Raw genomic sequence first — 72,089 nt, 5'->3', positions numbered from 1 at the left:
AATGGCAAATCGAAGGTACCTCTGGTGACCCTCGAAAATGGGGATGTGTAGGTACGCATCCTTCAAGTCGATGGAGGCCATGAATTCCCCCGGAACCAGGGCAGCCACCACCGAGCGCAGGGATTCCATGCGAAACTTGCGAACCCGCACAAAGCGGTTCAGAGCTTTCAAGTCCAGAATCGGACGTACTTTGCCCTCCTTTCTGGGCACAGTGAACAGATTGGAATAAAACCCCCGAAATCTGTCCCGATGAGGCACCGGAACCACCACACCCTGGGCCCGCAGGTCCCGCACCGCCAGGTGCAGATCCTGCAAGCGCTCCGGAGGCAGCTGAAGGTTTGAGGGGAAAAATCTGCCCGCCGGCCAAGAGAGAAACTCGATCTTGTATCCAGATCGAACGATTTCCTGAACCCACCTGTCCCAAATGCGGTCCAGCCAGGGTTGAAGAAAACCGAGCAAACGTCCCCCCACCCCAGAACCGAGTGAGGGCGTCCCTTCAGGCCGCATTGTTATGGGCAGCGGATCCGGACTGGGCGGACTTCTGCTTACCCGCCCACGGCTTCTTCTGGGAGCCTTGGCCTTTGAAGGGCTTGCCCTTATAGTGCGACCGAAAGGACCCCTGAGAGGGCCTAAACGAGGCATTCTTCTTACTGCGAACAAACTTATTCTTGTGAGATTGGGGCAAGAGTGCGCTCTTACCCCCAGAAATACCCTTTATCAGAGTATCCAAAGATTCGCCAAAAAGGCGGGATCCCGCAGAGGGCAAATTTGCCAGAGTCTTGCGAGAAGATTGGTCAACCGACCAACATTTCAACCATATCAGGCGACGGTTCAAGACCGCCACACTAGAAAGGCGCGCCGCCAAAGGGACTAAATCCAAGTCCGCATCACACAAATACATGACACCCTGATGAATCTGATCCACCATAGCCAAAGTTGTCGGCGGGGCAGAGTCAGCCACCAGAGTGCGCTTGAGCACCTGCGTCCAATCCGCAATAGCCTGGGCTGCCATAATGGAAACAAAAATAGGCTTCAGCATAGAACCAGCAACCGTATAGGCATGACGGGCCAGAGATTCCAATCTCCTGTCCATCGGGTCCCGGAACACCGGGGTATCCTCAGCAGGGATCACAGTTGATTTATTCAAAATCGCCACCGCGTGATCCACCTGAGGCGGTACACACCAACGCTCATCAGTAGCCGGTGTAAAGGGATAACGCAGCTTGAACCTACTCGGCACAGCAAAAGGCTTTTTCAAATTGCGCCATTGCTCATCAACCGCGCGCTGAAATTCCGTAGAGCAAGGAAAAACCTGCGATGTTTTGCGTTTCCTCTGCGTCCCATAAGAGGACATCAAAGCAGGAGGACATGGTTCATCCTGCAAATGCAGTGTTTGCTTGATAGAAGCAACCAACTCATCCATGAGTGCAAGCTCTGCAGACGAGCCAGGGGGAGAATTATCAACCCTTTCCACCTCAGCCTCCCCGTCGGACCCCACAAGGTCCAGGGATGAGTGAGACCCTGAGAAGGGCACTCCAGCCATAGCAGCCCCATCGCCCTCTGAATCAGAGGAAATAGACACCCTAGGCCGTTTAGTGGATCGATCAGCCACCAGCATCTGCACCTGAGCAGCTAAGTTAGCCACAATAGTGGCCAGATCAGCCCCCTCGGGGGAAGCAGCAGCCCCTTGGCCCCCCACCAGGGTGGGAGGAAACTTGCAATCCTGAGAATCCATGCCCCAGCAAAATAATTAAGGGTACTGCCCCTTTAAGATCGCGGCGAGCGCTGCCCACCGCACCCACTGAACACACTGACCCCCACAGGGACAAGAAACTGGGCAAGGAATACAGGGAAAAAAGGAGATATAAAACCTGGAGAGCTCACAGGCTGCTGCACCGATTGCTGTCCCAGAGGAAAAGGAAGTGATGCAAGACTGACCGCCCCTATGAAGCCTCTGCAAGGCTACACAAACATGGCCACTCGGCTGAGGAAAAAACCCTGGGCAAATAGAACATGGCGCTGACATGTGGTGATCGATCGCCACTCAAAATGGCGGCGTTTGGCGCCAAAAACGCTGTGCAGTACCTCACAGGACCTGCCACCATATTTTTGCCCCAGAAAAATGGCGATCGCCGTACAGCATGCTGAAAATCTAACTGCTTCATATGACACCCAGCAGAGCGGGAGAGCCCCCCTCACAGCCCACACAGGCAGCAAGTGCACACAGGAGCTGACAGGGAGCACAGCAGCCACACAGACATGCAGAGTCACACAGTCCCAGACTGACACCCAAAAAAGACAGGTCCCCACATAGAGATACACTTACCATCCGGATGGCGTGGGGAGCCTGCTCCAGCGACCAAACCGCAGTACTGAGGACAGGGAGTGTCGCAAGCATGACGCAGTGGAGTTGCGGTGTGAAACCGCAATGGCATCCAGTGAGGTAGCCACCTCACCGATAGCATCCCTGCAGCGAACAGGGATGGGGTCGTTCAATGTGCCAGGGCAAAACCTAAGCTGAACGCTCGATGGCAGGCTGGGAAGCCCCTGGCCCTGAGCCCTAGGATCCAGGGTGGCCAGACTGAGACCCAGCGCCGCACGATCATCTTCATCAGAAGAACTAACCAACGCTGAAAATAAACAGCTAAGAAAAAGAAAGAGAAAAAACTTCAAATAAAATCAAAAAAGAGAAAAGTGGCTGAGACTAAGAGCCCCAGCACAGGAACAGCCTGCATACTCCTGAGCTAGGCATATGAAACAGAGTTGGTGTGCAGGAAGCATTGAGGTATTGACTGAGGGGACCACCCCCTGGGGGTGGGATATGCTAAAAGCTTTGATATTAATATATTCTGTTGCCTAGCTACTCCTACGGAGCAAAGGTCAATAACCCCATTAGTGACGAATATGAAGAGGCGGCGACTGTCGGAGGACGTAAGAGAAAACAATATTTTTCAATTTTTATATGAAATTCCCCATAAAAAAAATGTAAAAATCTAAATTTAACATTTTAGGCCAATTTGTTTTCTGCTACATACATTTGTGGGGGGAAAAAAAAAAACGCAAGAAGCACATTTTGATTGGTTTGCGCAAAAGTTATTGCGTTTACTAAGGAAAAGATTTGTCTTTTTTTTTTTTACGAGTAATGGCGGTGATCTGATTTTTTTGCGGGATTGCGACGGACAGATCGGACCCTTGACTGACATTTGCCACTTTTGTGGGGTACCAGTGACATTACTACAGTAAAATCAGTGTTATAAATATGCACTGTTACTGTAAAAAAGTTACACTGGGAGGGAAGGGGTTAACTTTATTGGAGAGGGAGGGGTTAAGTGTGTCCCTAGGGGCGTGCTTCTAACTGTGATTGGACATGGCTGTGTGTAACAGCGGAGATCAACGGTCCTACATAGCAGGACTGTATGATCTGTGCTGTTACACAGGGGAGAGTGACAAGCGGCTTTGTTTACACTAGTCGCCTGCCTTTCTCCCTCTCCAGCCGACAAATCGCGAGTGACCGGCGGACATCAGGTCCGCCGGTCACACGCGGGGGGGGGGGGGGGGGGCGGGAGCCTATTGGCTCCCAGGCTACTGACGTACCGGTACGTCACTTTGCCTGGGAGGGGCCGACTTCCGCCGTATATAGTCGGGCGGCGGTCGGCAAGTGGTTAAAATGCACTAGCCCTGACTATTCTAGGGGTATTTTTAGCCAAAAAAAAATTGGACCGGAACTCCGCTTTAAGTCGAATGTGTAAGTCGGAACAGGTACATTTTTTAATATTAGCTCCAGCCAAAATAATTTTTAAGTTTTTAGGATAGCATAGGAAAGGGTTAACACCCCTGTAACATTTGTTTTGCTGTCTGTACCCCTGTTCAGAAGATATCACCTCACTTTCTGTCCCCCATGACGAATCGGATTGGGTTGTTGTGGAAAGAAGGATTGGTGATAAAGCTTCAGTGGAGAAACCTTTTTCCCATGAGAACTCTTCCAGGAGTGGATTTCCCTTTCTAGGGGGAGATTTCTCCTCACTTCCTGTTGTCTCCATTTGTAAGTTGGATGTTTGTAACCCGGGGGCCGCCTGTACCTATAAGTAAGCCTGATTATAGGCTTACCCATTAGGTACAAGTCAGATTTTGGGGGGGGGGGGGGGGGTTTGCAACCACTTTAATGTTCCACCATACATAAAAAAATATGAGAGCAGGCCAGAGGGAGATCTATGCCAACATTCCTCCCCCCTAATGTAGAAGGTTCCTGTTATTGCCACTCATCGGTATTAACTAATATAAAGAAAAAACACACACTTGCAATACATTAAAAATAAAATATGTCAAGCATGCACAAAACGACAAGCATGCCAGAGCACAGATTGAACAGCCTGTTATGTGTATTGCTCTCTGTAATTAGGATTATGTAATAAATATGATTTGGAACTTTATCTCGTCTATAAGTACTTCTACAGGTTTCCTGCAAATGAACTTGTGGTAAATCTGTTATTGCCACAAATTAAAGGAACTTGTGGTAACAATCTGTTATTGCCACTCATCAGTATACACAAAAATCATGCACTTGCAATACATGAAAAATATAAAATCTATAAAATCTATTAAAATATAAAAATTTGTATCCAGTAGGTAGAACCAGGGACCCTCATGTATTCCCAAACAAGTGTAGCAGCGCATTCTTTTTTTGTTAATAAAAATAGTTAGAAACCTAAAATGTGGTGCTAAAATTTGGAAAAAAAAAAAAAAAAAAAGTGTCTTTATAAAAACACACATCTACATACCACTAATGTACACATCTACCTGCATGGGGCTACAATGGAAGTTAACGGCTTAAAAAAAAAAAAAGTAAAATATATGACTCATGCAGTTTAATTCACTTAAACATATATTGTAATAAAATAGGTTTGTTAAAACATTAGAAGTGACAGATTGGTGCAAGTTGTAGTCATGACAACTGCAGACCCTCCAGTAGTATAGATAAAGGTACTAAAAATGTCATAGTCGATCATATGGGTGGATGGTGGCAGCTGTCCTCAAGAGTAAAGCCAGCTCTGTAAGGTAAACACAAAGAGGAAAACAGGAAGCGCCACCTAAGTGTAGTATTAAAAGACCAGATTACAAAAAGTAAAATCACTCAAGACAGAGGTATAAAACATGCCCAATCAGATGTACAGTATAGGGCAGTGTTTTTCAACCACTGTGCCGCGGCACACTAGTGTGCCGTGAGATATTGCCTGGTGTGCCGTGGGAAAAATTCCAATTTCATCCGAAGCGCATGTTAAGCAGTGGTGGGATTCAGACCGCCTTACTGACCATCCATCATCCGCTCGTGTCCTGTGGCGCTGCTCTCTGCCTCTGTCCTATAGCTGCGGCGCTCTCTCTCTGCCTCTGTCCTGTGGCTGCGGCGGCGGCGCTCTCTCTCTGCGGGGAGCACTGGTTGCTAGGCTAGAGGCCGCTTAGCATCTAGCAACCAGTGACGTCACCCCTTCTGAGCCTCTTCTCCTCCAGGCCGCCGCCCCGCCGCCTCCCAGTCCCCGCCTTTTACAATTTGGCTCCGCCTCCACCCACTTTCAGCGCGCACTGCACTGTCTGCAGGTTCGCAGCGTGGGACTCACTGTCACAGAACCTGGAGAAGAAGAAGACTGTCAGACAGCACGTCGTGGTGGTGACAGGCAGCCTGGGCAACATTATCAGGTAGGAGGACATTAAGGTGCTGGGTCTTCAGGATTAAGGCTGGCTCTACATTGTTGCCTGCCCTGATGTTGGAAATTGATGATGAATTTACTGTACAGCAGGTGACATTGTTTTTTATTTATGGAATTTTTAGCAAAATACTTTCATGATTTGTGTGTGTTTATTCAATTGGAGGTTATTGGGGGATCAAATATTTGGGGGCACCTTTACTATAAAGGGGCTTCCACTCTAATAGGCCCCCGACACATGCCCGTGAGTCACATGATCCCTTCTGGGAGCAAGATGTAGAAATTACATCTTTGTCTCCTCAACCTGGGAACAAGTTGCCTTACAAAGAGGGGGGGGGGCTTCATTTTGAAAGGTACCCTCGCAGTGTTAAAAGGGATGTGGCCTGGTATGATTCAGAAGGAGGGGGTATGCTGCCACCCCATGCTCTCTGCGCAGCCCCCCCCTTGGAAGGCACCTTGCCCCCACCACCACGCATTCATAATAAAGTAATTATAAAATAATTTTTGTGTTTATTTGATTCCTATTCAAGAGAATTACTTTATATATAGTCACTATAGGCACAGAGTTACATTTTTTTTAACACTTTCTAATGGTGGTGTGCCTCGTGATTTTTTTCATGAAAGTGTGCCTTTGCACAAAAAAGGTTGAAAAACACTGGTATAGGGAATAGGACTAATTCCGCCACTTCCCGCCTCTGATGACGTCACTTCCGCCGTGCGTTCCACGCTGGTTTACCTGGACCTCCTAGTGGCCATAGGACGTTGCACACTCCATCTGTTGCCATTCCCTGGAAAGGTACGATGTCCAAAAGGACAGATCCCAGGGACTTCCCTATACATCTGATGGCCATGTTTTATACCTCTATCCTGTGAGTGATTTCACATTTATAATAAATCGTGTCTTTTAATCAGGGCTGCTGATAGAAATCATGGGGCCCCGTACAGCCTAGCTGACAGGGCCCCCTTAAGCCCCACCCCAACTCTCCCCCTGGTCACACCCAGCCCCACCCCGGCCCCTCCCTAGGCCTCGCCTTTTAACAAAGTGCAGTTTTGTCTTCAAGTGACCTCATGCCATATGTGCTGCAGTCAGAGACAGTGCCCCCCCCCCCCCATGCCATGCATGTGCTGCAGTCCGAGACAGTGCCCCCCCAATGCCATGCATGTGCTTCCGTCCTGAGACAGTGCCCCCCCAATGCCATGCATGTGCTGCAGTCTGAGACAGTGCCCCCCCAATGCCATGCATGTGCTGCAGTCCGAGACAGTGCCCCCCCAATGCCATGCATGTGCTTCCGTCCGAGACAGTGCCCCCCCAATGCCATGCATGTGCTTCCGTCCTGAGACAGTGCCCCCCCAATGCCATGCATGTGCTGCAGTCCGAGACAGTGCCCCCCCAATGCCATGCATGTGCTGCAGTCCGAGACAGTGCCCCCCCAATGCCATGCATGTGCTGCAGTCAGAGACAGTGCGCCCCCAATGCCATGCATGTGCTGCAGTCAGAGACAGTGCGCCCCCAATGCCATGCATGTGCTGCAGTCAGAGACAGTGCGCCCCCAATGCCATGCATGTGCTGCAGTCAGAGACAGTGCGCCCCCAATGCCATGCATGTGCTGCAGTCAGAGACAGTGCGCCCCCAATGCCATGCATGTGCTGCAGTCAGAGACAGTGCCCCCCCCCCCAATGCCATGTATGTGCTGCAATCAGAGACAGTGCCCCCCCAATGCCATGCATGTGCTGCAGTCAGAGACAGTGCGCCCCCAATGCCATGCATGTGCTGCAGTCAGAGACAGTGCGCCCCCAATGCCATGCATGTGCTGCAGTCAGAGACAGTGCGCCCCCAATGCCATGCATGTGCTGCAGTCAGAGACAGTGCGCCCCCAATGCCATGCATGTGCTGCAGTCAGAGACAGTGCGCCCCCAATGCCATGCATGTGCTGCAGTCAGAGAGTGCCCCCCCAATGCCATGCATGTGCTGCAGTCAGAGAGTGCCCCCCCCCCAATGCCATGTATGTGCTGCAGTCAGAGACAGTGCCCCCCCCCCAATGCCATGTATGTGCTGCAGTCAGAGACAGTGCCCCCCCCCCCCCAATGCCATGTATGTGCTGCAATCAGAGACAGTGCCCCCCCAATGCCATGCATGTGCTGCAGTCAGAGACAGTGCGCCCCCAATGCCATGCATGTGCTGCAGTCAGAGACAGTGCCCCCCCCAATGCCATGTATGTGCTGCAGTCAGAGACAGTGCCCCCCCCCCCAATGTCATGTATGTGCTGCAATCAGAGACAGTGCCCCCCCAATGCCATGTATGTGCTGCAGTCAGAGACAGTGCCCCCCCCCCCAATGCCATGTATGTGCTGCAGTCAGAGATAGTGCCCATGGCATTGGTGGCATTATCTGCAGCACATACATGGCATGGGGGCATTGTCCCTGACTGCAGCACATACATGGCATGGGGGGGCACTTTGACTGCAGCACATACATGATGATTTCTCCAGGCCCCCCTACTGAGCTGAGGACTCTGGGCCCAGTACAACAGGGCTGGTTGTACTGGCTCATCAGTGGCCCTGCTTTTAATACTACACTTAGGTGGCAGTTCCTGTTTTCCCCTTTGTGTAAAACATTTTATTACAGTATTTTTTAAATAAAATAATAAAATGTGTTTAAAAGAAGTATGGGAATCAGGGTTATTGCACGTTTATACTTACCTAGGTGGATGCTGAATTGGTCCCCTGGCGCTTCTACACTGAGAACTGAGCGATCAAACACTGCCGGCCGCTCGGTTCTCACAGCTCCTAGAGCTGCTCTCAGTCAGCAACTCTCTGCTCTGCCCCCTTCTTGCCAACTAGAGCGCTGGGCTGGGGAGGGGGGGTGCCGGTCCAGGCTGACCCTTACTCCATGGTCGCGATCCTTCCCCTGAGCCTGGGTTGGTTTTGTGACGTCAGACAGCGGGGCTTCAGCCTGCTGTGTGCTGAAGTCGGGTCACAGGAGTACAGAAAACTGCACTCCTGGGATCCAAAGGAGGAATACAGCCAAACAAGCTTTCCCTATACTTCAAGGGTTGGCTTCATCTAAAGTCAGATATTTTACTTTTGTCTTTTTTTTTTTTTTTTAATAGGAAAAAGTACATCGCCACTTGCTGGGGCTACAATGGAAATTCATACAGCATGGTTACCATTTTTTGTTTAAAGTGTTACTAAACCAAGGAGCCTGCAGCTACATCTTGTCTCACAGTTTACACAGCGTGGAAATGCAATTATAGTCAGGGGCGTACTGACAACTCATCGGGCCCCAGGGCAATAGGAGATCATGGGCCCCATGTGTCCCCGCCCACACTGAAGCCACACCCACACAAAGCCTCACCTCCATATTGCCAAGACAAGACATTTTGGAGACTCTTTATGTAGTAATGTTCAGTGACAGGACAAATGGCAGTCTATGCATGTAGAAATATTTAGTGACAGGACAGTTTGGAGGCTGTGTGTAGTAATGACATAGTAGAAGCTCCTGTGTTATATAAAGTCTCCTCAGAGAATTTTGTTTGGCGTGTGTCCTCCCTCACAGGATCTTCCAACAGAGAGGAGGGAGGAGGGCGTTGTGAGGCGGACACACCGCATTATGTAAGCTTTGTCACCTCAGAGGAGCCTCCATCCCTCAGAGGCCTCCATCCTTTATTTTAGAGGGAGCCTTCATCAACTTTCACACCGTCTTTTCTACTCTGACAGTGCCCCGGAGGACGGTTGCCACTCTCCCATCGGCCTAGACCTCACTAATTGGGTAAAGCCACTGGCGGAGGACAACATGCCCAGCCTGACCTCCACTTCCAGCCATGTCTACACATTGCTGTGATGGTCAATTGAGGAGATTTTGGGGGCCTCATCTGCAGCCCCTGACACACCAAAAGGATGTGCATATTATTGAGTGCTAGATCTACCGCAGGAGACGGTCCGAGACTGCAGACACCCTACAGGGGACGGTCAGAGACTGCAGACACCCTACAGGGGACGGTCAGAGACTGCAGACACCCTACAGGGGACGGTCAGAGACTGCAGACACCCTACAGGGGACGGTCAGAGACTGCAGACACCCTACAGGGGACGGTCAGAGACTGCAGACACCCTACAGGGGACGGTCAGAGACTGCAGACACCCTACAGGGGACGGTCAGAGACTGCAGACACCCTACAGGGGACGGTCAGAGACTGCAGACACCCTACAGGGGACGGTCAGAGACTGCAGACACCCTACAGGGGACGGTCAGAGACTGCAGACACCCTACAGGGGACGGTCAGAGACTGCAGACACCCTACAGGGGACGGTCAGAGACTGCAGACACCCTACAGGGGACGGTCAGAGACTGCAGACACCCTACAGGGGACGGTCAGAGACTGCAGACACCCTACAGGGGACGGTCAGAGACTGCAGACACCCTACAGGGGACGGTCAGAGACTGCAGACACCCTACAGGGGACGGTCAGAGACTGCAGACACCCTACAGGGGACGGTCAGAGACTGCAGACACCCTACAGGGGACGGTCAGAGACTGCAGACACCCTACAGGGGACGGTCAGAGACTGCAGACACCCTACAGGGGACGGTCAGAGACTGCAGACACCCTACAGGGGACGGTCAGAGACTGCAGACACCCTACAGGGGACGGTCAGAGACTGCAGACACCCTACAGGGGACGGTCAGAGACTGCAGACATCCTACAGGGGACAGTCAGACAGTCAAAACCTGATAAAATTCCCAGCCTAACTCCCAAACCTTACCAACCAAAATTATCCAGTCCAACAGTATGTGTTAACAGTTTAGTTAGCACACATTTGCAAATGCATACATTTACTTTACAAGAATTGGGACTGAAGATAATACAGGGTGCCGTGAAGTGGCCTTGCAGCTTTTGCATCTGTTTTTGCAAATGTGTGCTAACTAAACCCCTGTTTTTAATGCATACTGTTAGACAGGATAATTTGGTTGGCAAGCAGACTGGTTGGTGAGTGAAGCTGGGAATTTTATCAGGTTTTGAGCTATATCTATCTTTCTGCTATAAAACATCCAATAAAAAAAAAAAAAAGTTTATATTTAGGCTAATATGTACCATAGTTGCCAACATTAAAAAAAAAAAAAATTCCAGGGACACTTGCAGCACAGCTATCAATTACCACACCCACTTCACTGAAGCTCCGCCCACTCTGCATAATTAATCTCGCCTACTTATCAGATTATAGAGTCTACTCAATATAGAGAGAATTACAGGAAATTAAAAAAGGGAATTTCAAACTTAAGGCCACAGTAGCAGAGCTGGAATAATTCTCCCATTCAGCTGCACTACTTCTGAGTAACATTTACAGGCAGCCTGATTAACCACTTGCCGACTGCCGTCAGTATATGTACTGCGGCGGTCAGCCCCTCCTGGGCAAATTGACGTAGGGGTACGTCACTCGCCCACGAGCCTTTAGGGGCAAGCGCGCACTGCCGGAGGCACGCTCCCGCCCCCGTTCGGTCACTAACATCCCTGCGCGAGTGACCGGCAGCTCCGATGTCTGCCGGTCACTCGCCATCTCCCGCTGGAGGGGGAAAATGGCAGGCGGCTTATGTAGGGCCCTCTGATTCCTCCTGTATTGAACTGTAACTATTGTCTTGCCCCACACTGTAAGCCCCCGTTCACACTAAGGCGACCTGTGAGGCGACCTGGTCGCCTTCCATAGAGAAGCTGTGGACCCGTTCTAATAGGAGCGACAAGCCGCTCCGACTTAGAAAAAGGGTCCGGAGCTTCTTTGGGGCAACCACCATAGACTTCAATGCTATGAAGTCCGTGGCGGCCGCTCCGAGGTCGCGGCGCGCTGCTCGCACCGCAACCTCGGAGGTCGCGGTGCGAGGTAGCGTCGCCTGCATGTGAACGGGGGCTTAAGCGCTGCAAAAAACTGTTGGCGCTATATAAATCCTGTAGATTAATAATAATAATAATAATAATAATAATAATAATAATAATAATAATAATAATAATAATAATGTAAACACAGCCTCCTGTCACTCTCCCTGGTGTAACAGTAGAGATCATACAATCCTGCTATGTAGGATCGTATGTCTCTGGTTACATCACTAGCCACGCCCCTTGACAGTTAGAATCACGCCCCTAGGGACACACTTAACCCCTTGATCACCAAGTTAACCCCTTCCCTGCCAGTGTCATTTTTACAGTAACAGTGCATATGTATAGCACCGATTACTGTAGTAATGTCACTGGTAACCCCAAAAATGTCAGTCAAGGGTCCGATCTGTCCACCGCAATGTCGCGTCCAGAAAAAAAAAAAAAAAAACACAATGCACAGGTGATCAAATACCACCAAAAGAAAGCTGTTTGTGGGGAAAAAAGGACGTCAATTCATTTAGGTACAGTGCTGCATAACCACGCAATTGTCCATTAAATTCACGCAGTGCCGAATCGCAAAATAGGCCCTGGTCTTTGGGCAGCCAAATCCTCTGGTGCTTAAGTGGTTAACAGGCGCTTCCAGGGACAATGTAAATTACCTGGGCTCCTATTTTCAGGGACTGTCCCAGGAAAAAAGGGACAGTTGGCAAGTATGATGTACCAGTGACACTAATACAGTGATCAGTGCTAAAAAATATGCACTGTACTGACACTGGCTGGGAAGGGGTTAAACACCTACGGCAATCGAAGGGTTAAATGTGTGACTAGGTGTTTTTACTAGGGGAAGAGATTGTTTGTATTCCCTGCTTCGCAGAGACAAAAAAATCCATGCCTTCAGCCCTCCCCCGCCCAGCATCAGCGGGTGTCAGTGGACATCCAGTGCCTGGTACCTGCAGATTGGCTTCTGCTGTGATTAACCACTTAAGGACCAAGCCTATTTCTGAAACATGTTTACAAGTTAAAAATGTACACACACACACAGGAGAATAAAATGCCGGTCGTTGCAATATTTTATGTCACATGCTATTTGCGCAGCAGTCTTTCAAACGCAATTGTATTTGGACAAAATACACTTCACTGAAATAAAAAACACTAAATAGTAAAGTTAGCTCAATTTCTTTGTATATTATGAAAGATATGACGCCAACTAGATACCCAACATGTTACAGTTAAAAAAATAGCGCACTCGTGGAATGGTGACACTACAGTACTTAAAATTCTCCATAGGCTACGCTTGAAAAATTTTACCGGTTTAGAGTTAGAGGTCCTTTGCTAGAATTATTGCTCTCGCTCTGACGATCGCGGTGATACCTCACATGAGTTTTCTTTGATGCGCGAGCTCACGGGGGCGAGTTAAAACATTCCTCCTCCTCCCCCCCCCCCCCCCCCCCCATTTTAACCACTTTAAGAATGGGCCTATTTTTGACACTTGGTGTTTACAAGCTAAAAATCTTTTTTTTTGCTAGAAAACTACTTAGAACCCTGTCACGATTCAACCACGCCCACTAGCTAACCAAGACGCGGTGAATTGTGACTTGGGGAAGTATAAGGGGATAACAGAAGAAAAAAGAAACTTCCTACTAAGTAATTAGATTGGCTGCAATACTTTCACAGCCTGCACTGCCTTCGGTCACCACTAGAGGGAGACTCTACTCCAATCCGGCTGACCACACACAGGCAGATACAAATCTTACATACAATCTGGTGCACTCTAATGGTGGGGGAGCAGTCTAGCAATTACCCCACACTACTAGGATTCCTCCAGCTATCCTACAAGCCAGAACCCCTGTGTTAATCACTCTTCCCACTGTCCCCACACCACAAACGATAGCCTGCCACCACTCAACAGTTTGTCCACAAACTGGTCTGCTGGGACACCACACACAGATCTCCATCTGGCGTACAATCTGCATGCAATCTGCCAACACAGTGCAATGGCATACAGATTGGCATGTAGCGTATTGCAAGCGATTTAGGCACTAAAATGCAAACAAAAATCTCTCTAGAGATATGAGCCCTAGCTTAGTACACAGAAGTCACTTATTCATTTTATAATTTAATATCCCGAAAAGTGGGCAGTGCATGAAAAATATATACAAAACAAAAGCAGTTACAAAAAATACACAAAAAGATAAGACACACAATTTGCAATTTGCTATGAACATAAAAGGGGATAAAACAGAAATAAACTTTACCTAAGGTTATCTCTTTGGCAGAAGCATACCGGAAATTGTGCAGGAACTCCCCAGTTCAGAACTGGCTTCAAGGAAGAACTATGTGCAAATCTCAGATCCCCAATTTATTGGAATATTGATGTGGGCTGGGCTTTAGCCCTTAACGAATCAGCCACAAGGGGTTGCCCCCAGGTCAGCCCACCCAAAGTCCTGTGTTCTGAACTGACCAGAGCCGAATTGGCCCAGAATGGCGCTGACCGCTGGGCCAGGTATAGGAGTTCTGACACCAGTGCATCGGTCTGATTCCGACAGTATCAAACACTGCTTGCCTATCGCAATCAGGCGCCATACAACGGTTTTGTGCAATTCTCCAGGACCCCACCCATGCCACAGACACAAATTTATATGTATTCGTAGCCCCATACGTGAGCCACAAGAAGGAATTATTTTCATCTCTCTACCACTAATATTTTAACTTTTATGAGAGATAAAATACATTCCTTTGATCTGATAAAAGCAGCGACCGCTCACAAACGGTTCGGAACCTATTGTCACCCCCCTGTGGATTTCTGCAGCCAAAATGACTAGCAGTCTTCTCTGAAGCCTCCGGAAGGTGACAATTCTCTTGTTTACTGGCATGGGGGGGACTTCATTGGCATGTAGGTGTCAAACTCTATCCCAGCTGTGTCCTTTCAAATGCTACTAACAGGACATGTGTGTGTAACGGATACTAAATCAATTAACTCAAAATGACACTACATCTACAATTCACTACGTATTTCTACAGATCACTCACTTCATATTTCATATTTCGCTAACGCAAAGCTATTCCATATCTGACATTTATGTTACAAACCCCCAAACGTTTCTTTAGCTGAGACCCTAGAGAATAAAATGGAGATCATTGCAATATTTATCACACCATATTTGCACAGCGGTCTTCCAAACGCAATTTTTTGGAAAAAATTCACTTTAACCACTTAAGCCACGGAAGATGATTTTACCTTCTTCCTGACCAGGGCCTATTTTGCGATTCGGCACTGCGTGACTTTAACGGACAATTGCGCGGTCGTGCGATGCTGTACCCAAATGAAATGGACGTCTTTTTCCCCATAGAGCTTTCTTTTGGTGGTATTTGATCACCTATGCGATTTTTTGATCATGCGCTATAAAAAAAAAAGAGCGAAAATTTTGCAAAAACAACATTTTTCACATTTTTTTTTATATGAAAATTTCCCCAAAAAAATGTAAACATCTAAATTTAACATTTTAGGCCAATTTGTTTTCTGCTACATATAAAATCGCAAAAAAGCATATTTTGATTGGTTTGCGCAAAAGTTATTGCATTTACTAAGGGAAAGATTTGTCATTTTTATTGTGTTTTTTAACGAGTAATGGCGGCGATCTGCGATTTTTTTGCGGGACTGAGACATTGCGGCGGACAGATCGGACCCTTGACTGACATTTGACACTTTTGGGGGTACCAGTGACATTACTACAGTAATCAGTGCTATACATATGCACTGTTACTGTAAAAATGGCAGGGAAGGGGGTTAACTTTATTGGAGAGAGAGGGGTTAAGTGTGTCCCTAGGGGCGTGATTCTTACTGTGATTGGATGTGGCTGTGTGTGTAACAGCAGAGATCAACGGTCCTACATAGCAGAACCCTATGATCTGTGCCGTTACACAGGGGAGAATGACAGGCGGCTTTGTTTACATTAGCCGCCTGCCTTTCTCCCGCTGTATCCAACGATCGCGAGTGACCGGCGGACATCGGGTCCGCCGGTCACACGCGCGGGCTGCTTAGGGAACGAGCGGGGGCGGGAGGGCGCCTCCGGCGGTGCGTGCTCGCCCCCTATTGGCTCACAGGCTAGTGACGTACCGGTACATCACTTTGCCTGTGAGGGGCTGACCGCCGCCGTATATAGTCGTGCAGCGGTCTGCAAGTGGTTAAATTAAAAAAACCATAAAGTTAGCCCAATTTTTTCCATAATGTGAAAGATAATGTTACGCCGAGTAAATGGATACCCAACATGTCACGCTTCAAAATTGCGCACGCTCGCAGAATGGCGACAAACTTTGGTACTTAAAAATCCCCATAGGCGACACTTTAAAAATTTCTACAGGTTACCAGCTTAAAGTTACAGAGGAGGTCTAGGGCTCAAATTATTGCTCTCGCTCTAATGAACGCGGCGATACCTCACGTGTGGTGGGGGGTGTGACATCCAAACGCACTACCTGTGATAAACGGCTGAGCCTCATCGGTTATCACCAGAAAGCCAATGGCAACGGTAGCAGGGTGATGCCTGCAGCTGCATATCCTCCTGGTACAAATGCTTCAAGCACCCTCCCCATGTTGAGGGCAAGCAGCCTGGTATGGTTCAGGAGGTGGTGTCCGCTTCCCCCCCTCCTTTCCTGGCCTGCCAGGCTGCATGCTCAAAAAAGGGCCGGGTGTGTAATTTTGGGGGGGGGGGGACCTACCAGTTTTAAAATGTTGGCACGGAATTCACCTTAAAATTGATACCAGATAAAGATTTGGGGGGCCCCCCCATGCCGTTTTTAGATTCGGTCATGGGGTTACCCTTAACCACTTATACAGGGCACTGTCACCCCCTTCCTGCCCAGACAATTTTCAGCGCTCAATTGGCGTCTATGGGAAATATTGGTCGGCATGGCACTGCTCAAACTATAAGTGACAGGGAGACAAACTTAGGGAGCACCAAGGGGGACCCTGGATTTCAACATATCCATACATTATAAAAGTGGGGTATAACCTGAACACTGCACTAATCTAACTCAACCCACTACCTGCCTAACCTCTATCATACACTATACATGGCAGCCTTATATAGTGTGGGGTGTGGACTTCGCCCCTGAGCCATGACTAGCGCTAAAGGCACCCTGCCTTTGGCCAATCATGGCTCTGGCATCCCATCGTGCTGTAATTGGCCAAAGCACACAGGCCAGGTGCATGCTTTGGCCAATCAGCAATCAACGCATTGCAACAGCGCAGTGCATTATGGGACGCTTATCGGCGGGTGAACTTCACGCCGAGCGCCCCATTTGTTCATTAACCGCTGATGTTAAGAGTCGAAACAGCGCTCATACCCATCCCCAAAGGGGGACAACGCACTTTGACTTCCTGGTAAAACAGGAGTCAAAGCTGGAGGTGAGCTGATAGTGAATACTGGTGGTGGATTTTTTTTGAACACCTGTTCTTTTGACCACAGAGGTGGCAAGATTAGTTTGTCTGGGACTGATCAATTGTTATTGGAGAATTTTATGGTTTTTTGGACTTTTGATGCCAGTCTATTCTGACACATACATATACATACATATACATATACATATACATATACATATACATATACATATACATATACATATACATATACATATATATATATATATATATATATATATGTGAATATTTTTTTATTCCACTTGGGGTGTGTTGCGATTTAGCTACATTCTGACAGTCAATATACAGGGAGTGCAGAATTATTAGGCAAATGAGTATTTTGACCACATCATCCTCTTTATGCATGTTGTCTTACTCCAAGCTGTATAGGCTCGAAAGCCTACTACCAATTAAGCATATTAGGTGATGTGCATCTCTGTAATGAGAAGGGGTGTGGTCTAATGACATCAACACCCTATATCAGGTGTGCATAATTATTAGGCAACTTCCTTTCCTTGGGCAAAATGGGTCAAAAGGACTTGACAGGCTCAGAAAAGTCAAAAATAGTGAGATATCTTGCAGAGGGATGTAGCACTCTTAAAATGGCAAAGCTTCTGAAGCGTGATCATCGAACAATCAAGCATTTCATTCAAAATAGTCAACAGGGTCACAAGAAGCGTGTGGAAAAACCAAGGCGCAAAATAACAGCCCATGAACTGAGAAAAGTCAAGCGTGCAGCTGCCAAGATGCCACTTGCCACCAGTTTGGCCATATTTCAGAGCTGCAACATCACTGGAGTGCCCAAAAGCACAAGGTGTGCAATACTCAGAGACATGGCCAAGGTAAGAAAGGCTGAAAGACGACCACCACTGAACAAGACACACAAGCTGAAACATCAAGACTGGGCCAAGAAATATCTCAAGACTGATTTTTCAAAGGTTTTATGGACTGATGAAATGAGAGTGAGTCTTGATGGGCCAGATGGATGGGCCGTGGCTGGATTGGTAAAGGGCAGAGAGCTCCAGTTCGACTCAGACGCCATCAAGGTGGAGGTGGAGTACTGGTTTGGGCTGGTATCATCAAAGATGAGCTTGTGGGGCCTTTTCGGGTTGAGGATGGAGTCAAGCTCAACTCCCAGTCCAACTGCCAGTTTCTGGAAGACACCTTCTTCAAGCAGTGGTACAGGAAGAAGTCTGCATCCTTCAAGAAAAACATGATTTTCATGCAGGACAATGCTCCATCACACGCGTCCAAGTACTCCACAGCGTGGCTGGCAAGAAAGGGTATAAAAGAAGAAAAGCTAATGACATGGCCTCCTTGTTCACCTGATCTGAACCCCATTGAGAACCTGTGGTCCATCAAATGTGAGATTTACAAAGAGGGAAAACAGTACACCTCTCTGAACAGTGTCTGGGAGGCTGTGGTTGCTGCTGCACGCAATGTTGATGGTGAACAGATCAAAAAACTGACAGAATCCATGGATGGCAGGCTTTTTAGTGTCCTTGCAAAGAAAGGTGGCTATATTGGTCACTGATTTGTTTTTGTTTTGTTTTTGAATGTCAGAAATGTATATTTGTGAATGTTGAGATGTTATATTGGTTTCACTGGTAAAAATAAATAATTGAAATGGGTATACTGTATCTGATTTTTGTTAAGTTGCTTAATAATTATGCACAGTAATAGTCACCTGCACACACAGATATCCCCCTAAAATAGCTAAAACTAAAAACAAACTAAAAACTACTTCCAAAAATAGTCAGCTTTGATATTAATGAGTTTTTTGGGTTCATTGAGAACATGGTTGTTCAATAATAAAATTAATCCTCAAAAATACTAATTTGCCTAATAATTCTGCACTACCTGTATGTTTATACATATGCTTTCATGTGTAGCAAATTTTGTGCACATAGATGACTGTTTTGAAAGATGATTAAAGACTAAAAACCGCCACACAAGAAGTTAGTTATACTAAAAAGCAAACAAAGTAAAAACTAAAAACCACACACATACTGGGGAAACTGCCCATAAAATTTTGCTGCGCACTTTATAGACACGCAATTCAAAAACTGCTTTGAGAACCATTTTGAGGTGCTTTTGAGGCGCTTTCCATTCATATAAATGGAGCGCGGCGTTTGAGGCTTTTTTTTAGCAATCCAAACATGCTCCAAAGATGCAGCTCACATCTTTCACTGCCCCACCAGCATAATAATGCTCCAATGTGAAAGCAATTATTGAATTCAATGGGAATAAGATTTCACAAGCTTTTCAGGTGTTTTTTTAGCACCAAAGCACTTGAAAAGTTCCGCAGTGAAAGGGGCTTTTAACCACAGGATACTCTCACAATGGCAAATTAGTCATCACATCCTACCAATGTCTAATCTTCCATGGTGAGTGTGCAGGTGGCTATTACTACAAACGCAAGGCGTGTTTCTTTTTTTTTAAACAAATTTTATTTGAGTTTAACAGTTTCACAAAGAATAAACATACAGGACACTCAATGAATCCTTTCTATACATAAGATGTTAACGACACTAAAGCCCTTAGGCTATAACTTGGGGGATCCATATTACAAACCAAAATGGGGGGGGGAAAGAGAGGGGGAGGGGGGGGGAATACCTTGGCAGGGAGAAATGAGCCATATTGTTAACCTGGAGACATTCACGGGGTGACACAGCTAACATGATACCTCTCAAGCTTCAGTTGGGGTTGGGGATGGCCTGAGGATAAACCGTCAGGAACGGGGACCATTTGGACATGAGATGATCAGTGGGACCCGCTAGGAGCTTGGAGTCCAAAAGTTCCCTGGCATAGAGCCTGGTGAGTTCCTCGATAACATCCTGAGTAGTAGGGGGGTGAGGAATTGTCCATTTCCGGAGTATAGCTCTTCTTGCTATCATAAGACATGTCGATATCCAGGCCTTGAAGGCATTGAGGATTTGTGTTTGGGAGGGGTCCACTTCCAGAGTAGGGCCATGAAGGTTTCCAAAGAGCAGGAGGAGAGGGTTATTCGTCGGGGATAAGCCTGTGGTGGTGGAGATCAGGTGTTGCACTGCCTCCCAGAATGCAGAGATGTGGGGGCAGGACCACAGTCTATGAGCCAGGGTGGGCCTGTGGGCTAGGCACCAAGAACATGACTGGGCAGCCGTCGTAGTTGCTGAGAAAGAAAAGGGAGAGTAGGCTCTGTGTAGTATTTTTAGTTGTTGTTCCCTCCAGAATTCGTTTACAATGTATTTGCACGTCGAGTTATACCCCCATAGGATGTGCTCCCCTATGTTGGGGATATCAAAGTCTTTATTCCAAGGAGAAACGGTTGGTGAGATAGGCTGTGGTGATCGGAGGTCCAACAAAGGTTTATATACGTCAGAGAGTTTAAGTTTCTGTTTTACCAACAGCACATCCAGCAAGGAGTCGCTAAAACGTTTGAACTGACGTGGGCAAAGGTCTTTGGCAAAGGAGATCGCCTGCTGCACATGGATGAAGTGCCGTCGTGGAATGCTGTAAATGGTGTAGATGTCCGAGGGGGGGCGTGGGAGACCAGAAAGCGGGTCAAAAAGTTGTGCAAAGTGAGTAAGGCCGCCAATTGCCCATTTTGCGAAGGCCTGGTATTGTCTGGATTGGGGAAATAGTGGGTGTCCCATGATGGTCAGATGTCGGGAAAAATATGGGGATAATCCTATTTTCTTGCTGACTTCACGCCAGGCTATTATAGTGTCCCGTAAGAGAATGTTGGTTCTGATGCTGGTTGGTAAGGCATATAGTGGGCAGTGGAGGATTGCTCCCAGAGTATAGGGTGCTACCATTTGTGTTTCAAGGGATACATTCGAAAACCTAGGGATCTCAGTTATCCAATCAATCCCCACCCTCAAGAGACATGACAGATTGTACAACCTCACATCTGGAAGATTGGCGCCCCCTCCCCTCCTGGGCCGCTGGAGTTTTTTCATTGAGATGCGGGGACGTTTGTTGTGCCAAATAAACTGTGAAAGTGCTTTATAGAGAATCTGGACGTCTTTATGTTTTAGAAGAAGGGGAATGGTCTGCATGGGATAAAGTAATTTTGGGTAACTGACCATTTTAAATAAGTGGCATCGGCCCAGGAGGGAGAGGGGCAACTCTGACCAAGACTCCAGTTGTCTCCTAACTACCTCCACCACTGGGGGGAGGTTCAAAGTGTATATAGAAGATGGCAATCTACCTATTTTAATACCTAAGTATTTAATGTGTGATTTAGCAATGGCAAATACTGAATGCTTCAACCATGGTTGGTTAGCAGAATGAGATAACGGGAGAATTTCACTTTTAGCGAAATTGATGCGGAGTCCAGAACAGTCACGGAAATTCGTAAAAATATCGTGAATAAGGGGGATGTCGGATGTCGGGTCTGCGGTGAATATCAGTATGTCAGCGAACAATGCCGTGCGGATCTCCTGGTCACCCATATGTATACCGTGTAGGGAATGGTGTGAGGACAAATAGCGAGAGAGGGGTTCAATGGCAATATTGAAGAGCAATGGGGAGAGCGGGCAGCCCTGTCTGGTGCCCTTGTAGAGAGGAAAGGAATCCGAGACATGGCCGCAGGCTACAACACTTGCTCGAGGGGCAGAGTACATGGCAGAGATTAGATGCAGAAAAGAGCCACCGAAGCCGAGTTGCTCCAGGACCATCCGGAGCCAGGAAAAACTGACGTTGTCAAAGGCTTTCTCTGCATCTAATGTAATTATAGCCATGTCATTTACGGGTTCCATGTGGGCCTTGTGCAAGACTGCCAAAACCTTTCTGATGTTAGAAGTAGCCGAGCGGCCCTTAGTAAAACCCAACTGGGAGGGCAGGATCAGGGAAGGCATGATATCGGCCAGTCTATTGGCTATTAGTTTGGAAAGAATTTTGGTGTCTAGGTTCAACAGGGATATTGGGCGATACGAACTGGGTTCTGAAGGGTCTTTCCCCGGTTTAGGTATAAGTTTAATGTGTGCTTGAAAGCCTGTGGGTAAGTAGGGACCTCCGTTCATAATGTGGGTGTAGACATTGGTGAGGGCGGGGGAGGTGAAGGAATTAGTCAGTTTATAAAAATCTGAGGTATACCCGTCCGGACCCGGGGCTTTTCCAGTGGACAGAGAATTGATAACCGATTGTACTTCTTCCAACAAAATGGGGGCATTGAGTTTTTGAAGATCAGACGGGGTTAAAGTGGGAAGTTGTACCTTGTCCAAAAAGGATTTGGCCTTAGATGGGTCGATGGGGTCGGGACCATAGAGGGAAGCAAAATAACCCTTGATAATTGAATTAATTTCCTTGGAATCCGTGGATAGACCCCCGGCCGGTTTTTTGACGGACGAAATATGTGTAGGGGAACGTGGACCCTTGCACAAATGAGCAAGGAGTTTCCCGGATTTGTTGCCGAATTTGTGGAGTCGGAGGTCGAGGAGAGAGTGATGGAACCTCTCCCCGGCCTCCGCCCAAAGATCAAATTTGGACTTAGCCTCTTTCCAGGCCTGTCGGGTGGAGGAGGAATTGTCATGTGCCAGTTGCGCTTGGGCTATGCGCAGAGCCTTGCTGGCAGCTTGGAAGCCAGCGTTGGTGGCTCGTTTGTGGGCCGCAGCGAAAGCGATGATCCTACCCCTGAGTACTGCTTTACCCGTCTCCCACAACAGAATGGGATTCTCAGAGTGTGCTGCGTTATCTAGTAGGAAGGAGGACCATGTGGAGTCTAGAATGTCGCGTAGTTCCTTATTGTCAGATAGGTAGGAGGGAAATCGCCAAATCGTAGGGGAAGGGGACATAGCCGGGTCGGTGAAGGATACAGTGATGGGAGCATGGTCAGATATGGCAATTGTTTCAATGGTTGGGTCTGTCGTGTGTTTTAAAAACAGGTTGTTACACAGGAAGTAGTCTATGCGAGAGAGACTGTCATGAGGAGGGGAGAAGAAGGTATAGTCCTTCCCGAGAGGATGGACAGCCGCCAGACATCGGTAAGGTGGATAGAGGAGGCGAATTCAGAAAGGGGAGTGTGGTCAGGGTGAGGCGGTGGTTTGGATTGCGAGCCCCTCGATCTGTCCTCCACCAGGTGCATGACCGCGTTAAAATCGCCTCCCAACAAGAGGGGGCAGTGCACATGCGGAGCCAAAGTGGACGACAGCTCAGAGAAGTAGGATTTTGTGGGGGAATTGGGGGCATAGATGTTGGTGAGGACTAGAGTAGATGAGTTTACTTTTAGCTTGAGGATCGTCAGACGCCCTGAAGTGTCAGATTCCTCCGACAGCACCTCATGAGGGAAATTTTTGTGGATGAGTATGAGGGTCCCTGCCTTTTGTTTTTCAGAGGCCGAGCCATAGACCTGGCCCACCCATAATTTGCGCATTCTGTGGAAATCGGCAGCTGTTAAATGCGTCTCCTGAAGTAGGGCAATATCAGCTCGTAATCTTTTCAGGTGTCTTAGGACGGCCATCCGTTTGTGGGGGGAACGCAGCCCCTTGACGTTCCAAGATACTATTTTCATATTATGTTGGATCGTCAGGGAGGGCTAGGAGAGGATAGAGCTTACATAGGTGGGGAGCGTAAGAGATAGGGAGTAGGCTGTGTGTCAGTAGTAGTGAATCTAGTGAAAAAGCGCACTGCGTCTCGACATGTGTATAGGGCCAGGTGGTATTCCCTGAGGGGTATGAGGGTACAACTACAACTAGCAGAACAAAGCTAGCTAACAAAAGGGTAAAAATCAGAACATCACATACCATCATTCTAGTGGACTTCACCTTTTTCCTGATGGGGCGTCATCTCCCAACGACGTTACCGGAGTTGCAGAGGGGGCCACCTCCTGGCAGATGTGTTTAGAGGATCGAGTGAGATACCTCCCGCACCTCCGCTTGGACTGCAGTGCCAGGGACGGAAAACGTGCAAGTCATGGATTTCAATTGGGGAACTGAGGAGGTTTACACATACCATTGCAGCTCCGGTAAGGCTGTGAGGACGAAAACAAGAAAGAACATAAACATTAGTGGGAGAGCAGAACTGGGTGTATCCCAAATACAGAGAAGGTAATACAGAATCGCATATATCAACAATCTGGAGAGTGCGGACCGGCACTCAACACAGATAATAATATGTGGTAAGGCAGTATAAATGTGTTCCGAAAGGGCCCATCAGCACCGGGTGCAGTAAATATAGTGCTAGGATAGTAAGATCCACATGAAGATCCTAGAAGTTGCCCCAACGCTACTTAGGAGCATAACGAGGCCTCTTAGGGGAGTCCTTTCTGGGGTTGCGCAAGTCGCTGGATCCCGGGGACCGGGAAGAAGATATTGGGGCCTGAGTCTCCAGATGGATATGCAGGTATGCCTGCAGGTAATTGGTCGCTTCTTCCGGGTGTGAAAACGATTTAGCTTCTCCCGTGGAAGTGGTGAAACGGAGAACAGCTGGATAGGCCAGAGTGAACTTAATGCCCTTGTGAAAAAGCGCGGAGCAGATTGGTTGGAACGCCTTTCGCCGCCTTGCGACCTCCTGAGAGTAATCCGCAAAAAGCAGGATTTTGTGGCCATCCAGCTGTAAAGATGTTGCATTCCTGAAGGATTTCAGAACAGCTACCCTGTCGGAGTAATTAAGAAAGCGGGCAATAACCGGGCGCGGAGAGCGCCTATCATTGGAGGGGGGACCCAGGCGGTGTGCCCGTTCCACAACACATTTAGCAGAGATCCCCAAGGCCTGAGGAATTGTGGAAGAGCAATAATCCTCCAAAGCAGCAGTGGTGACAGTTTCCGGAATGCCAATAAAGCGGAGGTTATTTCGGCGAGAACGATTTTCTAAATCGTCAAGTTTTTCCAAAATAAAGTTCTGAGTCTGTAAGCAGCGTTGATCGTTAGCCATATTGGCCTGTATCTCTTCTTCCACATCTGATAAGCGTGATTCGATATCAGTAATTCTTTTAGAATGTTCTCCCATTTCCTTGCGGAGCTGAATGATTCCTGCAGTGACAGCTCTATCAACGGCTGATGTGATGGTGGGGGATAGGATCGCTGCCACTGCCTGAGCAATCCTGGCATATTGTTCTTCCTCCTGTGGTAGCGCGGAGGGAAAGTGAGGCATCAGCCGGCCCCGCCGCATGGGGAGAGGAGACATCCGCCATATTGGATTCCTGCGGCGCCGGAGCGGCCGCTGCTGAGCGGGGATCTCCAGGCGGCGGATTGCCGTGTGTCACGAAGCGATCCATGCCGATGCAGGCTGGAGGTGCGGGGAGCACAGAAGAGTGTCCCTGCCGGCCGAGGAGGTGGTACAAGCTGGTCTAATATGCCGATGAGTCCGGAGCCGCTGTTTCCCTGTCTATCCCATCAGGCGCCGGAACCGGAAGCTAGGGCGTGTTTCTTATCCTGTGAGCGTCATTTCAGCTTTTTTGGGATTTATACGTTCGGTACATGCAGAGCACCAAAAAGCTGGAAATTATATCCTGATGCTGACCAGCAACCAGAAAATTATATCCAGATGCTGACCAGCAACCTGATTATATCCAGATGCTGACCAGCTAGCCTTGTGTTTCTGCTAAGCAGGATAATGGATTTCTGTCTTCCCCCAAAGCAGCCCCCCCCACCCCCAGGGAACACATTTAACCCTTTGATTGCCCCTGATAACCCCTTCTCGTCAATGTCATTAGTACAGTGACAGTGCATATTTTTAACACCGATCACCAGTGGTAATTTAGTCAATGAAAAAGTTTCTCAAAATTTCCATCAGCGCCATTTTTCCAGTGATGAAAACGAAACTAACAAAGTCACCACATTTTCATCCACTGATGAAAACTGACAAAAATCATTTCAGTCCTGAACAAGCTTCAGGTTTCCACGGAGCTCTGCCTGCTTCCACTCCCAGCAAGTGACTGTGCAGCCAGCATTACAGGCCTCTGAGTGTCACACCATGAGGAGTACGACTGCCAGAGACCAGAGCAGCACTGTGCATTACAGCTAGGCTTCCCAAGGCACAGCGAGAGTCCAACTCCCAACGACCACCCACATCCAGAGCAGATAGAGCACCCACTGAGTGTGTAGCGTACATTACAATTACAGCAGGCCTAAGCCGAGGCCTCCCCTCAGACCTGAGACCACCGTCCAGAGTACCGTGTAGCATTACAGGAGTCCTCAGACCGTCCAGAGTGGCTAAATCTGTATCGAGTTTGTTCAAACCTTAATACCATAAAAATGTTTTACTCCAGGAGTATACAATGAGTTTGGAAATTCTAATGAAATGCTTAAAGCGGAGTTCCACCCAAAAGTGGAACTTCCGCTTTAGGGAGTCCTGACCCCCGACATGCCACATTTGGCATGTCATTTTTTGGGGGGGGGGGGGGGGGGAGCGGGTACCTAGTTTTGACAGGTACCCGCTCCCACTTCCGCTCGGAGCGCCGCGGCGCCCTGAGCGGAAGTTCTCCTCTCCCCCTCCCTGCAATCTTCTGGGACACGTCAGAGGTCCCAGAAGATTGCCGGCCAATCACGGCGCGCAGCGCGACTCGCGCATGCGCAGTGGGTACCCGGCTGTGAAGCCGCAAACTGTAACAGCCGGGTGCCCACAGCAGTGATGCCGGCGCCGAGGGAGAGGATCGAGGCTTCCGGCGGCGACATCGCTGGACAGGTGAGTAAATGGCTGGAACTCCGCTTTAAATAAATCATTACAATTTAACTAAACCCATTCGATTTTAGTCGACTAAAACCTAATCAAAATGTGATGCCAAAATTAACACTGCTGATCACTATTGTATAAAAAAAAAAAAAAAAAAAAAAGCTGATCGCTGCCATTACTAGTAAAAAAAAAAAATTCCATAAAAGTATCCCATAGTTTGTAGACGCGATAACCTGTGCAAACCAATATTCGCTTATTTGGATTTTTTTTTTTAAACATAGAATACATATTGACCTAAATTTATGAAGAAAAATGGATTTTTGTAAAATCTTACCGTAAAATCCTTTTCTCTTAGCTCATTGACAGACGTAGTCCTCGGTGATACACCACCTTCGGGTTATGTTGCCTCCACAGGAGCAGGACTAGACAGGAAATTAAAAAGCTCTGGCCACACCCTAGGGGCAGTCCCAGAGGGTATATCCTCTCTCTCTGCCTCAGCAAATCAGTTATGTGAAAAAGCAGTCTTTAGAGATTTAACCCAACCCAACTCAAAAAACAGAGGGGCGGGGACTACGTCTGTCAATGAGCTAAGAGAAAAGGATTTTACGGTAAGATTTTACAAAAATCCATTTTTCTCTAGCGCTCATTGACAGACGTAGTCCTCGGTGATACACCACCTTCGGGACGTCCCAGAGCAGTATCACAACTGAGGGGTGGGAAAATGAAATCAAATCCCAATCTAGAAGGCCCAACCGGTGCCAACTAGAAGTTTACAATGCTCATCCTTAATGATGAGACTCAACAAAAGAGAGAAAAAATTTTTCATTTTTTTTTTTTTTTTCAAACAGAAAAAACCCTCGAGGTAGACCACCGGTCTCCTCAAATTGCGGCCTGCAAAACCTTGCGGCCAAATGAGGCATCCGCCGATGCCGTCACATCAATTTTATAGAATTTTGTAAAGGTATGTACCGACGACCAAGTGGCCGCCTTACATACCTGGACCACTGACGCCTGATGGCGAAAGGCCCAGGAAGTACTGAGCGCTCGAGTGGAGTGCGCCCTAACAGGGAACGGAGGACTCTGACCCTTAATAGAATAAGCCTGTACCACCGTTTGTCTAATCCATTTGGCAATGGTCGCGGCAGATGCAGGCAAACCCTTTCTGGGGCCATCCGTGATCACAAAAAGTGAATCCGTCTTACGGAATGATTCCGTAGCTTTCAGGTATACCCTGATTGCCCGAACCACATCTAAGGAATGCAACGCATGTTCCCGATGATGCTTGGGCTGAGGACACAAGGAAGGTAGTACAATATCTTCATTCAGATGAAAATCTGAAACCACCTTAGGAAGAAAAGATGGCTTAGGATGAAGTACTACCTTATCCCTATGAATCACTAGGTATGGGGACTGGCATGATAATGCAGCCAGTTCTGACACCCTGCGAGCAGAAGTAATAGCCACCAAGAAGACCACCTTCTGGGATAAAGTAAGCAAGGGAATCTCCCTGATGTTTTCAAAGGGAGGTTTCTGTAGAACCGACAAAACCAAATTAAGATCCCAGGGCGGTAAGGGCGCGCGGACTGGAGGAGCCAGGTGCCGCACCCCCTGGATGAAATTCCGCACCAAGGATTTGGTAGCTAAAGGCTTCTGAAAGAAGACTGCTAATGCTGAAACTTGACCCTTGATGGTGCTCAAGGCTAGCTTCTGCTCAACCCCTTGTTGCAAAAAGGCCAATATTCGAGACACCGAATAGGTACGTGGAGGAAATCCTAAAGATTCGCACCACGCAATATAAGTCTTCCATGTGTGATAATAGACTTTGCTGGAAGTCGCTTTCCTTGCTTTAATAAGGGTAGGAATGACTGAAGTAGACAAACCTCTGTCCTTCAGTACTTGGGTCTCAATGGCCAGGCCATTAAAACCAGCGACTGTAAAGCACGAAGGTAAATTGGTCCTTGAGACCACAGACACTCCCTGAGACGAAGTTCCCACGGAACGTCTGCGACTAGCATGTCCAAGTCGGCCAGGCCGGCTTGAGGAGGCCAGCCTAGAATTTCTAGGACCACTGGCGCTGATTGGATCTGAACCAGGCGTCCCTAGAGCTATCTGGCCCCGACCATCCGAGAAAGTCTGGTCGTTTTCTGTTTCCACACATTTATCAGATACCTGATAGTTATCAGGAAAGGTGATCTTTTCTGGTTGAACCTCAGGGACCGAAGTCACCCGACTAGAGGCTACTTGGCCTATCTGGTCAACCAGATCCGATTCCTGTGAGGTATCGGGACTAATCTTAGGAAAAGGTAAAGGAAAAGATCTATTCAGGGAACGGTAACTACCGCTTCCTGTAGTACTTAAATGTTGGAAGGGAAGAATCGCACCGGTAGTAGTGGTTGATACTCGATCTAATGTCCTGAATACCGGTGACAACGTCCCCCCACCCTGAAACCGGGTGGGGGCGCACCTTCAGGCTGTGTACTCCTTTGCTTCGGGTTTGGCTGGGTTGGTCCTCTGCTTGTCCGACCAGCCCTTCTTGAACCCTCCTGGAGGAGTCTTGCCTTTCCCGCTAGTACCAGCCGGGCGCCCTTTATGGGCGGTAAAGAAAGGTCCTCGCTTGTTGCGAGGTCCCTTAGCTTTTGCAGCCTGTGGCAAAAAAGTGCTCTTGCCCCCAGTGGCATCCTTAATGATTTCATCTAGGTTGGCCCCAAATAGACGATTCCCCTGAAAAGGGAGATTGGTCAAGGTCTTTTTGGAACCTAGGTCAGCTGACCAGCATTTTAACCACAGCACACGTCTGAGGATCACTGCTAACTTAGATGCATGCCCTAATAAGGGAGTTGTGTCCAAGGCTGCGTCACAGATAAACCGTAGCCCTTGTATAATCTGTTCCATCAAATCAGATGTCTCCTGGGGAATATCTTTTCCCCTAAGATCTTGGCGTACCATTTTCGCCCATTCCGTAAGTGTCTGGGAAACTAGACCAATAACAATTACTGGTCTAAATGCTGACCCTATCAGAGAAAAGATAGTGCGGGACTCTGCTTCTATCTTTCGATCCACCGGATCCTTAAAGGACGAAGTGTCCTCCACTGGAATAACCGTGGCTTTATTCAGCCTGGAAATGGGCGGATCCACGACTGGTGGTACCGTCCATTTCTTAATGATGGATTCCTCAAACGGATAGCGTCTAGCAATACGCTTGGAAATAGTAAAGGTACGTTTAGAATGCTCCCATTCTCCTTTAATCTGATTACCAAAACATTTAGGTACAGGAAAAGCCTTCGCCGTCTTGATGGGCTTATTAGTACCAAAAGGCCTCTGTTTCAGTTGCCTCTGCCGGTAAAGCCTCAAGTTTTAAGGTTTCTTGCACTGCCACAACTAGTGCGTCCACCAATGCTTCTTCCTGAATTATAGCAGGAGAAGAAGCGTCCTCCTCACTGTCTGAGGGGGCTTTACCTGGGATAGCAGCCCTTGCAGAGGAACCTGCAACTGCCGTGACCATCTCTGAATCTGAGTCAGAGGTGTCAGATGGTATAGGGGTAGGCGGGGGTCGCTTCCTTGACCCCCGTCCCTGACAGGCCGCCTCCACCCGAGCCACCATAGACTCCAAAATTGCTGTAAATTACTTTATACTCTGTGCACCGGCGGGTCCCGAGGCCCCCTCGAGGGAAACAGGTGGGGGAATATGTGTGGCAGGGTCCATGATAACTCCAGTTACTTCCTGGATAATATAATTCAAAGGAAAAAAAAATTTTTTTTTTTTTTTTGACCCCCAGCGCCACAAAAAGCCCCTTAGTGTTACCTGCTAGGGATCCCTATCGATCGAGAGAGAGAGAGAGATAGACCCCCAGGCTCACCACTTGATGCTCAGAGTTAAACTGCAACAGCTTACAGCGCTGTCTTGACAAACAGGAAGTCTTTTGGCTGGCTGCCCAGGAAGAAAGGAGGCGGCTCCGCCCTTCTGCACGCCTTCCGGCGCCTCCCCCAAGCTCCACGAGGTGTAGGATCACCTCAAACATGGCCGCCCCCATGCTGGAGACACGAGGCTACGCCAAAATGGCGGCTCGTGCGATCCAGCAAAAAAAAAAAATGGCGGAGGCCTGTACTGACTAGCGGTGTGCTGCAGGGCACACAACACTCTCTCTGCATGGGGATATGGCGTGGTTGGCGGTACCGGCCCTGGCGGACCGCATGGCCGTTCGGGAGGCCTGCTAATAGCTGGAGATCTGATTTGGAAGGCAGTCTACATGTCCGTGGCTTCTGACTGGTAGGTAGCTTATACTTAACCCATAAGATTCCCAGAATGCCACAGATTACATCTTTAAAACATGTATACAATAGATTGTTAGCTCCCAAACCAAGCCTCCTGGCTTTTTGCACACATAAAATCACACTCAAAGTAGGAGGATTTGTGACATGTTATAGGATAGAAAGGAGCCTTTCTTACCATACCGAGAGGGGCCCGCGTTCACCACAAAACCCGTCAGGGAAAAAGGGGGAACATACTACTCACCATACCGGAACCAGGCGGGCACCAACTCCTGACAGTACCCCTCTCCACCGGGGCGGGAGGGCTGTCGACCGATACGGACGCCGTGACTCATGGTCTTTGGCGTTTCAGCGAGACGTTTAACTCGCGGGTTCAGTCCTTTTAATGGGACTTTGTCGCGGCCGACCCAGCGCGGAGCTATGGCCTGCACGCGCTCGTAGGCTGAACTGGGGTGACCACCGGATCTCAACATCCAGCCCGTCGCCCAGTTCAGCTTTCTTGCTTGAAGATCTCACAGGAACACTGGAGAAAAAAGCGGTCTAAAAATCCTTTAAGAAAAAAATTCTTGCCAGGACCTAAGATCCCAGCAAGGTATCTAGGTCCTTACTCCTAACTAGACAGAAAATAACTGATTTGCTGAGGCAGAGAGAGAGAGAGAGGATATACCCTCTGGGACTGCCCCTAGGGTGTGGCCAGAGCTTTTTAATTTCCTGTCTAGTCCTGCTCCTGTGGAGGCAACATAACCCGAAGGTGGTGTATCACCGAGGACTACGTCTGTCAATGAGCGCTAGAGAAATTAGATTTTAACTACTTGCTGACCGCCACCGCAGATATACTGCGGCAGGCTGGCTAGGCTGCGCTAATCACCGTACCTGTACTGGGATCCATGGGAGTGATCCGCGCACGCCCCCATCTACCAGCGGGAAAGCCGATCCACAGGGCTGCCAGTCAGGGGTCTGATCTGTCCGCCGTAATGTCAGTCCCCCTATAAATTGCAAACCGCCGCCATTACTAGTAAAAAAAAAAAAAAAAAATTTATAAAAAGGACAAATCTTTGCCGTAGTTCGTATACAAGATAACCTTTGCGCAAACCAATCAAAATACGTACCTCCTAGGTGGGTGCTAGGAAAAAGTATATTGTGGCCCTGTCTGCTTATCAGGAGGGCTTTGATCACTCAGCTAGACTCATGTGTTTCCAGGGGTGACTGTTGTGTCTGGGGAGTCTCCCCACTATATCCAATGAGGGCTCTCATTGGACAGTGGAGGAAACCTAGCCAATAGCACTCTAGGGCTTGTATCCATCCCAGTGTGCAAAGTCTGCCGCAATGCATCCTGGGATGGGGTATAAGTCTTTCAGAACCATCTTACTTAATGCCAATTAACATACCAAGTATTTAATGTTAATGTTAGAAATATAGACAAACATTTACTATCCAGCAAACATTATGGCTACACAGAGTACTTTATCTTACAAAACCTTAATATATTGTTAGTAAGACCAACTCATATCATGATTATAATCCCATAACTAAATGCTCCTCTGAATATATCACTTAGACCCGATTTACAAATACGTCAAAACGTCTTAGTTGGCTTAATGCAGGGGTGGGGAACCTTTTTTCTGCCAAGGGCCATTTGTGTATTAATAAAATAATTCGGGGGCCGTACAAAATTATTAACTTAAAAATTAGCCCGTTATATTTGGTCAAACATTTAATTAACTCACCCCTAATGTGATGGCTGCAACTGCTTCTCTTTGGCGAGGTGTGTGATGTTAGCTGGTATTGATGTTGATACTCGCAACTGGTTTTCCAGGTTTGCATCGGTCAGTCTGGAGCGCAGTAGACTTTTTGTGGTGGTAAGTTTTGAAAAGAACTGCTGGCTGGTACTGCTGGCTCAGGCTGGTACTGCTGGCTTGTACTGTGGGTACTGCTGGCTCTGGCTGGTACTGCTATGGGTACAGCTGGTTCTGCTGTGGGTATGTATTGCTGGCTCTGGCTGCTACTGCTGTAGGTACTGCTGGCTCTGGCTGCTACTGCTGTGGGCACTACTGGTTCTGCTGTGGGTACTGCTGGCTCTGGCTGGTACTGCTGGTGGGAAATGCTGGCTAGGAGAAGTGTATCAGCACCACGCTGGAGGAAGAGGTGACGTTTCCTGTATTGGTCACAGGTGGAGTGTATTTGCTATCACTCCACCTGTGACTCACTCAGACTGTCATAACGGAGCACGAACTATACAGGAAGCATCGGCTCCGTTCTGACAGATGAGCTGAGAGACACAGACTCAGCTGCATGGGGGGCCGGACCAAATGACTTTGCGGGCCGCATACGGCCCCCGAACTGTAGGTTCCCCACCCCTGGCTTAATGACTTGATGTAAACACTCAACCGAACAGGGGAAAAAAATATATATATATAAATAAAAACACAAAGTACAAAAAAAAACCCAACAAAAGCACAGAAAGTACACACTCCGCTATGACGATATGCCGAAACTCGAGAGAATTTTTGAGTTGAGGGGTCAGATCCTTGAAAACCAATAGTATTAACCTCTTCCCTGCCAGTGTCATTATTACAGTAACAGTGCATATATATAGCACTGATTACTGTAGTAATGTCACTGGTAACCCCAAAAGTGTCAAAAATGTCAGTCAAGGGTCCGATCTGTCTGTTGCAATGTCGCAGTCCCGCGCAAAAAAAAAAAAAAAAAAAAAAAAAAAAAAAAAACGCACAGGTGATCAAATACCACCAAAGGAAAGCTCTGTTTGTGGGAAGAAAAGGACGTCAAATTCATTTAGGTACAGCGTCGCACGACCGTGCAATTGTCTTAAAATCACGCAGTACCGAATCACAAAATATGGCCCTGGTCAGGAAGGGGGTAAAATCTTCCGGCGCTTAACCACTTCTCGCCCTATAACAGAATGACGGCGGGATTGTGGTTGTATTATCCTGAACGGACGTCATATGACGGCGGCAGGATAACACAGCTCTGGGTGCCCCCCCGGGGGCGTGCAGAGCGGCGATCGGTGATGCGAGTGTCAGTCTGACTCCCTGCATATCCGATCTCGGTAAAGAGCCTCTGACGGAGGCTCTTTACCATGTGATCAGCCGTGTCCAATCACGGCTGGTCACATGGTAAATAGGAAGAGCCGTTGATCGGCTTTCCTTAGTTCGTGCCTGACAGGCACAAGTAAAGGAGCGCCAATCGGCAGCTCCCCTGACGGGGGGGGGGGGGGGTCGGCACTGGTAATCAGATCATTGATTACTAGTGCAGACCCTCGGGGGGGATGCCACTAGATCCACCAGGGATGCCCACCATGACCCCAGGTATGCCCACCATGACCCCAGGGATACCCACCATGACCCCAGGGATAGCAATCAGGGCTCAGGGAGCCCCCCATTGCCCTCCCCATCAGTGCTGCCCACCAGTGTCCTCCGTATCAGTGCTGCCCACAAGTGCCCATCATTGCCATCCTTTAGTGTCGCCCACCAGGGCCCATTAGTGTTGCCCACCAGTGCCGCCCATCAGTGCCCACCAATGCCGCCCATCAGTGCCCACCAATGCTGCCCATCAGTGCCACCCCACCAGTGCCGGAAAAAAATTTACAAAATTGTATAACAAACAAAAAAACTTTTCAAACTTGTCGGACTTTTTTTGTTTAGCAAAAAGGAAAAAACCCACAGGTGATCCAAATGCCACCAAAAGAAAGCTCTATTAGTGGGGGGGAAATGACAAATTTGGTGTAGGTACAGTGTTGCATGACCGCGCAATTGTCATTCAAAATGAAACAGCGCTAAAAGGGGAAAATTGGCCTGGGCAGGAAGGGAGGGAAGTGCCCGGTATTAAAGTGGTTAAAAACGGTAGTATACCACTTTTACCTACAGGTAATCCTATAATAAGGCCGATAATAAGACTTACCTGTAGGTACAATTAATATCTCCTAAACCTGCACGGTTTAGGAGATATTTGCACTGCATGCAGCCGCTCTGAAGTCCGGCGGACCTTCAGAGTTCCTTACCGGAAAATTACGTCATCGCAGCTCCAGCCAATCACAGCGCCAGAGCCGTTGAACCCGTAAGAGACGCCGAGGCATGTCAGCTCCCACAGCAGTGTCCGGGGGTCCGTGTCGGGGCTTCGTTCTAAGGTAAGTATTTCATAATGAGCTAGTATGCGATGCACACTACCTCATTATGCCTTTGTCTTACAGGTTTTTTATTTTTTTAGGTTTACAACCGCTTTAAGGTTATGCAGTGCTGTGTGTCAAAACAAAATTGCCTGGTCTGGCCGGGGGGGGGGGTAAACCTTCCGGGGCTGATAAGGTTAAACGTGTGCAAAAAAAAAAATAAAAGCCAAAAAGGGGTTTTGGCAGTGAAAGGGTTAATGGGTGTAAAGTTACTATCCATTAGACGGGCGGACTGCCATACAAAAACATGGCCGCTTCCTTATTACTATGTAGGGGGAAACATTGAACGCGTGACTGCGGGCCCCTCCCCGCCCCGCGTGATTGGTGGAAGACACACTCCCGGTGTGACAATCCCGCCCACACAAGGCTTCCTGGTCGCGTGTGCCGCTAGGAAAGAGCGCGGGAAAAGCAAAAGTCTGAAACTTAGCCGCTCCACGTCACTGCGTCACAGAAAACGCCGCCTTCGATTGGTGAATTCAGCGAGGCGGGATTTCAAGCAGCCTAGAATATTACAGTCTTCTGCATAGACCACATTAGGCCGAAGACTCACTGGCGCGGATAGGTGACAGTGACAGCAAAACTTGCAGCAGCAGCATGGAGACCCCTCTAGGAGGTGAGTGCTGGGGGTGGGGGAAGTCATGTAATCTGACTGTCCGAGCAATGAGCGCTGTACACCGGAGACATTATTACATCTCCACCCCCCAACACCGATACATAATATCCGATCCGTGCAGGAATAACTACGGGGGGGGGGGGGGGGGGTGATCAGTGCACCCCCCTATAGAGGATGGTTCTACCTGGGTGGGATCTGGTGATACATAATATGCGATCCATCCAGAGATAGTTATTGAAATTGGGGGGTGTCAGTACACAGCACCCCCTTTCTGTATGGATGATGGTTCTACCTGGCTCAGGTCTGGTGATCCATAATATCTGATCCATCCAGGGATAAGTATAGAATGGGGGGTGGGGGTCATCAGTGCAAATCTCCCCCCTCCACCTTTTCTAAAGAAGATTCTTTTAACTGGATGGGATCTGGTGATCATATATATATATATATTCCTACCTGGGTGGGATACATGGGCTCTCCAGATACACATCAGGTAATCCAGGAATAGTTATGGGGGGATCTGTACACCACACCCCCCCCCCCCCAATCATGTATAGAGGATGGGATCTGGTAATGCATATCAGATCCATCCAGGGGTCATTAAGGTACACAGCCCCCCCCCCCCCATATCATGTATAGAGGATGGGATCTGGTGATGCATATCGGATCGATCCAGGGGTCATTAAGGTACACAGCCCCCCCCCCCCCCCCCAATCATGTATAGAGGATGGGATCTGGTAATGCATATCAGATCCATCCAGGGGTCATTAAGGTACACAGCCCCCCCCCCCCCTTTCAATAGAGGATTCTTCTACCCGGATGGGATCTAGTGATAAACATTTTTATCCAGGAATAGTTCTACAGGGGTGGGGGTCATCTGTACACAGCCCCCCCCTTTCCTAAAGGGGATCCTCCTAATTGGATGGAATCTGGTGATGCATATCAGATCCATCCAAGGATAGCTGTGTGGGGGAGGGGGGTGGGCTGGGTGTCATAAAGGAGGTCCTTTAGGCTGCATTCACATGTCAGCGTATAATCGCGGGCAGAACCGCCGCGGTTCCGCCCACGATTCAGAGATTTATTGCAAATCGCGGGACGCCTAGCGTTGCCCGTTGATTTGCAATAGCCCCCCAAACGCCGAGCGATGTTGCCGCGATTTACGCCCGCCGAATCGCGGCAACATCGCGCAAACAAAATCGCGGGACGCAATACGCTCCAAAGAAGCTCTTGTACTTTTTTGGAGCGTATTGCGTCCCGCGATTTTGTTTGCGGCGGGCGTAAATCGCGGCAGCATCGATCGACGTTTGGGGGGCTATTGCAAATCAACGGGCAACGCTAGGCGTCCCGCGATTTGCAATAAATCTCCGAATCGCGGGCGGAACCGCGGCGGTTCTGCCCGCGATTATACGCTGACATGTGAATGCAGCCTTAGAGAATGGTTCTACCTGGAGAGGTGATACATTGGATCTAGAGATACAAAATATCAGATCCATCCAGGAAAAGTTTATTTATGGGGGGGTCATCTGTACACCCCCCCCCCCTTTCCTAAAGAGGATTCTTCTAACACTGGATGGGATTTGGTGATACATAATATCAGATCCATCCAGGAATAGCTATTGGGGGGGGGGTGGATAAGGTGTTATCGGTACACAGCTGCCCCCCTCACCCCTCCTATATTAGAGGAAGGGATCTAGTCCTGCATAATATCAGCCTGAATTCATATACACAGCACCCCCCCCCAAATAGAAGGTTCTTCTACCTGGATGGGTAATATCAAATCCATCCAGGAATAGTTATATGGGGGGGGGGGTCATCTGTACACAGCCCCCCCTTTCCTAAAGAGGATCCTTCTAACTGGATGGGATCTGGTGATACATAATATCAGATCCATCCAGGGATAGCTATATGGGGGGGGTAAGGTGTTATGAGTACACAGTTGCCCCCCCCCCACATCCCTCCTATATAGAGGATGGGATCTAGTCCTGCATAATATCAGACTGAATGTACACAGCACCCCCCCCCCCCCCAAAATAGTTCTACCTGGATGGGTAATATCAGACCCGTCAAGGAATAGCTATATGGGGAGGGGGGTCATCTGTAAAGTCATTACCCCCCCCCCCCCCCTCCTGCGTAGAGGGTTCTCCTACCTGGATGGGATTTGGTGATAAATATCAGATACATACCGGAATAGTTATTTTGGGGGGGGGGGGGGGGGTCATTTGTACACAGTCCCACTCCGGTATAGGGAATCCTACCTGATAGGATAAATGAGATCTAGTGACAAATATCAGATCCATCCAGGAACAGTTTTATGGGGGGGGGGGGGGGGGGTGATCTATACATAGGCCTCCCCATCCCCTCTTGTATAGAGGATCACTCTACCTGGATGGGATCTAGTGATACAGAATATCAGATCCATTCAGGAATAGTTATACAGGGTCTGTACATACACAGCCACCCCCCCCCCCCCCCCCCACACCCATAGAGGGTCATTGTATCCTAGCCTTTGTTGTAAGAGAGTTTTCATACACATTTTCTCTCTTCTGTTTCTGATTTGCTGTGAAAGGACAAAAATTGGACGATCATCCCCCCCCCCCCCCCCCCCCCCGATTATCTAGGTGTGTACCCCACTTAAGGCAGTCATATCTACTGTACTCTGCCCTAACCCTGCTAGCTGTAGTGATGCCCCCAGGAGCTGCAAGACAGAAAAGCTCTGCGCTGCAACAAAAGTCTCCACTGTCCCACAATACAGTGGGTACGGAAAGTATTCAGACCCCCTTAAATTTTTCACTCTTTGTTATATTGCAGCCATTTGCTAAAATCATTTAAGTTCATTCTTCTTCCTCATGAATGTACACATAGCACCCCATACTGACAGAAAAACACAGAATTGTTGCAGATTTATTAAAAAAGAAAAACTGAAATATCACATGGTCCTAAGTATTCAGACCCTTTGCTGTGACACTCATATTTAACTCAGGTGCTTTCCATTTCTTCTGATCATCCTTGAGATGGTTCTACACCTTCATTTGAGTCCAGCTGTGTTTGATTATACTGATTGGACTTGATTAGGAAAGCCACACACCTGTCTATATAAGACCTTCCAGATCACAATGCATGTCAGAGCAAATGAGAATCATGAGGTCAAAGGAACTGCCTGAAGAGCTCAGAGACAGAATTGTGGCAAGGCACAGATCTGGCCAAGGTTACAAAAAGATTTCTGCTGCACTTAAGGTTCCTAAGAGCACAGTGGCCTCCATAATCCTCAAATGGAAGACGTTCGGGACGACCAGAACCCTTCCTAGAGCTGGCCGTCCGGCCAAACTGAGCTATCGGGGGAGAAGAGCCTTGGTGAGAGAGGTAAAGAAGAACCCAAAGATCACTGTGGCTGAGCTCCAGAGATGCAGTCAGGAGATGGGAGAAAGTTGTAGAAAGTCAACCATCACTGCAGCCCTCCACCAGTCGGGGCTTTATGGCAGAGTGGCCCGACGGAAGCCTCTCCTCAGTGTAAGACACATGAAAGCTCGCATGGAGTTTGCTAAAAAACACCTGAAGGACTCCAAGATGGTGAAAAATAAGATTCTCTGGTCTGATGAGACCAAAATAGAACTTTATGGCCTTAATTATAAGCGGTATGTGTGGAGAAAACCAGGCACTGCTCATCACCTGTCCAATACAGTCCCAACAGTGAAGCATGGTGGTGGCAGCATCATGCTGTGGGGGTGTTTTTCAGCTGCAGGGACAGGACGACTGGTTGCAATCGAGGGAAAGATCAATGCGGCCAAGTACAGGGATATCCTGGACAAAAACCTTCTCCAGAGTGCTCTGGACCTCAGACTGGGCCGAAGGTTTACCTTCCAACAAGACAATGACCCTAAGCACACAGCTAAAATAACGAAGGAGTGGCTTCACAACAACTCAGTGACTGTTCTTGAATGGCCCAGCCAGAGCCCTGACTTAAACCCAATTGAGCATCTCTGGAGAGACCTAAAAATGGCTGTCCACCAACGTTTACCATCCAACCTGACAGAACTGGAGAGGATCTGCAAGGAGGAATGGCAGAGGATCCCCAAATCCAGGTGTGAAAGACTTGTTGCATCTTTCCCAAAAAGACTCCTGGCTGTATTAGATCAAAAGGGGGCTTCTACTAAATACTGAGCAAAGGGTCTGAATACTTAGGACCATGTGATATTTCAGTTTTTCTTTTTTAATAAATCTGCAACAATGTCAACAATTCTGTGTTTTTCTGTCAGTATGGGGAGCTATGTGTACATTCATGAGGAAGAAGAATGAACTTAAATGATTTTAGCAAATGGCTGCAATATAACAAAGAGTGAAAAATTTAAGGGGGTCTGAATACTTTCCGTACCCACTGTAACTTCAGGTCAGAGTGTTACTGAAATGGCCATAATAGTCTAGAGCAGGGATCCTCAAACTACGGCCCTCCAGCTGTTGGGGAACTACACGTCCCATGAGGCTTTGTAAAACTGACATTCACAGACATTACTAGACATGATGGGAATAGTTCCCGAACAACTGGAGGGCCATAGTTTGAAGACACCTGGTCTAGAACTTACTCTTTTAGGGGGCTCAGGGCAGTAAGGCCTCTTTACAATTGTGGTTCAGATGGGGTTAAACCACATAGTTGATCCTTGTTTTTACAACCCCCCCCCCCCCCCTCTGCACCCCATTTAGCTGCAGTGGGAAGGAGTACACACATGACGTAGCAGGAATTCTAGGCCCCGTCACTCGTCGGGTGTAGCGCATGCCATAGCTTGAACCATTCAAGTAAATGAGGCTGCTCTGCAATCTTGTGCAGCACAGCGGCCAGGGGGTTAAAGTAGGCAGTAAGGAGGCGAATCACCACCTGCAATGACCCCTTGGGGACCCCACACAAGTGTGCAATAGAAGGGCTGGCAGAGTGGCCGTATTTACTTGAATGGATCATGAATGGTAGACGGCACCATCCACTGAAAGCAACGGGGGGGGTACGGGTACAAGTCCTGCTGCTACATGTGTACACCCCTAGCTGCTGCCCCACCGCCTCTGTCTACATGGATGGGATCTAGCTATACAGAAGATCAGATCCATCCAGGAGGAATAGTTATGCAGGAGATGTACTCAGCTCTGTCCCCTATTGTCAGGGTGCTCCCCCCCCCCCCCCATACATTACTATTCCCTGGATGGATGTCAGTAATCAGAATTGGATGTATCAGCCAGGTAATGATCGATCATTTTCTCATCTCTATAACATACATCCAGGATCACCCTGTACATAACTGCTCCCCCACCCTGTACATAGCGCCCCCTCCTGGATAGAGGATGGATCTACCTGGGTAGTATCCAGTGATTAATATCAGATCCATCTACAGGTACGGGTGGGGGGGGAAATACCTATACACAGCCCCCCTCCTGTACATAGGATCCTTCTACCTGGATGTGATGCATAGGATCTAGTGATACATTATCAGATCCACATAACACAGCACTCTGCTCCAGGGATACCCAGTACGAGTAGGCAGGATGAGTCCGTACCAATACCCGAACCAGAGCCCAGATCTATCACACTGGATATGATCTCTGACATCACCACCAGATGGCACCCCCAGCCTGGGAGTGCGCTCAGTGTCTGGACTCTTCTCTCCCCCCCCCCCCAATTAGCAAAGGAGTGATCTGCTTGCAATGATCCCCGTGTATGGCGATTCCCACTCCCACCTTCCCTGGGACTCCCCATGTCTATATACCGCCTCTTCACCCATTCCCAGTGTGGAGTCCCCAACCCAACCCCCCCCAACCTGTGCGCAAAACCTGCTTCCTCCTTCCTGTGTGATAACTGCTCCCCCGCAACCTGTGTGCAATACTCACCCCCCCAAACCTGTGTGCAATACCCGCTTCCCCTCTTCCCGTGAGACAACTGCTTCCCCCCCAACCTGTGTGCAATACCTGCTTCCCCCTTTCCATGGGACAACTGCTCTCCCCCCCCCCCCCCCCCCAAACCTGTGTGCAATACATCTCCCCACCTCTGTGCAATAACTGCTCCCCCCCCACCTGTGTGCAATACATCTCCCCACCTCTGTGCAATAACTGCTTCCCCCCACCTGTGTGCAATACATCTCCCCACCTGTGTGCAATAACTGCTCCCCCCCAACCTGTGTGCAATACATCTCCCCACCTCTGTGCAATAACTGCTCCCCCCCCCAACCTGTGTGATATACTCACTCTGCCCCTTCCCCCGCCCCGTGTGTGCAATACTCACTCCACCCAACCTGTGTGCAAAACCCGCTTCCCCCTTCCCGTGAGACAACTGCTTCCCCCCCAACCTGTGTGCAATACCTGCTTCCCCCTTCCCACGAGATAACTGCTCCCCCCAACCTGTGATATACTCACTCCACCCACCGCATGTGCAATACTCTCCCCTTCCCCTCTGTGCAATACCTGCTTCCCCCCTTCCTATGAGACAACTGCTCTCTGCCCCCCCCCCCCCCACCTGTGTGCAATATGCACTCCAGCCCCCCAACCTGTGTACAATACCTGCTTCCCTTTTGCATGAGATAACTGCTCCCCCCCCAAAACTGTGTGCAATACTCACTCCACTCTTCCCCCCCCCCCCCCCCCCTGTGAAAAACCTGCTTCCCCTGCCTGTGAGATAACTGCTCCCCCCCGCAACCTGTGTAAAATACCTGCTGCCCCCCCAACCTGTGTGCAATACTAACTCCACCTGAGTGCAATACCCGCCCCATAACCCCCCCCCCCCCATTCAATGTGCAATACCTGCCCCATAACCCCCCCCCCCCCCCATTCAATGTGCAATACCTGCCCCATAACCTCCCCCCCATTCAATGTGCAATACCTGCCCCATAACCCCCCCCCCCCCCCATTCAATGTGCAATACCTGCCCCATAACCTCCCCCCCATTCAATGTGCAATACCTGCCCCATAACCCCCCCCCCCCATTCAATGTGCAATACCTGCCCCATAACCCCCCCCCCCATTCAATGTGCAATACCTGCCCCATAACCCCCCCCCCCCCCCATTCAATGTGCAATACCTGCCCCATAACCTCCCCCCCCCATTCAATGTGCAATACCTGCCCCATAACCCCCCCCCCCCATTCAATGTGCAATACCTGCCCCATAACCCCCCCCCCCCCCCATTCAATGTGCAATACCTGCCCCATAACCTCCCCCCCATTCAAAGTGCAATACCTGCCCCATAACCTCCTCCCCCCCCCCATTCAATGTGCAATACCTGCCCCATAACCTCCCCCCCCCCCCCCATTCAATGTGCAACACCTGCCCCATAACCTCCTCCCCCCCCCCATTCAATGTGCAATACCTGCCCCATAACCTCCCCCCCCCCATTCAATGTGCAATACCTGCCCCATAACCTCCCCCCCCCCCATTCAATGTGCAATACCTGCCCCATAACCTCCCCCCCCGCCCCCATTCAATGTGCAATACCTGCCCCATAACCTCCCCCCCCCCCCATTCAATGTGCAATACCTGCCCCATAACCTCCCCCCCATTCAAAGTGCAATACCTGCCCCATAACCTCCCCCCCCCCCCCCATTCAATGTGCAATACCTGCCCCATAACCTCCCCCCCCCCCCATTCAATGTGCAATACCTGCCCCATAACCTCCCCCCCCCATTCAATGTGCAATACCTGCCCCATAACCCCCCCCCCCCCATTCAATGTGCAATACCTGCCCCATAACCTCCCCCCCCCCCCATTCAATGTGCAATACCTGCCCCATAACCTCCCCCCCCGCCCCCATTCAATGTGCAATACCTGCCCCATAACCTCCCCCCCATTCAAAGTGCAATACCTGCCCCATAACCTCCCCCCCCCCCATTCAATGTGCAATACCTGCCCCATAACCTCCCCCCCCCCCCATTCAATGTGCAATACCTGCCCCATAACCTCCCCCCCCCCCATTCAATGTGCAATACCTACTTCCCTTCCCCCCGGTACAATAGCACATCATAGACTGCGGAGGGATCGGTGTGGGGTGGAGGAGACACGCCGGTACTTACCCGGAGCTCGGTGACTGACGGCGGTATGATAATTCTCCCTTCCCCGGTCCTCTCCTCCGCACATCTCTCTTCTATCATACTTTCTTTTCCCGCGCGCGCCAAAACTATATCCCTCCTTTTCCGCGCCAAAACTTTATCCCTCCTTTTCCGCGCCAAAACTTTATCCCTCCTCTCCCGCTCCAACCAATCCACATCGCTGTACGAGCCGCACCCCTCCACGTTTCTCCTTATACGGGCAGACTCCGCCCACAGATCACACACGGGGGCGGTACCCAGTGACAGCTCTGCGGAGAATTATAGATACAAAGTAACTGATAGGGGAGGAGCACGTGACCTGTCCGCTCTGATTCCTCATTATTCTATTACTGATTGTATTTACTAGAATTATTATTATTAGAGTTATTATTAAGCGGAATTTATAATGTAACCAAAAGTATAACATGTTTCTTTTTCTTGTTGTTGTTTTGTACAGAGATGGCCGATCACAGCTCTCAGCTTTTATTTCTCTCTGTGTCCCCCATCGGAACATTCACTCTCTATTCTTATAATACAAAGTGAAAGTAAAAAAGTCTCAACTTTTGGGTGTCCCCAGAACAGGAATAGAGGGGAGATCTTCCAATGGGGACACCCAGGGATTTCCTCTCACTTCCTGTTGTGGCTATAGGACAGGAAGTGAAGGGAAATCTCCCAAATGGGACACAGATGACAAATTAAAAAAAAAAATTACCGGGTCTCAAATATTTTCTTAATAAAAAAGTTTTTCTTTAGTTCTGCTTTAACCTCTCGCCGATCAGCGCACATACATTTACTGCGGGGGGCGGCGGCTCCTCTGCGCGGAATCACAGGTAGATAATTCTGCACTTCCCAGGCTGGAGTGCGCTGCCAGTGAACCGCTCACATTGTGATTGGACACAGCTGGAGCCAATCAGTGCGTCTGGCGGACGCGATGTCTGCTGGGACCGCCAATCATTTAAGACACAGGCAGATCGCCGCTCTGTGACCTGAATGCAGTGATCTTGTGCTTCTGCTAAGCAGGAACACAGATCCCTGACTTCTCCCAGTGCAAGCACCTCCCCCACAGTTAGCAAGCACTCCCTAGGAACTCATTTAACCCTTTGATCGCCCCTGATGTTAACCCCTTTACTGCCAGTGTCATTAGTACAGTGACAGTGCATATTTTTAGCACTGATCACTGTATTACTGTCACTGGTTTGTTCACATCATAATCTCCACAGTGCTCTCCTCTCCCATCACACCCTCCACAGTGCTCTTCTCTCTCATCACACCCTCCACAGTGCTCTCCTTTCTCTCATCACACCCTCCACAGTGCTCTCCTCTCCCATCACACCCTCCACAGTGCTCTTCTCTCTCATCACACCCTCCACAGTGCTCTCCTCTCTCATCACACCCTCCACAGTGCTCTCCTCCTTCATCACACCCTCCACAGTGCTCTCTTCTCTCATCACACCCTCCACAGTGCTCTCCTCTCTTATCACACCTTCCACAGTGCTCTCCTCTCTCATCACACCTTCCACAGTGCTCTCCTCTCTCATCACATCCTCCACAGTGCTCTCCTCCCTCATCACACCCTCCACAGTGCTCTCCTCTCTCATCACACCTTCCACAGTGCTCTCCTCTCTCATCACACCCTCCACAGTGCTCTTATCTCCTCCTCCTCTCTCATCACACCCTCCACAGTGCTCTCCTCTCTCATCGCACCCTCCACAGTGCTCTCCTCTCTCATCACACCCTCCACAGTGCTCTCCTCTTCTTCTCTCACTCATCACACCCTCCACAGTGCTCTCCTCTCTCATCACACCCCCCACAGTGCTCTCCTCTCTCATCACACCCCCCACAGTGCTCTTATCTCCTCCTCCTCTCTCATCACACCCTCCACAGTGCTCTCCTCTCTCATCACACCCCCCACAGTGCTCTCCTCTCTCATCACACCCCCCCACAGTGCTCTCCTCTCTCATCACACCCTCCACAGTGCTCTCCCCTTCTCCTCTCCCTCATCATACCCTCCACAGTGCTCTCCTCTCTCTCATCACACCCTCCACAGTGCTCTCCTCTCTCTCATCACACCCTCCACATTAATCTCCTCCTATTCTTCTCCTCCTCTCTCACATCATACCCTCCACACTCCTCTCCTCTCTCTCATTATACCCTCTACAGTGCTTTCCTCTTCTTCTCCTTTCTCTTATAATACTCTCCAAAGTGCTCTCCTCTTCTTCCTCTCTATCACACCCTCCACAGTGCTCTCCTCTCTCAGCACACCCTGCACAGTGCTCTCCACTCTCATCATACCCTTCACAGTGCTCTCCACTCTCATCATACCCTTCACAGTGCTCTCCTCTCTCATCACATCCTCCACAGTGCTCTCCTCCCTCATCACACCCTCCACAGTGCTCTCCTCTCTCATCACACCTTCCACAGTGCTCTCCTCTCTCATCACACCCTCCACAGTGCTCTTATCTCCTCCTCCTCTCTCATCACACCCTCCACAGTGCTCTCCTCTCTCATCGCACCCTCCACAGTGCTCTCCTCTCTCATCACACCCTCCACAGTGCTCTCCTCTTCTTCTCTCACTCATCACACCCTCCACAGTGCTCTCCTCTCTCATCACACCCCCCACAGTGCTCTCCTCTCTCATCACACCCCCCACAGTGCTCTTATCTCCTCCTCCTCTCTCATCACACCCTCCACAGTGCTCTCCTCTCTCATCACACCCCCCACAGTGCTCTCCTCTCTCATCACACCCCCCCACAGTGCTCTCCTCTCTCATCACACCCTCCACAGTGCTCTCCCCTTCTCCTCTCCCTCATCATACCCTCCACAGTGCTCTCCTCTCTCTCATCACACCCTCCACAGTGCTCTCCTCTCTCTCATCACACCCTCCACATTAATCTCCTCCTATTCTTCTCCTCCTCTCTCACATCATACCCTCCACACTCCTCTCCTCTCTCTCATTATACCCTCTACAGTGCTTTCCTCTTCTTCTCCTTTCTCTTATAATACTCTCCAAAGTGCTCTCCTCTTCTTCCTCTCTATCACACCCTCCACAGTGCTCTCCTCTCTCAGCACACCCTGCACAGTGCTCTCCACTCTCATCATACCCTTCACAGTGCTCTCCACTCTCATCATACCCTTCACAGTGCTCTCCTCTCTCATCACACCCTCCACAGTGCTCTCCTCCCTCATCACACCCTCCACAGTGCTCTCCTCTCTCATCACACCCTCCACAGTGCTCTCCTCTCTCATCACACCCTCCACAGTGCTCTCCTCTCTCATCACACCCTCCACAGTGCTCTCCTCTCTCATCACACCCTCTACAGTGCTCTCCTCTCTCATCACACCCTCCACTGTTCTCTCCTCCCTCATTACACCCCCCACAGTGCTCTCCTCTCTCATCACACCCTCCACAGTGCTCTCCTCTCTCATCACACCCTCCACTGTTCTCTCCTCCCTCATTACACCCCCCACAGTGCTCTCCTCTCTCATCACACCCTCCACAGTGCTCTCCTCCCTCATCACACCCTCCACAGTGCTCTCCTCCCTCATCACACCCTCCACAATGCTCTCCTCTCTCATCGCACCCTCCACAGTGCTCTCCTCTCTCATCACACCCTCCACAGGGCTCTCCTCTCTCATCACACCCTCCACAGTGCTCTCCTCTCTCATCACACCCTCCACTGTTCTCTCCTCCCTCATTACACCCCCCACAGTGCTCTCCTCTCTCATCACACCCTCCACAGTGCTCTCTTCTCTCATCACACCCTCCACAGTGCTCTCCTCTCTCATCACACCCTCCACAGTGCTCTCCTCTCTTATCACACCTTCCACAGTGCTCTCCTCTCATCACACCTTCCACAGTGCTCTCCTCTCTCATCACACCCTCCACAGTGCTCTCCTCCCTCATCACACCCTCCACAGTGCTCTCCTCTCTCATCACACCTTCCATAGTGCTCTCCTCTCTCATCACACCCTCCACAGTGCTCTTATCTCCTCCTCCTCTCTCATCACACCCTCCACAGTGCTCTCCTCTCTCATCGCACCCTCCACAGTGCTCTCCTCTCTCATCACATCCTCCACAGTGCTCTCCTCTTCTTCTATCACTCATCACACCCTCCACAGTGCTCTCCTCTCTCATCACACCCCCCACAGTGCTCTCCTTTCTCATCACACCCCCCACAGTGCTCTTATCTCCTCCTCCTCTCTCATCACACCCTCCACAGTGCTCTCCTCTCTCATCACACCCCCCACAGTGCTCTCCTCTCTCATCACACCCTCCACAGTGCTCTCCTCCCTCATCACACCCTCCTCTCTCATCATACCCTTCACAGTGCTCTCCTCTCTTATCATACCCTTCACAGTGCTCTCCTCTCTCATCACACCCTCCACAGTGCTCTCCTCTCTCATCACACCCTCCACAGTGCTCTCCTCTCTCATCACACCCTCCACAGTGCTCTCCTCTCTCATCACACCATCCACAGTGCTCTCCTTTCTCATCACACCCTCCACAATGCTCTCCTCTCTCATCACACCCTCCACAGTGCTCTCTCTCATCACACCCTCCACAGTGCTCTCCTCCCTCATCACACCCTCCACAGTGCTCTCATCTCTCATCACACCCTCCACAGTGCTCTCCTCTCTCATCACACCCTCCACAGTGCTCTCCTCTTTCATCACACCCTCCACAGTGCTCTCCTATTCTTCTCCTCTCCCTCATCATAACCTCCACAGTGCTCTCCTCTTCTCCTCTCTCACATCATACCCTCCACAGTGCTCTCCTCTTCTTCTCTTATATCTCATCATACCCTCCACAGTGCTCTCCTCTCTCACATCATACCCTCCACAGTGCTCTCCTCTTCTCTCTCACATCATACCCTCCACAGTGCTCTCCTCTTCTCCTCTCTCTCATCACACCCTCCACAGTGCTCTCTTCTCTCATCACACCCTCCACAGTGCTCTCCTCTCTCATCACACCCTCCATAGTGCTCTCCTCTCTCATCACACCTTCCACAGTGCTCTCCTCTCTCATCACACCCTCCACAGTGCTCTCCTCCCTCATCACACCCTCCACAGTGCTCTCCTCCCTCATCACACCCTCCACAGTGCTCTCCTCCCTCATCACACCCTCCACAATGCTCTCCTCTCTCATCACACCCTCCACAGTGCTCTCCTCTCTCATCACACCCTCCACTGTTCTCTCCTCTCTCATCACACCCTCCACAGTGCTCTCCTCTCTCATCACACCCTCCACTGTTCTCTCCTCCCTCATTACACCCCCCACAGTGCTCTCCTCTCTCATCACACCCCCCACAGTGCTCTCCTCTCTCATCACACCCTCCACAGTGCTCTCCTCTTTCATCACACCCTCCACAGTGCTCTCCTCTCTCATCACACCCTCCACAGTGCTCTCCTCTCTCATCACACCTTCCACAGTGCTCTCCTCTCTCATCACACCCTCCACAGTGCTCTCCTCCCTCATCACACCCTCCACAGTGCTCTCCTCTCTCATCACACCCTCCACAGTGCTCTCCTCTCTCATCACACCCTCCACAGTGCTCTCCTCTCTCATCACACCCTCCACAGTGCTCTCCTCTCTCATCACACCCTCCACAGTGCTCTCCTCTCTCATCACACCCTCCACGGTGCTCTCCTCTTCTTCTCTCTCTCATCACACCCTCCACAGTGCTCTCTTCTCTCATCACACCCCCACAGTGCTCTCCTCTCTCATCACACCCCCCCCCCACAGTGCTCTTATCTCCTCCTTCTCTCTCATCACACCCTGCACAGTGCTCTCCTCTTCTTCTCTCCCTCATCACACCTTCCACAGTGCTCTCCTCTCTCATTACACCCCCACAGTGCTCTCCTCTCTCATCACACCCCCCACAGTGCTCTTATCTCCTCCTCCTCTCTCATCACACCCTCCACAGTGCTCTCCCCTTCTCCTCTCCCTCATCATACCCTCCACAGTGCTCTCCTCTCTCTCATCACACCCTCCACAGTGCTCTCCTCTCTCTCATCACACCCTCCACAGTGCTCTCTTCTCTCTCATCACACCCTCCACATTAATCTCCTCCTATTCTTCTCCTCCTCTCTCACATCATACCCTCCACATTGATCTCCTCTTCTTCTTTCTCACATCATACCCTCCACACTCCTCTCCTCTCTCTCATTATACCCTCTACAGTGCTTTCCTCTTCTTCTCCTTTCTCTTATAATACTCTCCAAAGTGCTCTCCTCTTCTTCCTCTCTATCACACCCTCCACAGTGCTCTCCTCTCTCAGCACACCCTCCACAGTGCTCTCCTCTCTCATCACACCCTTCACAGTGCTCTCCTCTCTCATCATACCCTTCACAGTGCTCTCCTCTCTTATCATACCCTTCACAGTGCTCTCCTCTCTCATCACACCCTCCACAGTGCTCTCCTCTCTCATCACACCCTCCACAGTGCTCTCCTCTCTCATCACACCATCCACAGTGCTCTCCTCTCTCATCACACCCTCCACAATGCTCTCCTCTCTCATCACACCCTCCACAGTGCTCTCTCTCATCACACCCTCCACAGTGCTCTCCTCCCTCATCACATCCTCCACAGTGCTCTCATCTCTCTTCACACCCTCCACAGTGCTCTCCTCTCTCATCACACCCTCCACAGTGCTCTCCTCTCTCATCACACCCTCCACAGTGCTCTCCTCTTTCATCACACCCTCCACAGTGCTCTCCTATTCTTCTCCTCTCCCTCATCATAACCTCCACAGGGCTCTCCTCTTCTCCTTTCTCACATCATACCCTCCACAGTGCTCTCATCTTCTCCTCTCTCACATCATACCCTCCACAGTGCTCTCCTCTTCTTCTCTTATATTTCATCATACTCTCCACAGTGCTCTCCTCTTCTCCTCTCTCACATCATACCCTCCACAGTGCTCTCCTCTTCTCTCTCACATCATACCCTCCACAGTACTCTCCTCTTCTCCTCTCTCTCATCATACCATCCACAGTGCTCCCCTCTTCTCCTCTCTCACATCATACCCTCCACAGTGCTCTCCTCTCTCACATCATACCCTCCACAGTGCTCTCCTCTTCTCCTCTCTCACATCATACCCTCCACAGTGCTCTCCTCTTCTCCTCTCTCACGTCACACCCTCCACAGTGCTCTCCTCTTCTCCTCTCTCACATCATACCCTCCGCAGTGCTCTCCTCTTCTCCTCTCTCACATCATACCCTCCACAGTGCTCTCCTCTTCTCCTCTCTCACATCATACTCTCCGCAGTGCTCTCCTCTTCTCCTCTCTCATACCCTCCACACTCCTCTCCTCTTCTCCTCTCTCTCTCATCATACCCTCCACACTCCTCTCCTCCTCTCCTCTTTCACATCATACCTTCCACAGTGCTCTCCTCTCCTCTTCTCCTTTCTCTTATAATACTCTCCACAGTGCTCTCTTTCTCTTCCTCTCTATTTTACTCTCCACAGTGCTCTCCTCTTCTCCTCTGTCTCATCATACCCTCCATAGTGCTCTCCTGCATATATTGTCCCATAAAATTTCCCATTAATTGTTTTGCATATTCTTATATTTGAAAGTTTGTTGCACATACTATAGGGATGCACCAATGCAAATTTGTTAAGACCAAATACAAGTACCGATACTTTTTCTTGCTGATACAAATTACTGATACCTATTTTTAGTGTCATGTTTTTTTTTAGACTTATGAAAAATTATTACTTAAAGCAGGGCTTGACAAATTTGCTTGGAATCTAGGAGCCAGCTAAAAAAGATAGGAGCCAGCTTTTTTTCTTTTTTTTTTTTTTTTACAACAAAGCTTTATTTTCAATGACAAAAATTACCGATCTTAAATTTACACATAAAGACAACTAGAACCAAACATCATAGGCATTTAACTGATAGATGATACAGTAATGAATATATTCTGATGTGACACACCAGGTGTTAAATGCAATGTCATTTTTTTTTCCACTTGGCTTTTTGTGGCCATGAATATGCCTTGTACTTTTGTGTGTGATGGGCAGCGGCTCACTAGGGAAGGACAGGGCAGCAAGGTGGGGGCGATAGGAGATCCAATGACCAAGAGTAACATATGCCACCTTAGGCCCCTCCAACACAGCCACCTCCGCTCAGCAGAATCCGCTTTCTCAGCGGGAATCTCTCTGCTGATCCCCGCTGAGCAGGCAGATGGCAGGTCCTGTCCACTCTATGCAGACACAGCCCATTCTCCTCTATGGGGCAATTGGATGGAAACGGACTGTCTGTCCATTTCCATCTGATGCCATCCAATCCGATTCAATGGACGGATGGAAAATAGAACCACCATCCGTCTGTTTTTTGCGAACAGGATCGGATGGTGGTGGGGTGCCACTCCATAGAGGAGACTGAAGGGTCTGAGCAGGTCCGCCTGAAAAACTGAATTCGAGTGGAGACTGCAAGCTAGGCCTTCTTGTCCACATCAGTGCCTGACCTCACAAATGCACTTCTGGAAGAATGGTCAAACATTCCCATAGACACTCCTAAACCTTGTGGACAGCCTTCCCAGAAGAGTTGAAGGTGTTATAGCTGCAAAGGGTGGGCCAACTCAATACTGAACCCTACAGACTAAGACTGGGATGCCATTAAAGTTCATGAGCGTGTAAAGGCAGGCGTCCCAATACTTTTGGAAATAAAGTGTATGTATAAGTGGTATGATTTTGCTGATATGCTTTTAATACAATGGTATTAGACCATACATTTGTATTTCAGCGGTCAAAGTAGCAGACAGATGATCCCAATTTAGAATCTGAATAGACAGCTCCTGAGCCCGGAGATTGAAGAATGTGACACCGAGATGCCACGCTGGTTCTGACAGTCTGGGGTGCAGATAATAAGGGACAACTCTCACCTTTCCAGTGCAGATTTAGTATTAGGGTAATAAACCAATCTGCATAGAACATGCGGGATGTTATATTGTGTGATATAGAACGGTAACATTGTTTCATGTTATGTTTTCTTTTTTCTCTGCTTCAGGGATATTACAGGTTAGTTATAAAGTTTATATATAATTACACCAATGTGTTTCTATATGTTGCATTATCACACTCTGGTCTATACAATAATATCTCACAAAATGATTTATATGAACTTATTCTCTGACAGATTCTGTTCCAAACTTCCAAACATTACTGGTACTTCTCATTGGAGTATTCCTTGGAATCGGTATTTGTATTCTGTATCAGGTGAGTAATATTTCCATATTATTTCTCTAAGCCTGGCTTCACATATGTGCGGGCCGGGATGCAGCGGGATTTTGAAAAGCCTGGTGCAGTGCGATTTTGTTCATGCGGTGCGATTACAAAGTGAATTGGTAAAATGTACGAAATTGGAAATCGCACCCCACTGAAAAATCCCACAGCACTATTTTTAAAATATCACTGCATGTGTAAGGTAAAGTCTACTGGCTTGGAAAGATCGGTTTGTAATTGGATAGATAATTGGCTAAAAGATAGAATTCAGAGAGTAGTGGTTAATGATTCTTACTCTGAATGGTGTAAGGGTATCAGTGGTGTACCCCAAGGTTCAGTGTTGGGTCCCTTACTTTTTAATATCTTTATAAATAATATCGGGTCTGGGATTAAAAGTACCATTTCAGTCTTTGCAGATGACACCAAGCTATGCAGTGGAATAACTTCCTTACAGGATGTTTCCAACTTACAAGCTGACCTCAATGCACTGTTTCATTGGGCAACTATGTGGCAAATGAGGTTTAATGTTGATAAATGTAAAGTTATGCACTTGGGGGGTAAGAAAATGCATGCATCATACATACTAGGGGGAGTAGAACTGCAAGAGTCAATGGTGGAGAAGGATCTGGGGGAATCCATAGTGGAGAAGGATCTGGGGGAATCCATAGTGGAGAAGGATCTGGGGGAATCCATAGTGGAGAAGGATCTGTGGGAATCCATAGTGGAGAAGGATCTGTGGGAATCCATAGTGGAGAAGGATCTGGGGAAATCCATAGTGCAGAATGATCTGGGGGAATCCATAGCAGAGAAGGATCTGGGGGAATCCATAGCGGAGAAGGATCTGGGGGAATCCATAGCGGAGAAAGATCTGGGTGTTCTGGTAGATCATAAGCTTAATAATAGCATGCAATGCCAAGCTGCTGTTTCCAAAGCAAGCAAAGTCCTTTCTTGTATTAACAGAGGCATGGACTCCAGAGAGAGAGATATCATTTTGCCCCTGTACAAATCATTAGTAAGACCTCATCTGGAATATGCAGTTCAGTTTTGGGCACCAGTTCTTAAAAAGGATATCGGGGAAATGGAGAAAGTGCAGAGAAGAGCAACCAAACTGATAAGAGGCATGGAGGAGCTCAGCTATGAGGAGAGATTAGAGAAACTGAATTTATTCTCTCTTGAGAAGAGGAGATTAAGGAGGGATATGATAAATAAATACTGTATTTATCGGCGTATAACACGCACCTCAATTTTAGGAGGGAAATTTCTGGAAAAAAAGCTTAAATATAAAAAAATAAACAGCTTTGAACTGAAAACTTTTTTTTTTTTTTTAATCAAATGCAGCCTCACCATTGCCCATGAATGCAGCCTCGCCAGCTCAGTGTCCTTTATTGCAGTCTCGCCAGCGACATTGCACAGAGCGGTGGCGTGCCAGACCAAGAAGTGAGGACGAGCAGCCGCTGTCATCTGAATTCCCGGTGCCTATGATAGATGTCACATGTCCCGGCATTGGGTCACTGTGCTGTCTATCATAGGAGGCGGGACTTCCTATGACAGCAACCGCTCGTCCTTCCTTCTCCTCGGCCCGGCCCACCCCCTCTGCCTCTCCGCGCTGCCTGGCCTTTTTTTTTTATATCGGCGTATAACACGCACTGCCGTTTTGCCCTCCATTTTTAAGAGGAAAAAGTGTGTGTTATACGCTGATAAATAAGGAGGGAAGGTCAAAAGGGATCCAGGAGCCAGCTAACCAGGAGTGTACAGTAAAGGGTGTGCTAAGTAGTAAAGCCCTGAAGTTTGGGGAGCAAAGGGGGCGACAGGAAAGGGCCCTGAAAGTGTTTAGCAATAATCTACAGGAAAGTCAGCTACCTCAGGAAAGAGTGCCTTGGGGAGCTTAAAGGGCTTTTCCAGGGACAGAGGTGAAGTTCAAGGTCAAGAAGCATTTTAGTGTCCCTGCTCAATTGTGCATAGTTCAGTTGTTGGAGTAACCCACTTCTCCCTTTTCCCACCCAAGTTCTCAAATAAACCAAAAAACCCAAAGAAACCATCCTAATTATTGTCTGAGGGGCTCACTTAAAGGTACTGTCGTTGCTAATGGTAACTCAGGGGAACCCAGGGCTACATTTGGGGGCTCGTCTGGGATTTTGCTCTGGGTTACTAATAGCAACAGCTGAAGAAAATTTTAATTTCTGTGTCAAGGACGTTCGTCTAATGTTCAATTCAAGTGTGAGGCCTGCTCTACTACATCTGATTATTGTCTGAGGGGCTCACACTTGAAACATGCTTAAAGGTACTGTCGTGGCTAATGGTAATTCAGGGGAACCCAAGGCTACAATTGTCTCAACAGTTCCTGGCTGCTAAGCAGTTGCTGACTATTTTAATGAAGTTCCTCTTTAAGGTAGGCTCAGACAAAGTGTTGGCTATTTTCCATGCACAGAAATCATTGTTCTGAGGTTTATGTGTGTGTGAGAGATGTGCTTGTGGCACAGCAATGAAAGCCTATCTTATGGGGGTTGGTGGGGGTAAGTAAACTTGAGGGTACAGAAATTAGGACAAATGTATTGGGTAATATTGCACTTCTCGACATTACCCAATACATTTTAATAAAAAGCCAAGGGCTTAATTACTGCTATAAGGTCCTCCCACTGGTAACATCATTAGGCCACACCCACTATTCGTGACATTACCACTCTCTTTAGGTTACCCGGGGTCTTGCAATCCTAGCAATGCCCCTGTCTTGCTCAATCATCTGACCTGTGGTTGTGTCTTTCATATTTTCATTTGTGTTGCAAAGTAAAAAGAGAAGATCTTCCTCTGGGAATTATGGAGGAAGGATTTTCGCAACCCAAAGCTTTGGCTTTATTAAAAAGCCAAGGGCCTAATACTACTTAAGGCCCCTCCCATTGTTACCATAATTTGGCCACACCCACTGTTCACTGCATTACCACTCTCTTTATGGTGTCTAAAGGTGCCCCAGGTCTTTTACAATCCTATGAACTCCCCTATCTTGCTCAGTCATCTGACCTGTGGTTGTGTTCCTTGTGTTTTCAGATGTGTTGCAAAGTGAAAAGAAAAGATCTTCGTCTGAGTATTGAGGAGGAAGGATTTTCACAACCTATTCACCATGAATCCACAGCCATCCAGAGGATCCCTGAAGATCTTCCTCTGAGTACCGAGGAGGTTGGATTTTCACAATCCATCCACATCTACCCAAGGGACGCCTGAAGATCTTCTTTAAAGTATCATAGAGGTTGGATGTTGGCAACCCCTCCACAACGAACCTACATCCACTCATGTGATCCCTCAGTATCTCAGGTTCATCCTCCGTTTAATGGAGGTTGGGTATTCACAATCCATCCAAAACTATTGCACATCCATGATCCTCCTCTGAGTATTATGGAGGTTGGTGTTGTCAAGGAATCCACATCCACCTATATTCCTGGGATCATTGAAGATCTACATCTGAGAGGAGGGTGGCGGGGGGGATGTAGACCACCAATCTGGAATTATTCTACATCATCAATGAGAAGGGATCCCTTGTAAGGAGCAGAGGATGGTCTATATTCTACAAACTCAACTAGAAGAATGGATACCCCCACCCCATTCAAAGAGATGGGTGCCTATTCCTGTCATGTGACGTAGACTTTTGGAGGCTATGAACTCGTAACTTATTTTATCTACTTTTTATATTATGCAATTGTACATATTTTATTGTTGTTGTTTCAGCAATCCCTGTCCCAGTATAATGACCTCTGATAATCAGCAATCCCTGTCCCAGTATAATGACCCCTGATAATCAGCAATCCCAGTCCCAGTATAATGACCTCTGATAATCAGCAATCCCTGTCCCAGTATAATGACCCCTGATAATCAGCAATCCCAGTCCCAGTATAATGACCTCTGATAATCAGCAATCCCTGTCCCAGTATAATGACCCCTGATAATCAGCAATCCCAGTCCCAGTATAATGACCTCTGATAATCAGCAATCCCTGTCCCAGTATAATGACCCCTGATAATCAGCAATCCCAGTCCCAGTATAATGACCTCTGATAATCAGCAATCCCTGTCCCAGTATAATGACCCCTGATAATCAGCAATCCCAGTCCCAGTATAATGACCCCTGATAATCAGCAATCCCAGTCCCAGTATAATGACCCCTGATAATCAGCAATCCCAGTCCCAGTATAATGACCCCTGATAATCAGCAATCCCAGTACCAGTATATGTGAGACACCTAAGAGTTGTGAATGATGAATACAGAGATTTTTGTTGTGTAGAGGAATGATCTGAGCAAAGCTGGATTTTCAGTAACATTGGGTTTAGAAGAGACTTTTTGAATCTGAGCACTTTTTTAAAGCTCTAATTTTATAAAACTTCCACTGGTTTACTCACCAGAACAGAAAATGATTGCAAATTACCAAATGTGGGTGTGTCCTGACCATAAAAATGTGGGGACCCCCCCCCCTCCGCACACACACACACAGCAATATTTCTTCTTACCTTAAATTTGGTGTAAAAAGAAAATAGGGGAGAATTTATTAAAAAAACTGCTGCTCTATTTAACCTGTGAAGCTGCTTGTACATTCGTTCTGTGCCATCTAGGGCAAATCTGAAAGTTATTGGCCTATTTTTTTCTCCAGTTTAAATGTTCTTCAAAGAGTGAATAGGAAAATAGCGCATTTTGGCCTGTAGATGGAGCTGACATTCATAATAAATATTTCTCTCAATTTATCATCAGCGCCATCTAGTGGCCATATTGCAGTATTTTCTTATTCACTCTGTTGTGTATGAATGAAGAACATTTGACCTACAGTGAAAGTAGCCTAACAACATTGGACACAATTAATGCAAACAATTAATGTGTGTTGGTTCCATGCAAAATCACTATTTGAAAAAAAAAAAAACATGCAGGCCTTTAGGAGGTGACAGGATGAAAAACTTTATCTTCTTCTAAGGCCTCTTGCACACGATACTCCTGTTTGAGCATCTACTTTTTCTTTTTTTATGTATTTGCGTGTATTTTTGCGCATATGTGTTCACGCAATTTCAAGCGCATGCCCGCATTTTTGCGCAAATGCGTGGAAACGTATTTTTGTGCATTATGTAAATGGCCATTTGGGAACAATCGCGCGTATTTGCGATCATGAGGCGTAAATTACTGACTAAAAATGCAGTTTTTTCTATTTTATCTTTACTGAAGAATGCACGGCGCTCACTTGCGCGCCTGTGTGCACAGGCACATTACAATGAATGGGCTGTATTTTAGCTCTGTAAAAAAAAAAAAAAAAGCTGTACGAGCATTTTTTTTAGCTGCAGTGTGCAAGAGGCAAAAATGTGCCCCCACAGCGTTCGATATTTGCTGAAGAAATGCAGAAATGTCCTCGACCTTTCCGTTCCAAAACTTCTACAGAAATCCTCTCCATATGCATTATGATGGCATAATCTGTAATGTCTGTATGTACGGGGTTTCCCAATCATCATCTCAGGGTTCTCATAGTTGCGATCTCAGGGGGTAATGCAATAAAGCACTTATTAGATGGAATATGTGCAATAATGAGATATTAGATGGAATATGTGCAATAATGAGATATTAGATGGAATTAGGGATGCACCGAATGTTCGGCAACCGAAAATAGCAAAAAAAGCACTTTCGGTGTTCGGCCAAATAAGGAAAAAGGGCAAATAAATTTGTGCCGAACAATGACGTTTTTAATGACGCGGATGGTGGGTCGGTAAGCCCAGATTGCGGGTCCCCGACCGGCGACCCGCCATCCCCGAGCATCATAGCCGGAGGCACTACAGGAAGCAGAGCGGATGCTTCCTGTATAGCCGCTTAGCGCCGGGGTCTGTCACAGGCGGAGTGATACCAAATGTACTCCGCCTGTGACAGGGCACAGGAGCCATACAGCAAACATCGACTCTGCAGATGGGAGGGAGGTAAGGAGAGACATGAGAGGACAGAGACACGTGAGGACAAGAGAGAGAGACACGAGAGGACAAGAGAGAGAGTGAGAGGACAAGAGAGAGAGAGAGAGAGGACAAGAGAGAGAGAGAGAGACATGAGAGGACAAGAGAGAGACATGAGAGGACGAGAGAGAGAGAGGACAAGAGAGAGAGAGAGAGACATGAGAGGACGAGAGAGAGAGACATGAGAGGACGAGAGAGAGAGAGACATGAGAGGACGAGAGAGAGAGAGAGACATGAGAGGACGAGAGAGAGAGAGACATGAGAGGACAAGAGAGAGAGAGAGAGACATGAGAGGACAAGAGAGAGAGACATGAGAGGACCAGAGAGAGAGAGACATGAGAGGACAAGAGAGAGAGAGTGAGAGGACAAGAGAGAGAGAGTGAGAGGACAAGAGAGAGAGAGAGAGACATGAGAGGACAAGAGAGAGAGAGTGAGAGGACAAGAGAGAGAGACATGAGAGGACAAGAGAGAGAGACAAGAGAGAGAGACACGAGAGGACAAGAGAGAGAGTGAGAGGACAAGAGAGAGACGTGAGAGGACAAGAGAGAGAGAGAGGACAAGAGAGAGAGAGAGGACAAGAGAGAGAGAGACATGAGAGGACAAGAGAGAGAGTGAGAGGACAAGACAGAGAGAGTGAGTGGACAAGAGAGAGAGAGACATGAGAGGACAAGAGAGAGACATGAGAGGACGAGAGAGAGAGTGAGAGGACAAGAGAGAGAGAGTGAGAGGACAAGAGAGAGAGAGAGACATGAGAGGACAAGAGAGAGATATACCAGGACAAGAGAGGAAAAAATGCGAAACACCGCGTTCGGTATTCGGCCTTCGGCCAAGAATTTCATTTCGGTGCATCCCTAGATGGAATATGTGCAATAATGAGATATTAGATGGAATATGTGCAATAATGAGATATTAGATGTAGGGCTGCACGATATTGGGAAAAAAAGTACATTGCGATATTCGCTTTTCAACAATATATATCGCAATATTTAACTGGGTGGAATGCAGAAGACAGTGTGGATTAGGCAGAGTCGGGACTCAGTGGTGGTAGGAGGTAGAAGAATCCCCCCGAGTCCTGACTTCTCCCTGCCTAATGCTGTAGAGCGGCTGCTAAAAGAGTTCTATGCAAGGGGGGATTGCTGAACAAGGTGAGAGTTGCAGTCTGCTGTGGATCTGTGTCCCCCTGTGCAGCCAAGATGGCGGTCGGCACAGCTTGCTGAGGAATATGAGTACACTGGGGTCCTTTTTGTGAAGATTAGGAGGTCTGTGTATTGCTTTGGGGGCACCCGGGGGATGGAGGCAAGTTCCGAATGAGTGCGGAGTAAGTAGGCCTTATCGGGAACCACGAGTGCGCGATCGCGCTCCGATCTAGGCAAGGCCGCGGCTTCTGTGCCTGTGTAGGCCTCAACTCTGTGCTCCTCAGAACGGAGTCTTTCCTCCACAATACCGGGCAGTATTGGTCTCTGGTGCCTCGATGGGTCTCCCCAAGTTGTTTTTTCTCCCTAAACAGGGGAGATTTAGGAGGATTGCTGAGGATTCTGTACGGCGGTATCAGAGCTCTCACAAGCCGCATCCGTCCCGCACGTCTTCCGGCCACGCCCCTTGCCTAATGCTAAATATCGTGTCTTCGGCGATATGAATATCGCCAACGCCCGCAGAACGATAGTCGATATCATATTGACTATCGTTCAGCCCTAATTAGATGGAATATGTGCAATAATGAGCAGAGATGTATAGTAACTAAGTAGAACTACTTCACTACTGTACTTAAGTACAGAAAGGCGGTATCTGTACTTTCCTAGAGTAGAATTTTTTTCTCCTACTTCCACTTTTACTTCACTACATTTTTTCAATGATTTCAATACTTCTACTCCGATATTTTTTTTTTGTGCTGCATAGTTACTCGTTACTATTATAAAAATGACCACTGCCAGAACAGTAGATGGAAGTTTCATGAAGCTCAAATAAATGTGTATAATGTCATGTGTAAATCAGCGCATATGAAAATAAATGCTACTGTATGTATAAATAAAATGGTCTACATATCTGCTGCTAAGGGGAAAGAGAACCTCCCCCAACCAAGGAGAGTCACAAGCGTACATAGACCTTTTTTCTGGTAAGAGGCCGATTTTGCTTTTTTCACTGGAAGTTGAGAGCACAGGTTTTGCAGTTTTGTTTCACTGGAAGAGTCTATTTGGATATTATTTTGCACTTACCTTCATCCGCCGGGTAAGGGGGAAATCCACAAGGTGGTGGGAGGAGTCTGCACCTATTATTTGGAATAGCACCTGTTTGATTCCTGCACCTTTGAAAATATATTCATCTTGTTTTGTCACATATATATGGCATTATATATATATATATATGGACTTTTTATTGACTTTGATTTCATACACTCTTCCTTTATTTCATTATTGGAATATATTGTTGTATATCACATTGGTTTATATATGATTTTGCGCACCAATAAGCTGTGGGGGGAAAAAAAACATGCAGGGAAGAGAAGGAGGGATGCTTTAAAGGGGAAAGGGAGGGACTTTATATGTTTTTGTTTACAAAAAGTTACAGCCAAAGGAATTGTGATTGTCCTTTAGGTTAATCATTTTAAATAATAAAAAACAATATAATGTTCAAACTTTTGACTTCTTTCTTTAATAACTACATAACACAGTACTTGTACTTTTACTTTCAGTACTTGAGTAGCAAAATTTTTTAAAAAAACTACTTGCAATACTTAAAGCGGAGTTCCGGGCACAAAATCGATATTTTTTTTTTTGTGCCCCTTCGCTAGTTAGACATCACCTGAAAAGGAATTGGATAGTTAGGTTTTTTTTTTTGTTTACTCACCTTGTAAATGAAGATCGTAAATACTCACCTCAGAGTACTTCCTCAGCGCCGCGGCTCACCCCGTCACTTCCTGTCCCGCGATGATTCCTGGGAGCTGAACGTCATCGCTCCCAGGAATCAATGCGACGGCACCGGCCCTGCTCGTCACTTCCGGGCGACGCCGCATTCCCCTGCTAAACAGCTTCTGGGCATGCCCAGAAGCTGTGGAGGAATGCGGCGCCGCACTCACTCCGCACTTCCTGCGGTGAAGGCGCATTCTGGGACAAGAAGACGCGGAAGAAGACACAGAAGAGGACAGCGCCGGCTTTAGCTGCCCACAAGAGAGATGGAAATGCTGTGGAAGAAATTTTATAAGTGAGTATTTCTTCTAAAAGGTAAGTGCGAACCGGGACAGATCAGAGGCTAGCCATTGTGGAATGTGCTAGCCCTGACTGTCCCGGGGGTATGTTTATTGAAAAATGACTTCTGTGCCCGGAACTCCGCTTTAAGTACAAAAATTTTTGAATACTTTGGTACTTCTACTCAAGTCACTTTTTGATAGAGCACTTCCACTTCTACTCAAGTCACTTTTTGATCGAGCACTTGTACTTTTACTCAAGTATGGGTTTTGAGTACTTTATACAAGTGTGATAATGAGATATTAGATGGAATATGTGCAGTAATGAGATATGGATGATGTAAAGTGCACCTGTCTAATCCCATTGGAGGATTTTGGGTCACCTAGGAGTGTCAGCCTGTGATTGGTCCCTGTGACACTCGGATCAGATAACATTGGAGAATAAGACAGAATGTTCCTGTTAGCACATACAATGTTACATTTTGTAAATACTTTGTCTATGAATTGTTTCTTTCTATGAATGTATCATTTTCCAGAAACAGCAACATTGTATTCTGTATATTGGTGGTTTATTCCTAAGGCTTCACTCACACAGGTGGTAAAAATGGTTTTACTGCCCCCCCCCCCCCCCCCCGACCATTGAAGAAAGCCAAGGCAGTGGGAGGGGGTTGCACACATGTAACAGGTATGGGAAATGTAACTTGCCGTGCCAAGGTGGACAGGTTGCAGCACATTTTAAACTTGTCTATTGAAGTCAATGGGACTGCGGCACCACCACATGGCAGATGCTTGGCTTGGGGTGTGTTGGTTCCATGCAAAATCACTATTTGAGAAAAAAAAAAAAACATGCAGGCCTTTAGGACAGTGGTCCTCAACTCCGGTCCTCTGGACCCCACTAACAGGCCAGATTTTAAGTATTTCCTTGGGGAGATGCAGACTAGAATACTGCAATCACTGAGCAGCCAATGATATCATCTGTGATGTCTTTCAGTTATCTTGCAAACCTGGCCTGTTAGGTGGCCCTGAGGACCACTGCTTTAGGAGGTGGCAGCATCACCTCATCATCTGGAAGCTACTGATCTACCACCCTCTGATAAGTGATCCACCATGGATTGCTTTTCAGTGGGGAGATAGAGACAGGCGTCTGTGTGAACTTAGCAATGGCTTTGGATATGTCACCGCTGTCTGGATAAGTATGCTGTCATTTTCTATCCTTCATGCTGGAAAACCCTAGGAGGACAAAGCCATACAGTAATAAAATGTTTTATACTTTACCTTATTGTGTGATTTCCTCTGTGTTCATATTTCTGACTCATAATTGGGAATGAAATGTTCATATTAATGGACATTCATGTCTTCTTTGGATTGGATTCTCTTTGATGTATAACAGGAGCCCCAAAATCAAATATTAAAGTACAGTATCTCACAAAAGTGAGTACACCCCTCACTTTTATTAGGTTACAGCGTCGCACGAACGTGCAATTGTTAGGTAAAGTAACGCAGTGCCAAATGACAAAAAGTGGCCTGGTCACCTGGCAAATCCTTCCGGTCCAGAAGTGGTTAATGTTAAACTTCAGACTGCCAAATACAGAATAATACCGCATTGTTCTGTGATTACATTATTGTTTTGGCAAAAAATTGTGATAATCTTTGCAGTTCATGTATTCTCGATTTACATTAAATGATCCTCGGATCGCTTTTCAGAGGGCAGCAATCATTACTACCTATCTGATAGAACCCCCCCCCCCCCCTATTCTTCTACCCTGAGATTTAATATAGAAGTACTGCCTAACACTAACTAGGTTTAACCACTTTAGCCCCGGAGGATTTTCCTGCTTAACGTCCAGGCCACTTTTTGCAACTTGGCACTGCGCGACCTTAACTGACAATTGCGCGGTCATGTAACCCTGTACCCAAACAAAATTTATGTCCTTTTTTTCCCACAAACAGAGCTTCCTTTTGGTGGTATTTGATCATCTCTGCGCTTTTCATTTTTTGCGATATTAATAAAAAAAGTGAAAATTTGGCAAAAAAAATTGATATTTTCTATTTTGACTGTTAAAAAATATCCAACATATTCAATTTTTGTCATATGACAAAAACATTCTCAATGAGCGTATTTTTAACCGCTTTAAGACTGGAAGATTTTACCCCCTTCCTGACCAGGCCATATTTTGCGATTCGGCACTGCGTTAGTTTAATGGATAATTGCGCGGTCGTGCGACGCTGTACCCAAATTAAATTTATGTCCTTTTCCCCCCACAAACAGAGCTTTCTTTTGGTGGTATTTGATCACCTGTGCAATTTTTAATTTTTGAAAAAAAGAGCGACAATTTAAAAAAATATATATATATATATTTTTCACATTCTGATATATAACATTCCCCCAAAAAATTTACAATTTTTTTAATTTTAGGCCAATTTTTCTGCTACATATTTTTGGTAAAAAAAATCACAATAAGCGTATTTTGATTGGTTTGCGCAAAAGTTATCGCATTTACTAACTAAGGGAAAGATTTATGTCATTTTTATTGTTTATTTTTTTTTACTAGTAATGGCGGCGATCTGCGATTTTTTTTTTTTTTTTGGTGGGATTGCGGCAGACAGATCATACCCCTAACTGACATTTTTGACACTTTTGGGGGTACCAGTGACATTAATACAGTAATCAGTGCTAAAAATATGCACTGTCACTGTAATAATGACACTGGCAGGGAAGGGGTTAACACTGTTGGTGATCAAGGGGTTAAATGTGTGCCTCATGCTTATTGACGTGTGTGGGGGAGGGGGTTGTGTGACACAGACACAGATCGCAGGTTCAGCTATGCTGAATCTTGTGATCTGTCACAGAGGAGATCCGTCCGCTTTGTTTCCTCACCGCCTCTCCTCCCCTGGCCCGACTCCCGCTGTGTCTGAATACAGCAGAATCGAGCCTCAGGCGGCGCACGGCGCCGCCGAGAGAGGGAGCTATCCAGTGACGTAGGTCTATGTCACTGGACCCAGCCGAGCCGCTCTGCTGCAGTAGCAGCAACGTGAGGAGTCGGCTAGTGGTTAAAAATTGTTCCATCCCCCCCCCCTGCTACTTATCCTGCCTACCCTTAGGCTCCTTTCACACGCTGCGCTGCCTGCTGCTGTCCGTTCTCTGCTCAGCGGGGGATCGATCCACAGATCCCCGCTGAGCAGGCGAATGACAGTTCCATCTCAACACTGTGTGCGGAGAGGGAGGTGTCAGAGCCCCGCTATGGGGGAATCGGATGAGAATGGACCGCCTGTCCGCTCTCATCCAATCCGATCCCCTGGACGGATGGAAAATAGGGTTTCCCTCCATCCAGATTTCACGGACAGGATCGGATGCGGATCTCCGCTGCCATCCGCTGCCCCATAGGGATGCATGGAGGATCCGATCAGATCCGCCTAAAAAACTGACAGGCGGATCGGATCGTTTGTGTGAAAGGAGCCTTAGTAAAACACCATCTGTGCACTTCCTTATTTATAGTCCGCGCCAGTCACGTGATCTCCAGCCTCTGTCAGCCAGCAGTGACTGCCCCCAGACTTATGTCAACCTGGACCAGACCGCTCTGGCCAATTAATGCCAGAAGTATATCATCAGCCCGCACTGCCTCAGGAATCTGACTGCTACCCCCCTCTCCATACAAGGGTCTGCTGGCCATAACTGCAGAGGTGTGCTGGGTTTCTCTTTACCTACCCCAGTATGTCTGAAGTGGGACCAGGGACCCACAATGCACTCTACAGGGTGGGAGCCAAGGACACCAGCTGGACCATGGCTTTGGCATACCTAGAGGCAGTGGCATTACTAGAACCTTCAGGGCCCCGATGCAAGAAACCATGAAGGACCCCCCCGATGAACAGACTTTCGTTTGACTCTGAACCGACTTTTGTTTGACTCTGAACCGACTTTCGTTTGACTCTGAACCGACTTTCGTTTGACTCTGAACCGACTTTCGTTTGACGCTGTGAACCGATTTTCGTTTGACTCTGAGCCGACTTTCGTTTGACTCTGTGAATCGACTTTCGTTTGACTCTGTGAATCGACTTTCGTTTGACTCTGTGAACAGACTTTCGTTTGACTCTGAACCGACTTTCGTTTGACTCTGAACCAACTTTCGTTTGACTCTGAACCGACTTTCGTTTGACTCTGTGAACCGATTTTCGTTTGACTCTGAGCCGACTTTCGTTTGACTCTAAACAGACTTTCGTTTGACTCTGTGAATCGACTTTCGTTTGACTCTGTGAATCGACTTTCGTTTGACTCTGTGAACAGACTTTCGTTTGACTCTGAACAGACTTTCGTTTGACTCTGTGAATCGACTTTCGTTTGACTCTGTGAATCGACTTTCGTTTGACTCTGTGAACAGACTTTTGTTTGACTCTGAACATACTTTTGTTTGACTCTGAACCGACTTTCGTTTGACTCTGAACCGACTTTCGTTTGACTCTGTGAACCGACTTTCGTTTGACTCTGTGAACCGACTTTCGTTTGACTCTGTGAACCGACTTTTGTTTGACTCTCAACAGACTTTCGTTTGACTCTGAACCGACTTTCGTTTGACTCTGAACCAACTTTCGTTTGACTCTGAGCAGACTTTCGTTTTGACTCTGAACCGACTTTCGTTTGACTCTGTGAACCGATTTTCGTTTGACTCTGAGCCGACTTTCGTTTGACTCTAAACAGACTTTCGTTTGACTCTGTTAATCGACTTTCGTTTGACTCTGTGAATCGACTTTCGTTTGACTCTGTGAACAGACTTTCGTTTGACTCTGAACATACTTTCATTTGACTCTGAACATACTTTTGTTTGACTCTGAACCGACTTTTGTTTGACTCTGAACCGACTTTCGTTTGACTCTGAACCGACTTTCGTTTGACTCTGAACCGACTTTCGTTTGACTCTGAACCGACTTTCGTTTGACTCTGTGAACCGACTTTCGTTTGACTCTGAACCGACTTTCGTTTGACTCTGTGAACCGACTTTCGTTTGACTCTCAACAGACTTTCGTTTGACTCTCAACAGACTTTAGTTTGAATGACTCTGAACCGACTTTCGTTTGACTCTGAACCGACTTTCGTTTGAATCTGAATAGACTTTTTTTTTTACCCTGAACCGACTTTTTCCGTCTAAATCTGTACTAATGAGACGAAAATCAGACGTTGTATTACGGACAACAAAAATTTTATAGCCTGCACATCAGGATTTTGTCAGCCGAAAAGTCGGAGTCGGCTGTCTAAAGCACCATACTAACATTCCGAAAATCGGCAGATCGGTCGTCGGACGAAATTTCCCTTCTGAATTTCTTATCGTGTGTACAGGGCTTGACTCTGAACAGACTTTCGTTTGTCTCTGAACAGACTTTCGTTTGACTCTGAACCGACTTTCGTTTGCCTCTGAACAGACTTTCGTTTGACTCTGAACAGACTTTCGTTTGACTCTGAACCGACTTTCGTTTGACTCTGAACCAACTTTCGTTTGACTCTGAGCAGACTTTCGTTTTGACTCTGAACCGACTTTCGTTTGACTCTGTGAACCGATTTTCGTTTGACTCTGAGCCGACTTTCGTTTGACTCTAAACAGACTTTCGTTTGACTCTGTGAATCGACTTTCGTTTGACTCTGTGAACATACTTTTGTTTGACTCTGAACCGACTTTTGTTTGACTCTGAACCGACTTTCGTTTGACTCTGAACCGACTTTCGTTTGACTCTGAACCGACTTTCGTTTGACTCTGTGAACCGACTTTCGTTTGACTCTGTGAACCGACTTTTGTTTGACTCTCAACAGACTTTCGTTTGACTCTCAACAGACTTTAGTTTGAATGACTCTGAACCGACTTTCGTTTGACTCTGAACCGACTTTCGTTTGAATCTGAATAGACTTTTTTTTTTTACCCTGAACCGACTTTTTCCGTCTAAATCTGTACTAATGAGACGAAAATCGGACGTTGTATTACGGACAACAAAAATTTTATAGCCTGCACATCAGGATTTTGTCAGCCGAAAAGTCGGAGTCGGCTGTCTAAAGCACCATACTAACATTCCGAAAATCGGCAGATCGGTCGTCGGACGAAATTTCCCTTCTGAATTTCTTATCGTGTGTACAGGGCTTGACTCTGAACAGACTTTCGTTTGACTCTGAACCGACTTTCGTTTGACTCTGAACCGACTTTGGTTTGTCTCTGAACAGACTTTCGTTTGTCTCTGAACAGACTTTCGTTTGACTCTGAATCGACTTTCTTTTGACTCTGAACCGACTTCAGACTTTTCGTTTGACTCTGAACCGACTTTTCGTTTGACTCTGAACCGACTTTGGTTTGTCTCTGAACAGACTTTCGTTTGTCTCTGAACAGACTTTCGTTTGACTCTGAACCGACTTCAGACTTTCGTTTGACTCTGAACCGACTTTTCGTTTGACTCTGAGCCGACTTTTCGTTTGACTCTGAACCGACTTTCGTTTGACTCTGAACCGACTTTCGTTTGACTCTGAACCGACTTTCCTTTGACTCTGAACCGACTTTCCTTTGACTCTGAACCGACTTTCGTTTGACTCTGAACCGACTTTCGTTTGACTCTGTGAACCGACTTTCGTTTGACTCTGAACCGACTTTCGTTTGACTCTGAACCGACTTTCGTTTGACTCTGAACCGACTTTCGTTTGACTCTGAACCGATTTTCGTTTGTCTCTGAACAGACTTTCGTTTGACTCTGAACCAACTTTCCTTTGACTCTGAACCGACTTTCCTTTGACTCTGAACCGACTTTCGTTTGACTCTGAACCGACTTTCGTTTGAATCTGAACCGACTTTCATTTGACTCTGAACCGACTTTCGTTTAACTCTGTGAACCGACTTTCCTTTGACTCTGTGAACCGACTTTCCTTTGACTCTGAACCGACTTTCCTTTGACTCTGAACCGACTTTCCTTTGACTCTGAACCGACTTTCGTTTGACTCTAAACAGACTTTCGTTTGACTCTGTGAACCGACTTTCGTTTGACTCTCAATAGACTTTTGTTTGACTCTGAACCGACTTTCCTTTGAATCTGAACAGACTTTTTTTTTTACCCTGAACCGACTTTTTCCGTCTAAATCTGTACTAATGAGACGAAAATCAGACGTTGTATTACGGACAACAAAAATTTCATAGCCTGCACATCAGGATTTTGTCAGCCGAAAAGTCGGAGTCGGCTGTCTAAAGCACCATACTAACATTCCGAAAATCGGCAGATCGGTCGCCGGACGAAATTTCCCTTCTGAATTTCTTATCGTGTGTACAGGGCTTGACTCTGAACAGACTTTCGTCTGTCTCTGAACAGACTTTCGTCTGTCTCTGAACCGACTTTTCTTTTGACTCTAAACAGACTTTCTTTTAACTCTGAACCGACTTCAGACTTTCGTTTGACTCTGAACCGACTTTCGTTTGACTCTGAACCAACTTTCGTTTGACTCTGAACCGACTTTCGTTTCACTCTGAACCGACTTTCGTTTGACTCTGAACCGACTTTCGTTTGACTCTGAATCGACTTTCTTTTCACTCTTAACAGACTTTCTTTTGACTCTTAACAGACTTTCCTTTAAATCTGAACCGACTTTCCTTTGAATCTGAACCGACTTTCCTTTGACTCTCTGAACAGACTTTCGTTTGACTCTGAACAGACTTTCGTTTGACTCTGTGAACCGACTTTCGTTTGACTCTGAACCGACTTTCGTTTGACTCTGAACCGACTTTCGTTTGACTCTGAACCAACTTTCGTTTGACTCTGAGCAGACTTTCGTTTTGACTCTGAACCGACTTTCGTTTGACTCTGTGAACCGATTTTCGTTTGACTCTGAGCCGACTTTCGTTTGACTCTAAACAGACTTTCGTTTGACTCTGTGAATCGACTTTCGTTTGACTCTGTGAACATACTTTCGTTTGACTCTGAACATACTTTTGTTTGACTCTGAACCGACTTTCGTTTGACTCTGAACCGACTTTCGTTTGACTCTGAACCGACTTTCGTTTGACTCTGTGAACCGACTTTCGTTTGACTCTGTGAACCGACTTTTGTTTGACTCTCAACAGACTTTCGTTTGACTCTCAACAGACTTTAGTTTGAATGACTCTGAACCGACTTTCGTTTGACTCTGAACCGACTTTCGTTTGAATCTGAATAGACTTTTTTTTTTTACCCTGAACCGACTTTTTCCGTCTAAATCTGTACTAATGAGACGAAAATCGGACGTTGTATTACGGACAACAAAAATTTTATAGCCTGCACATCAGGATTTTGTCAGCCGAAAAGTCGGAGTCGGCTGTCTAAAGCACCATACTAACATTCCGAAAATCGGCAGATCGGTCGTCGGACGAAATTTCCCTTCTGAATTTCTTATCGTGTGTACAGGGCTTGACTCTGAACAGACTTTCGTTTGACTCTGAACCGACTTTCGTTTGACTCTGAACCGACTTTGGTTTGTCTCTGAACAGACTTTCGTTTGTCTCTGAACAGACTTTCGTTTGACTCTGAATCGACTTTCTTTTGACTCTGAACCGACTTCAGACTTTTCGTTTGACTCTGAACCGACTTTTCGTTTGACTCTGAACCGACTTTGGTTTGTCTCTGAACAGACTTTCGTTTGTCTCTGAACAGACTTTCGTTTGACTCTGAACCGACTTCAGACTTTCGTTTGACTCTGAACCGACTTTTCGTTTGACTCTGAGCCGACTTTTCGTTTGACTCTGAACCGACTTTCGTTTGACTCTGAACCGACTTTCGTTTGACTCTGAACCGACTTTCCTTTGAATCTGAACCGACTTTCCTTTGACTCTGAACCGACTTTCGTTTGACTCTGTGAACCGACTTTCGTTTGACTCTGAACCGACTTTCGTTTGACTCTGAACCGACTTTCGTTTGACTCTGAACCGACTTTCGTTTGACTCTGAACCGATTTTCGTTTGTCTCTGAACAGACTTTCGTTTGACTCTGAACCAACTTTCCTTTGACTCTGAACCGACTTTCCTTTGACTCTGAACCGACTTTCGTTTGACTCTGAACCGACTTTCGTTTGAATCTGAACCGACTTTCATTTGACTCTGAACCGACTTTCGTTTAACTCTGTGAACCGACTTTCCTTTGACTCTGTGAACCGACTTTCCTTTGACTCTGAACCGACTTTCCTTTGACTCTGAACCGACTTTCGTTTGACTCTAAACAGACTTTCGTTTGACTCTGTGAACCGACTTTCGTTTGACTCTCAACAGACTTTTGTTTGACTCTGAACCGACTTTCCTTTGAATCTGAACAGACTTTTTTTTTTACCCTGAACCGACTTTTTCCGTCTAAATCTGTACTAATGAGACGAAAATCAGACGTTGTATTACGGACAACAAAAATTTCATAGCCTGCACATCAGGATTTTGTCAGCCGAAAAGTCGGAGTCGGCTGTCTAAAGCACCATACTAACATTCCGAAAATCGGCAGATCGGTCGCCGGACGAAATTTCCCTTCTGAATTTCTTATCGTGTGTACAGGGCTTGACTCTGAACAGACTTTCGTCTGTCTCTGAACAGACTTTCGTCTGTCTCTGAACCGACTTTTCTTTTGACTCTGAACCGACTTTCGTTTGACTCTGAATCTACTTTCTTTTGACTCTAAACAGACTTTCTTTTAACTCTGAACCGACTTCAGACTTTCGTTTGACTCTGAACCGACTTTCGTTTGACTCTGAACCAACTTTCGTTTGACTCTGAACCGACTTTCGTTTCACTCTGAACCGACTTTCGTTTGACTCTGAATCGACTTTCTTTTCACTCTTAACAGACTTTCTTTTGACTCTTAACAGACTTTCCTTTAAATCTGAACCGACTTTCCTTTGAATCTGAACCGACTTTCCTTTGACTCTCTGAACAGACTTTCGTTTGACTCTGAACAGACTTTCGTTTGACTCTGTGAACCGACTTTCGTTTGACTCTGAACCGACTTTCGTTTGACTCTGAACCGACTTTCATTTGACTCTGAACCGACTTTCCTTTGACTCTCTGAACAGA

The sequence above is a fragment of the Pelophylax lessonae genome (assembly GCF_965119305.1).
Source record: "Pelophylax lessonae genome assembly, chromosome: 2".
NCBI classification, from domain to species: Eukaryota; Metazoa; Chordata; class Amphibia; order Anura; family Ranidae; genus Pelophylax; species Pelophylax lessonae.
The sequence above is the reverse complement of the archived record's forward strand: the minus strand, read 5'-3'. Positions refer to the sequence as shown.